The sequence below is a fragment of the Chlorocebus sabaeus genome, chromosome 16 (genome assembly GCF_047675955.1).
Source record: "Chlorocebus sabaeus isolate Y175 chromosome 16, mChlSab1.0.hap1, whole genome shotgun sequence".
NCBI lineage: Eukaryota > Metazoa > Chordata > Mammalia > Primates > Cercopithecidae > Chlorocebus > Chlorocebus sabaeus.
The window spans coordinates 49,209,421-49,278,315 of NC_132919.1; the positions used below are offsets into that span (position 1 = coordinate 49,209,421).

At 47.5% G+C, this 68,895-nt stretch overlaps 2 long non-coding RNA genes across 2 annotated transcripts; both read right to left on the bottom strand.

The window, feature by feature from the left end:
* Positions 1–17,726: 17,726 nt before the first annotated feature.
* LOC140708664 (uncharacterized) lies at positions 17,727–24,898 on the bottom strand. The gene is made up of 2 exons (XR_012088832.1): positions 22,900–24,898; positions 17,727–22,242 (listed from the first exon to the last, which is right to left on the bottom strand). It is a non-coding gene; the product is annotated as an uncharacterized lncRNA (long non-coding RNA).
* Positions 24,899–24,993: 95 nt separating this feature from the next.
* Positions 24,994–59,712, bottom strand: LOC140708773 (uncharacterized). The gene is made up of 7 exons (XR_012088975.1): positions 59,445–59,712; positions 57,034–57,202; positions 55,491–55,773; positions 49,492–49,670; positions 35,847–36,024; positions 31,145–31,270; positions 24,994–25,959 (listed from the first exon to the last, which is right to left on the bottom strand). It is a non-coding gene; the product is annotated as an uncharacterized lncRNA (long non-coding RNA).
* Positions 59,713–68,895: the final 9,183 nt, after the last annotated feature.

The following is a 68,895-nucleotide window of genomic DNA, read 5'->3' on the forward strand; positions in this document are numbered from 1 at the left end:
TAACCTCAAGTGATCTGCCTGCCTTGGCCTCCCAAAGTGCTGGTGTGAGCCACCACGCCTGGCCTTCAGCATCATTCTTCACATCTGTAAAATGGGGTGCCTTAGTGACAGTTCCCCAGAAAAGCAGAGGGGTGCTGCAGAACTGGGGAGAGCCAAGGTCCCAGCTCACAGCCCATCAGGCAGGAGAGTTCTTGCTCACTCAGCAAAGGGCTAACCCTGAACATCATTGAGACCTTCAACTGATTGGATGAGGCCCACCCGTGACGGAGGGTGTCTTCGTCCATTTGGGTTGTTTTTACAAAATCTCATAGACTTGATGGCTTGTAAACAACAGAGAGTTATTGCTCATCATTCCAAAGGCTAAAAGTTTGAGGTCAAGATGCCAGCATGGTGGGGTTCTCGTGGGGGTCCTCTTCCAGGTTGCCAGACGGCCAACTTCTTGCTGTGCCCTCACACGGTAGAAGGGTAGGGGATCCTCTGCGGGCTGTCTTATAAAAGCACTAATCCCACTGATGAAGGCTCAATCCTTGTGACCTGACCGCCTCTCAAAGGTGCCATCTCCTGGCAGCATCACCTTGGGGATTAAGTTTTTAATATATGAATTTTGGGAGGAGAGACAAGAACATTCAGTGCATTGCAAAGGGTAATCTGCTTTACTCAGTCAATGGATTTAGGTGTTAATCTCATCCAAAAGCACCCTCACAGAAACACTCAGAATAATGTCTGAGCAAATATCTGGGCGCTCCATGCCCCATTCAAGTTAATACATTAAACTAACCATCACATGGGGGTAACTGACAATACCTCATAGGTTTGTAGCACGGTGGCAGTCACCTAGGACTCAATCTGCATCAGCTATTATCAATGGAATTTTTCCAACTACAGATCCATGCGAGGGGCCCTTGGCATCTTCCAAGGGTCCATGGGATTTCTCAGATTTTTCTTAAAAAGGAAAGATGAAGGCTGGGCGTGGTGCCTCACACCTATAATCCCAGCGCTTTGGGAGGCTGAGGCGGGCAGATCACCCGAGGTCAGGAGTTCAAGACCAGCTTGGCCAACAGGGCGAAATCCTGTCTCTACTAAAAATACAAAACTTAGCCAGGTGTGGTGGCGGGCACCTGTAATCTCAGCTACTCAGGAGGCTGATGCAGGAGAATCACTTGAACTCTGGAGGCGGAGGTTGTGGTGAGCCGAGATCGCACCATTGCACTCCAGCCTGGACAACAAGAATGAAACTCCATTTCAAAAAAAAAAAAAAGAAAGAAAAAAGAAAGAAGAAAAGATGGGTGTCTGCGGCCCTCACCCCTTTTATACACCCAGTGACAGCTTATCCAGAAGCTAAGTAAGTGAGCTCCTTGTGCAGGAGCTGAGAGCTCTGAGGCTGTTCCAGCCTCTCCCGGGCTGTGGCTGGCCTTTGTAGAGTTGCCTTTGGAAATGTAAGTGCACAGACATGAAGCGCTGGGGGCTGCTGCAGTAGAGCTGCAGGTGGAGGAGTGGACACGCTCAGGGTCTCTGATGCTCTTTGCTGAGTGACTTTCTGTCTCTGTCTGCTCTGGTTCCCCTCTCCATCTCCCGCCCCCAGACGTAGGGTGGCAGCTGCCACGACACCACAGGACCTCGGGTATGCCCTGCACCTTCTCTGTCCTGGCCACGGTCAGACAACCCTTTTTCCCTCCTAATAGAAAGATGGTTAGAATTAAAACATAGACCCACATACCCACCGCCGCCACCACCAACAACTTTGAAAAGTGGGGAACCCAGAAGGGAAGGATACAAAACAGCTGAAAATGGGAGACCAGGAAGCAAGGATTCATTCCTCCAGATCAACTTAAAATCTACCCAGTGGGGCCGGGCACCGTGGCTCACGCCTGTAATCCCAGCACTTTGGGAGGCCGAGGCGGGCAGATCACCCAAGGTCAGGAGTTCAAGACCAGCCTGGCCAACATGGTGAAACCTCATCTATACTAAAAATACAAAAAATTACCCGGGCGTGGTGGTGCACGCCTGTAATCCCAACTATGGTACGCAGGAGGCTGAAGCAGGAGAACCACTTGAACTCAGGAGGCAGAGGTTGCAGTGAGCTGAGATGGTGCCACTGTACTCCAGCCTGAGCAACAGAGCAAGACTCCATTTCACAAAAAAAAAAAAAGAGGTGGGGGGCCAGGCGCAGAGTCTCACACCTGTAATCCCAGCACTTTGGGAGGCCAAGGCGAGAGGATCACGAGGTCAGGAGTTCAACATCAGCCTGGCTAAGATGGTGAAACCCTGTCTCTGCTAAAAAAATATACAAAAAATTAGCCAGGCATGGTGGTGGGTGCCTGTAATATGAACTACTCAGGAGGCTGAGGCAGAGAATTGCTTGAACCTGGGAGGCGGAGGCTGCAGTGAGCTGAGATCGTGCCATTGCACTCCAGCCTGAGCGACAGAGCGAAACTCTGTCTCAAAAAACAAAAAAATCTACCCAGTGGGTGACTTGGGTGCAGCACAGAGGTCGTTTCTCACCCCAGCCCCCATGGAAGGACCCTGCCTAAAAGGCCCATTTGCAAATCTCACTCCCACCTTCCCCACCAGCAAATGCCCCACTCCTGGGGCTTTGCTGATTCCTCCCCAGCTCTTTTCAAAGGGGGCTGAAGGCCAGAATCAACACTCGATTCCTGGCTTGATTACTGGGCTCTCCCCAAGTAAAGACAGACCCCAAATATAGCCCATATCTTGATTGTAGCAATGATTACATCGTGGTATACATTGGTCAAAACTCATAGAAATGTGTATCTAAAAAGAGTGAATTTTACTGTGTATAAATTATACCTCAATAAGCATGACTTAAAACACAAGATATTGTGAATTAAAAGGAGACATTCCATTTCTTGCATAGAATAACTTATAAAGATATCAGTTTTTACCAAATTAATCTATTAATATAGATTAAAATTAATAATTAATAATTAGTAATTCCATGATATATTAAATATATTAATATAAATATAATTAATAATTTAATAATATAGATTAAAATAATAAATGGTTAATATTAATTAATATGTAATCTATAATACAATGTATTATATAACATGATAATTTATTTATATTCATTTGTAATATAAATGAATATAAATTGATATTAATTATAATGAATTATATTACTTTAAAACATTCTTTATATTATTTTGTAATTTAAATTTGTGTTAATTATATTATAAATTAATTATAAATTATATATTCACTGTAATGAATCAATAAATTCAATACAAAACTCAGAACTCTACTTGGGTTTTTTTAAAGGAACTTGATAAACCTATTCTAAAATGTATACAGATAAATAAAAGTAGGCCAGGCACAGTGGCTCATGCCTGTAATCTCAACACTTTGAGAGGCTGAGGTGGGAGGATCACTTGAGCCCAGGAGTTCCAGATAAGCCTGGGCAACATAGCAAGACCACATCTCCACAAAAAAATCTAAGAATTAGCTGGGCACAATGGTGCACACTTGTAGTTCCAGCTACTTGGGAGGCTGAGGTGGAAGGATCACTTAAGCCCAGGAATTCACTGCACTCCAGCCTGAGCAACAGATCAAGACCCTGTCTCAAGAAAATAGATGATTGATAGATAGATAGATAGATAGATAGATAGATAGATAGATAGACAGATAGATAGATAGATAGACAGATAGATAGATAGATAGATAGATAGATAGATAGATAGATAGAGAGACAGACAGACAGACAGACAGACAGACAGACAGATAGATAGATAGATAGATAGATAGACAGACAGACAGACAGACAGACAGACAGACAGACAGATAGATAGATAGATAGATAGATAGATAGATAGATAGACAGATAGATAGATAATAAAAATAAGGCTAGGTTAATAACCCTGGAAAAAAAGAATAAAAAGGGGATTTGCCATCCTGGACATGAAGGCATATTCCACACCCTAGTAAGAAGGCAGAGTGCTAGATACTCACACAAGAACTGATCAGCTGGTGGAGGAGAACAGAGAACTTAGACCTAGTGTTCGTATGGAAACGGAACATAAGGTAAAAATGATTCAAAACAATGGAAAAGGAAGGATTATTTAATCATATTTTGTTAACTCTAAGATTCACCTTAAGGATGCTACACTTGGGATGTGTCTTAAAATTGGTATCATTTGGGAAGCCGAAGCGGGCAGATTGTCCGAGCTCAGGAGTTCGAGACCAGCCTGGGCAACATGGTGAAACCCTATCTCTACTGAAATACAAAAAATTAGCTGAGAGTGGCAGCATGCACCTGTAGTCTCAGCTACTCAGGAGGGTGAGGCAGGATAATTGCTTGAACCAGGGAGGCAGAGGTTGCAGTGAGCCAAGATCGTGCCACTGCACTCCAGCCTGGGCAAGAGAGCAAGACTCCGTCTCAAAAAAAAAAAAAAATTGGTGTCATTGTTCTGTCAGTTGGGTAGGAGAATTGAAGAAGGCAAATACAGGCAAACGTCCGAGACACCAGCATATTCTGCGATACAGGCACCAATGCCTTGGGAGACAATCCTGGAGGTGGCCAAGGAGAATTCTTCTAAGGAATCCTGCCTAACAAAGGCTTTTGATGGCTCAGAGCACAATACTGTGTGAAAAACAAGGACATCCCTTACTCCGAAGGCAAAGAAGTGTCAGGAATTTCTTAACCATTCGTTTTGTTTGTATTTTCCTTTTTATATGTGCATAAAAGCAACATATGATCGAAAAACCCACTGCACCTAAGTAATTCTAAAAGAACTCTTTGGGTAAGTACAAAATAAAATTTCTGAGCAATGAAGATCAGCACTGAAACTCACCCCCACGCTCTAGTGTTTTGGGGGATGAGAGCAAGGCCGAAACAGAGCTGCCCTCTAGGAGCACACAGTTGGAAAGTCCAATGGCAAGCTCCACCTGTGGCCTTGGTGCAGTAAGGAGTGGCTGCTGCATTTCAAGAAAGAAAAAAGAAGCAAGTTCGCTATTTGGGTTCTAGCGAACAGGCCATTTGCTTCTACTTCACTCAGCAGCCAGGATTTACACATCTGCTGAGCCCTAGGTGTCCTGATGGGCCCCACAAGCCACAATCCTTAGCCTCAGAGAGCTCCTGTCTAGTGGGAAAAGCAGACAAATTGAAAGTAAGGAAGGCAGCGTGATTAGTGCTGAGCTAGAGAACTGCAAAGCTGTAAGACAACATATAGATGGTCCATCTATTTGGAATGGGCAGAAAGTTCAAGGCAGGCTTCTGGGAGGAGGGGATTCTGAATGGAGAGGAAGAGAAGGACTGGCAGGATGAAGAGGAACCTGAGTGTTGTTCTATGCACAGGAAACAGTGCATGCAAAAGCATTAAGTAGAGAAGGGAGGTAGCCTATTCAAGGAGAGTGATATTGGTCAAGGGCGGCTGGTTCATGGGTTACAAGGAAGAATGGCAGAAAACAAAGCTGGGCAGGTGACCAAGACCACATTGTGAAGGGCTTTGCATGCTGGACTAAGGAATTTAAATTAATCTAAATGCTCTGAAGAGCCCATAGGACCAGACTCACCTGCTAGAAGGTGAGCTCTGGTTGCCAAATGGAAAATGGACTAGAGGGACCAACACTGAGGCAGGATGAGTGAAGATACTATTGCAAAAACCCAAGTGAGTTCAAGTTGGATGAAGACAAGAAAATATCCACTGGATTTGTCAACAAAGCAGCCTTGGTGACCTCGACAAGCCCAAAAGAACTCAACACCACCATCAACCAATAGGATCTAATTGGCATTTATATACCATTCCATCCAACAACAGCAGAATACAGATTTTTTTTTCCAGTGTGCAAGGAACATACACCAAGTTAGTCCTCAAACGAAGTAATCAAACCTCAACAAATTTAAAATGGTTAAAATCATACAGAATGTGTTCTCTAACCAAAACGGGATCAAACTAGAAAAGAAAACCAGAAAGATAAAAGGCAAATCTCAAAACACTTGGAAACTAAATAACGTTCTTCTAAATAATCCATGGATCAAAGAGGCAGCTTCAAGGGGGAAAAACTGACATTGAATTGAATTAAAATGAACGCACAGCACATACCCAGAATTTGTGAGACACAGCTAAAGCAATGCTGAGAGGAAAATTTATAGGATTAAAATGCATGCATTTTAAGAGTCTCAAACAATCTACACTCCCACTTCATCAACCTAGGGAAAGAACAGCAAAATAAACCCAAAGCAAGCAGAAGGAAAGAAATAATAACGATAGGAAAAGAAATCAATGGGACTAAAAACAAAAAGAAAAAAACAACATTTTTGAGACAAGGAGCTGTTTCTTTAAAAGACCAATGAAATCAACAAATCCCTAGCAAGACTGATAAAAATGAAAGACACAAAGTATCAACGTAAGGAATGCAAAAGAGAGTTTCACTACAGACCTTGCAGACATCATAAGGATGACAAGTGATATTTCACTAAAACACACACACACACACACACACACACACACGCACACATAAATGGCCAGTAAGTCCAAGAAAAGGTAATCAATATCTGTCACTAATCATTAGGAATATGCACATCAAAACCATAATGAGATACCACAAAATAGTAAGTGTTGGCATGCACGAGAAGAGATTGGAATCCTGTGTCCTGCTGCTGGGAATGTAAAATGGTGTAGCCACTGTGGAAAATAGTATGACAGTTGCTCAAAAAATTAAACACAGAATTACCATATGATCCAGCAATCCCATTTCTGGGTATCCACACAAAAGAACCGAAAGCAGGAACTCAAACAGGTGTTTGCACCACCATGTTCGTAGCAGTATTATTCACAGTAGTCAAAAGGTAGATGCAACTCAAGTGTCCATCGACAGATATAAACAGAGAAACCAAATGGGTGATATCCATGCAATGAAATATTATTTAGCATTAAAAAGCAAGAGAATTCTGACACCTGCTACAGCATGGATGAACCTTGAAAACATTATGTTAAGTTAAATAAACCAACACAAAAGGACAAAGATTGTATGATCCCACTAAAGTGAGACACCTACAGTATCAAATCCATAGAGACAGAAAATAGAATGGTAAATTTTATATTATATATGTTTTACCACACAATTTAAAAAAGAGAAAAATTTAAGTGCATAATAAACATGGTGAAATTAATAATTCAATAGATAAGTAGATAAGGGAATGCTAACAACTCTACGCACATAAATTTGGCAAACTAGATGAAATGGACCACTTCCTCAACAAACAGACAAATCCACAAACTACCACAACTCACCCAATATAAAACAGATCATTTAAATAACCCCTATAGGGAGGCTGAGGCAGGAGAATGGCGTGAACACAGGAGGCGGAGCTTGCAGTGAGCTGAGATCTGGCCACTGCACTCCAGCCTGGGCAACAGATGGAGACTCCGTCTCAAAAAATAAATAAATAAATAAATAAATAAATAACCCCTATAACTGTTTAAGAAATTCAACTGATAATTTTGGAACTCCTAGTAAAGAAATCTCCAGGCACAGATGGTATCATTGGAGAGTTTTAGCAAGAACTTGAAGAATTTAAGCCAATTCTACAGTCTGTTCATGATAATAGAAGAGGAAGTAACACTTCTCAATCACTTTATGAAGCTTGTATTCACCTGATGTCAAAACCATACAGTGATCATACAAAAAAGAAAGAAAATTACAGAACAATACGCCTCATGAATATAAATGCAGAAATCCTTAACAAAATATTGACAAATAGAATTCAGCCATACATTAAAAGAATTATGTAATATGACCAAGGGGGGATCTATCACAAGGATGCAAATCTGGTTGAAGATCCAAAAATAAATGCCCTATACCATATTAACAGGCTAAAGAAGAAAAACCACAGAATCATATCAATCAATGCAGTGAAAGCATTTGACAAAATTCAATACCCCTCATAACTTTTAAAAACTTAGAAAAAAAAGGAATATTGATATTAAGTTGATAAAGCTCATTTATCAAAAAACCCAGCAGCTAAATAAAGACAAAATGCTTTCCTGCTAAGACTGAGAGTAAGGCAAGAATGTCCACTCTCACCACTTTCATTCAACATTATACTGCAGGTTCTAACCAGCACAACGAGACAAGAGAAGGAAATTAAAAGCATCCAGATTTGAGAGGAAGAAATACAACTACGCCTATTAAGAGAAGGCATGCTTGTCTACCTAGAAAATCCCAAGAAATCAAAATGAAACAAAACTCCTGGAACAAATAAGTAACATCAGCAAAGTTGCAAGATACAAGATAATTATACAAAAAATTATTTATTTATATATACTAGCACCAAAATTAAAACTACAATATCATTTACAATCATGAAAAAAAGAGAGAAAGAGAACTACTGAAGTGTAAATCTAACAAAACACAAAACACATACAGGATTTGTATGCTGAAAACTACACGAGGCTCGTGAAAGAAATCCAAGAAAATCTGAATAAATGGAGAGATATATTGTGTTCATGTATTGAAAGGCTCAACATAGTAATGATGTCAATTTTTCCAAAATTGATATACAGGTTTAATGTAATTTCTACCAAAATTCCAGCAAGGTTGTTTGTAGATATAGATGAGATTATTCTAAAATTTAAATGGAAAGGTAAAGGATCTAGAAGAGTTAAAACAATTTTGAAAAATAATAAAGTGGGAGGGAATCACTCTACCCCATTTCAAGACTTTGTATATATTAATATCTGCACTAATCAAGATTGGTATTTGGCAGAGGAGTAGATACATTAATCAATGGACCACAACAGAGAACCCAGAAATAGACTCAAATGAATATGCCCAACTGATCTTATACAAAGGCAAAAAACCAATTCAATGTAACAAAGATCAGCTTTTTGGGAGGCCGAGGCAGATGGATCACTTGAGGTCAGGAGTTCAAGACCAGCCTGGCCAACATGGTGAAACCCCGTCACTACTAAAACTACAAAAATCTACCGGGCATGGTGCCCTACAGGCACATGCCTGTAGTCCCAGCTATTCAGGAGGCTGAGGCAGGAGAACTACTTGAACCTGGGAGGTGGAGGTTGCAGTGAGCCGAGATCCCACCACTGCACTCCAGCCTGAGTGACAGAGTGAGACTCTGTCTGAAAAAAAAAAAAAGAAGAAGAAGAAGATCACCTTTACAACAAACTAAGGCAATTGGACATCCATAGGCAAGAAAGAAAGAAAGAAAGAAAGAAAGAAAGAAAGAAAGAAAGAAAGAAAGAAAGAAAGAAAGAAAGAAAGAAAGAAAGAAAGGAAGGAAGGAAGGAAGGAAGGAAGGAAGGAAGGAAGGAAGGAAGGAAGGAAGGAAGGAAGGAAGGAAGGAAGGAAGGAAGGGCGAAAGAAAGAAAGAGAGAGAGAGAAAGGAAGAAAGAAAGAGAGAGAAAAAGAAAGAAAGAGAGAGAAAGAAAGGAAGAAAGAAAGAGAGAAAGAAAGAAAAGAAAAAGAGAAGAAAGGAAGGAAGGAAGGAAAAGAAAGAGAAAGAAGGAAAGAAGGAAAGAAGGAAAGAAGGAAAGAAAGAAAGAAAGAAAGGAAGGAAGGAAGGAAGGAAGGAAGGAAGGAAGGAAGGAAGGAAGGAAGGAAGGGAGGGAAAAATTCTACTTAGGTCTCACACCTTTCACAAGAATTAACTCAAAATGGATCATAAACTTAAATATAAAATATAAAATTATAACATTTTTAGAAAAAACATACAAGAAAACCTTAGGGACCTAGGGCTAGGCAAAGAGTTCTTAGACTTGACATCAAAAACATGACTCATAAAAGGAAAATTTGATAATTTGGACTTCATCAAAATTAAAAACTAGGCCAGGCACAGTGGCTCATGCCTGTAATCCCAGCACTTTGGGAGGCCAAGGTGAGCGGATCACTTGACGTCAGGAGTTCAAGACCAGCCTGGCCAACATGGCAAAACCCTGTCACTACTAAAAATACAAAAGTTAGCTGAGCGTGGTGGCACATGTCTGTAGTCCTAGCTACTCGGGAGGCTGAGGCACGAGAATTACTTGAATCCAGGAGGCAGGGGTTGCAGTGAGCCGAGATTGTGCCACTGCACTCCAGTCTGGGTAACAAAGTGAGATCCTGTTTCAAAAAAAAAAAAAAAAACTTAAAAATTCCTGCTCATTGAAAGATCCTGTTAAGAGGATGGAAAGAAAAGCTACAGATGGGGAGAAAATATTTGCAGGCTACAAGTCAAACACAGGACTAGTAATTAGAATATACAAAGAACTCTCAAATGTAACTGTGAAAAAATTCAAACAGCCCAATTAGAAAATGGGCAAAAGACGTGAAGAGACATTTCACTGAAGAGGATATACGGGAGAGAAATAAGGGTATGAAAAGGCACATCATTAGCCATTAAGGAAATGTAAAGTGAAACCACAGCGAGATGCGCTACTCACCTGTAAGAACGGCCAAAACAAAGTAATCACACCGAGTGCTGGCCAGGATGCAGAGAAATCAGATCATTCATACATTTTCAGTGGGAATGTGAAATGCAAACGCTCCAGAAAACAGTTTGGCAGTTTCTTTTAAAAACCAAACATGCGACTACCGTACAATCCAGCACTGGCACTGCTGGGCATTTGTCCCAGAGAAATGAAGTCTTATGTTCCCACATACACAAAACCTGCACATGAATGGTTTTGCAGTGTTATGAATAATAGCAAAAAAACCTGGAAATAACCCAGATGTCTTTCAAGGAGAGAATGGTTAAACAAACATACTATGGAATACACTCAGAAAAAAAAAAAAAAAAAAAAGGAGAAAAAAAAAAAAAAAACAGAACAGAACATGCTGTTCATACACACAGCAACCTGGATGAATCTCCAGAGGCTTACGCTGAGTGAAAAATAGCCAGTCCCAAGTGCACCTGTTTGAAAATGTACCTGGGGCTTGTTGTGATCGGGTATGGCTGATAAGACATGCAGAGACTGAAATAATTGTCATGAAAAAAAAAGTTTATACTCACAGATCACAGATATGTATATTATATATTATCAAAAGAAAAAAATACAATTTAGTTTAAATATCTTAATTGGCTTTATTTGTGATTTTAGAGTCAGGGCAACACTTCATTCTATAAAATAGAATAAGCATCTGGATGAAGCAGCTCACTCCTGTAATCTCAGCACTTTGGAAAGCCGAGGCTGGAGGATTGCTTGAGGCCAGGAGTTCAAGACCAGCCTGGGCAACATAGCAAGACCTTGTCTCTACAAAAAATTTGGCATGGTGGCACACACCTGTAATCCCAGCTACTCAGGGAATGGAATGGAATGGAGGATCACTTTGGCCCAGGAGGTCGAGGCTCCAGTGAGCTGTGATTGCACCACTACGCTCCAGCCTGGCCAACAGAGCAAGACTCTGTCTCAAAAAAAAAGAAAAATGAAAAATAGAATAATTGTTCCAATGAACTAAGCAGAGGAAGTTGACTTTATAGACAGAGAAGGGTTGAGGAAAACAAAAACAGGCTGGGTGCGGTGGCTCATGCCTATTACCCCAGCACTTCGGGAGGCCGAGGAGGGTGGATCACCTGAGGTCAGGAGTTTGAGACCAGCCTGGCCAACATGGTGAAAGCCTGTCTCTACTAAAAATACAGAAACGAGCCAGGCGTGGTGGCGGGCACCCGTAAATCCCAGCTACTAGGGAGGCTGAGGCAGGAGAATTGCTTGAACCTGGGAAGCGGAGGTTGCAGTGAGCCGAGATCGCACCATTGCACTCCATCCTGGACAACAAGAGTGAGACTCCCTCTCAAAAAAAAAAGGAAGGAAGGAAGGAAGGAAGGAAGGAAGGAAGGAAGGAAGGAAGGAAGGAAGGAAGGAAGGAAGGAAGGAAAGAAGGAAGGAAGGAAGGAAAAAAGAAAGAGAGAAAGAAAGAGAAAGAAAGAAAGCAAAAACAAAGAACAAAAAGCAGATGGATCATTTTAAAGTTACATCCCTTGTAAGGTGGGAACAGGGAGATGAGGCACTGGAGAGGTGACTCACTGGTTAACACAAGGTTACTGCAGGTTATCTTTTTTTGGTAAGGATTAAAGCAGTGGGAACTTCATTCTCAAGCTGAGTGAAACTGGCCTGTTTGGGAAATGTGCCTGTTATCTCTCTCTGTTTTTTAGAAGGCCAGGTAACAACTCAGTTTTGGTTTGGTGATGTGGAATTTACTATGAGTGACTGCATTTTTCTTTTTAGTCTGGTCTGTTGGGGCCTAGTGCAGGAGATTAGCCCAAAAAAAAAGTCCTCCTATAACTTTTATTTAACTATAAATATATAATTTCTTAAAATTACACTTCATATATTACATATGGTAAAAGTGAATGGCCCCTCTCCTTATCTTCCAGATACTCATCTCACCCCTCACCAAAGGTCACTTCTACCAACATCTTTTGTGTGACTCCATCCAGATTTTTTCTATGTCTTTTCTTACACACATACGCACAAATTTAGTGGGGTTTTCAGAAATGGGATTTATGGACTGTTCCATGACTCTCATAGTAAGAGCTAGCTGGTAATAAAGAAGTGACAGAAACCTTAAGAAAAGGATTCCAACCCCCTGACTCCAAAATGGCAAAGGAATAAACCATCCTACCCTCCCTACCAAAGAAAACAGGTTGCAGAGGGAGACAGGAGCCCCTGGTCTGAGGCGTTCCCAGGATGAGTGGCTCATGGAATGTTTTTGTAAATGGAATTCTGGTCTTGCAACTGCAAGGACTCCACTGGGAGAGGGGCTGGAGCGATAGCTTAAGAAGTGGATGGGGCTGCATGAGGCACCCCCAGGAGCTCCCATCTTATAAAGATGAGCCCATGGAGCTGGAGGGAAGAGAAGAGTATGAACCAGGAACAAACCAGAACCTTCAAAGTACACAGCACACACACTCAGACACACCCTTTACAGCAACCCTCAGCAAGGTGAACAAGGACACACCAAGTCCCCCGATATAGTTTGGCTGTGTCCCTACCCACATCTCATCTTGAATTCCCACGTGTTGTAGGAGGGACCCAGTGGGAAGTAATTGAATCATGGAGGCAGGTATTTTCTGTGCTGTTATCGTGATAGTGAGTAAGTTTCACGAGATCTGATGGTTCTATAAGGGGTAGTTTCCCTGCACAAGCTCTTTCTCTTTGTCTGCTGCCATCCATGTAAGACATGACTTGCTCCTCCTTGCCTTCCTCCATGATTGTGAGGCCTCCCCAGCCACGTGGAACTGTAAGTCCATTGAATGCTTTTTCCTGTATGAATTACCCAGTCTCAGGTATGTCTTTATCAGCAGCAGGAAAATGGACTAATACACCCCCTCAAGAGGAGGACAAAGGCAGACAATCTCAACTCTCATCCTATTTCTGCCTGTTCCAGGAAAGAGAATGTTTTTGAATTGAAAAGGTTAAAACAAAGCACGATGCCCGTCATATTGTGGGAGCTCAGGAACTGTTTGTTGAATTAAATGCAAAGAGGGAATTGCAGCCTGATATGAGTCCAGACATAAGTGAAAAGAGAAAATAGCTACCCCAGCTTCTATAAACAAGTTCCTTCCCCAGACCCTGATGAATTGCATCTCAGGGTATTTAAGCCTCCAGGAGTCATCATCTCAGAGCTATAACCAACAATTCTAAGAAATGATGAAGGACAGATCTTTGACAAACCTGAGAGAAACAAGAAATGGGGAAAGGATTCCCTATTTAATAAATGGTGCTGGGAAAATTGGCTAGCCATAAGTAGAAAGCTGAAACTGGATCCTTTCCTTACTCCTTATACGAAAATTAATTCAAGATGGATTAGAGACTTAAATGTTAGACCTAATACCATAAAAATCCTAGAGGAAAACCTAGGTAGTACCATTCAGGACATAGGCATGGGCAAAGACTTCATGTCTAAAACACCAAAAGCAACGGCAGCAAAAGCCAAAATTGACAAATGGGATCTCATTAAACTAAAGAGCTTCTGCACAGCAAAAGAAACTACCATCAGAGTGAACAGGCAACCTACAGAATGGGAGAAAATTTTTGCAATCTACTCATCTGACAAAGGGCTAATATCCAGAACCTACAAAGAACTCAAATTTACAAGAAAAAAACAAACAACCCCATCAAAAAGTGGGCAAAGGATATGAACAGACATTTCTCAAAAGAAGACATTCATACAGCCAACAGACACATGAAAAAATGCTCATCATCACTGGCCATCAGAGAAATGCAAATCAAAACCACAATGAGATACCATCTCACACCAGTTAGAATGGCGATCATTCAAAAGTCAGGAAACAACAGGTGCTGGAGAGGATGTGGAGAAATAGGAACACTTTTACATTGTTGGTGGGAGTGTAAACTAGTTCAACCATTATGGAAAACAGTATGGCGATTCCTCAAGGATCTAGAACTAGATGTACCATATGACCCAGCCATCCCATTACTGGGTATATACCCAAAGGATTATAAATTATGCTGCTATAAAGACACATGCACACGTATGTTTATTGCAGCACTATTCACAATAGCAAAGACTTGGAATCAACCCAAATGTCCATCAGTGACAGATTGGATTAAGAAAATGTGGCACATATACACCATGGAATACTATGCAGCCATAAAAAAGGATGAGTTTGTGTCCTTTGTAGGGACATGGATGCAGCTGGAAACCATCATTCTCAGCAAACTATCACAAGAACAGAAAACCAAACACCGCATGTTCTCACTCATAGGCGGGAACTGAACAATGAGATCACTTGGACTCGGGAAGGGGAACATCACACACCGGGGCCTATCATGGGGAGGGGGGAGGGGGGAGGGATTGCATTGGGAGTTATACCTGATGTAAATGACGAGTTGATGGGTGCAGCACACCAACATGGCACAAGTATACATATGTAGCAAACCTGCACGTTGTGCACATGTACCCTACAACTTGAAGTTTAATAATAATAAATAAATTAAAAAAAAAAAAAAAAAAAAAGAAAAGGAGCAAAGGGAGAAACTGTTACAATACATTGCAATCCTTCATTTGAAAAAAAAAAAAAAAAAGAAATGATGAAGGACAAGAGAAGTGCTGAAAACAGGCCCTGAGCCAGTGACCTAATTTCGAAAAAGGGCAAGGAAGAACATTCTAGAAATGATAGCCCAGTAAATGTGATGTAAATCGTTAGAAAAAGATTATTTTAGAACTGGTTAATGAATGTGTAAAACCGAAACCAAAACTCTCTAAGAACAAAACACATCACAATATTGTTGGACTTTTTCAGATAAAGTTCAGCTCAAGACGGGTTCCCTGTCCCACGGCCATGAAAGATTAGGCCTGTAGACAATTTGAAGGGTGAGAATAATAGTATTTATTGAGATAAAAGAAAAAAAGGGGAAACAGGGACTCAGCAGAGAAGTCCACCTAGTACAGGATTCCCATCTCACTCTCAGGTTCACCCAAGAGGAGGAGTGGCCAGGCTCCTCCCCGCTGCGCACGGTGTGGACTTCTGTGTCTCCACCACAGGGCGGATTCCTCCCAGTGTGCAGGCCTGTTGGAGTTTCTCTGGGAACCCCTTCCCACCTAGCTGTCTCAACAAAGGACCTTATTTCCATTTTCCATGAGTTATCAGATTTATGGATCCAAAGAATGTCTCAGAGAATATACTGACTGGCATACATCTCTGTAAATCAGGTGCTCAAACAGGGACTAAATGGTAGCACCACCAGCTCAACTTATAGCTAGATGGACAGCTGCAGACAATGAGTCACCCTGAAGGATGCCATAGAGGAGGCCCCAGGGCTCCTTGTTTTGGTGCCAGCCAGCACCTCTATAGAGCCTTAGAGAGAAGCAGGGGCATTTTTGTCAGACTTGCAAATGGCACACACCTGGGAGGGATGCTCCAAGTGAAAGATGATGGAGTCGATACGGAAAATCAACTAAATCAGAAAATCAGATGCCCCACTCTGGCAAAACCAGTGGGTCAGACATTGCAGGAGCTCCTTCACACTTAGGGCGCCCTCACAAGCTGGGGAAGCCTAGTCCAACAGCAGGGTGCCGTGTGGGAAGCTGCTAACTGACGATGGATAGGGATAGCAAATGTCATGGAAGCTGACGATGGAGACACTGCCAGGAGAAGACAGCACAGCCTGGATTGCATGGAACCAACCCCTGGGAAAGCCTCGCGCTGCTGGTCAGGTCGCATCTGGAATTCAGCCTTCCATTCTAGACACCCTGGTTTAAGAAAGATGGGAGCGAACAAGGGTGCATTCACGGGAGAGGCATTCAGGGGAGGACATTCCAGGTGGAAGGTGAAGGGTCTGGAGAGAGGAGGAGTGATGGAGAGACAACGTCAGCTAAGCTTGAGCTTGGACAGAGGACAGTCAGAGACCGGACCTTATCACAGGCTGCAAGAATTTCCCATGCTGCAGGGAGAAAACAAATGGTTATTGAAAACCCAAAGTGACTGTGGCTGGCCCTGCCTCCCAGGGAGAGAGGTATAACTCCTGCTGAGGGGACTTAAATCTGGCCTCTGGCCCCCTACCCTTGCCGAGGAACAAAGAAGAATGGGCCTTTGGGGACCCCGGCAGAGCTGCTGTGCTGCGGAAGTAGGGGCTCATGGTTGTCAGAGCTGGGGTGAGGGGGAACGAGGGTGGAGCCTGGAGGCCATGGGGGCTGGGGATACACGGCCCTAGAAAACACCAATGGGACTTGAACTGGGGGAGAAGCAGGCAGGGTGTGTGCAAAGCGGGAAGTGGGCTAGGAGGAAAGGAGGTGCCTGAGCCAATGGGCAAAGGTGCTGAGGGTGGGAGGGTGTCCTTTTGGTGGGAGGTGGAACGGCTCTGTAATGTATGACTGGGGCTACTGGGTGAGTGGGACTGTGATGTGAGCTCTTCTCCATCACCAGGCCAAACACTGCACAGTTACTTGCACACAAATGCTTCTGTGAATATGTTGGGGAAACAGACCTGTGTTCCAGGGTGATGGGGGCCATAGGCAGCCAGTGCTGGGGATGCTGAGGTGAGGGCTCCTTCAGCAAAGGTAGGACTGAGAGGGAAACTGTAGCTACTCCCCTACCTGCTCTCCTCATCCCCAGGAAGCGCAGGAGGGAGGTGGGGTCCCCCCACATGCAAATGAAGAGTTTGAGGCAAGAATTTGTAGAGCTCAGCTAACAAAGAGGTTTTACCCAAAAGGGGTCAACATGCTTGGTGCTGTTCCCTAAAGAGAATTAGGACATTGGATGAGGCCACTGGGCAGAGCGTCCTTGTCACCAGACAGAGGAGCTGATGATGGGCTGGGCCTCCATGGGACGCCATCTAACCCCCCAGGTTTTAGGGGAAGCTGACAGTCACCACACACAGATAACAGAGGAGGAACTTGAAGACAAAGAGCCAGAGACCAGCTTAATTGGCTGCAGTTTTTTAAAAGGTGGTGGGAGCAAGCTGTGGTTCATATAACTAAAAATTCCAGAATGTTCCACATGGCTGGACTCAAATGAGCAGACTGTGTCTCTAAGAACCTCTGTCCATGTCTCAACTCTGCTCTGCTGTGCTGGCTTCATTTCCCGGCAGATTCTACCCAAGTAGCAGCAGAAAGAGCAGCTCCAGCCTTCCATTCTACTGACCCTGCACACCCAAGAAAGAGAACAAGCCTTTGCCTGTGCACCAGCTGAGGCCCCAGGACTGACTCGCGGGAGACTGATTTTGTTATCGGAAAGAGGGCCCTATTCAGACCCCAAGAGAGGGTTCTCAGATCTTGCGCAAGAAAGAATTCAGGGCGAGTCCACACAGTAAAGTGAAAGCAAGTTTATTAAGAAAGCAGAGGAATGAAAGAATGACTGCTGCATAGACAGAGCAGCACCGAGGGCTGCTGGTTGCCCATTTTTATGGTTATTTCTTGAGTATATGCTAAACAAGGGGTGGATTATTCACACCTCCCCCTTTTAGACCATATAGGGTAACTTTCTGCATTGCCATGGCATCTGTAAACCGTCATGACGCTGATGGGAGTGTAGCAGTGAGGACGACCACAGGTCACTCTCGTGGCCATCTTGGTTTTGGTGGGTTTGGACCAGCTTCTTTACTGCAACCTGTTTTATCAGCAAGGTCTTTACGACCTGTATCCTGTGCCGACCTCCTGTCTCATCCTGTGACTAAGAATGCCTCACCATCTGGGAATGCAGCCCCGTAGGTCTCAGTCTCATTTTACTCAGCTCTTAGTCAAGATGGAGCTGCTCTATTTCACACACCTCTGACAATTTGACCACCTTGGTAGAAATCACTGTAACCAGGAGGATGGAAGTCACCAATGGGCCAGGACGGCTCAGGGGACCATCTCTGCACAGGTGTGTGTGAGGGCAGATGTCAGCCTCACGGGCGTGGGGCTTGAACTGGATGAAACATGGCAAGTTTCCATCCAAGAGTCTGTGACTCTATGCCTTCGAGGTGTTTATTCCTATGCAAGAACCCAAAAGAGCGTTGAATACACAGAAGAAATTGGGCAAATCATGGTTTGACTGACTTCAGAAATGCATCACCAGATTTTCTGCAGTCCTTTCCTAATTACATTCTTATCAGACTTGATATTCAAATTAGTTAGGGTCCCCTGGGGTCACCTCCACCACCAGGAAAGAGCAATTACCCTGGCATATGCTGAGTGATGAGGGACCAGCTGTGGGCATGGATAGTCCCTCTGTGCATCATTAAATACTGCCCTCCCTTTAAAAAATAATTTTATAAAGATAAGGCCAGAACTTTCTTGCTTTGGGCTAAATGCCCTTTTAAAATTCCTGGCACACAGAAGAAGCACAAAGTCCTCTTCAGAAAAGTCATGAGGGTTCAGACAGGGTAGAGCTGTACAAAGGATTCGGGCTATGCAAACAGACGACGTTTCAGAGTGGGGCTAAGGAGGGGGTCGTGATTCCGGCACTTCTGCTTGCCTGGAGTATGTAAATGATTCCAGCTCTGATTCCGGAGGCAGAGTTGAGAGAGACTCAGAAGTTAGGTTTATTTTAGAGGCTAACAAGCCTACTGTTCCCAGAATTGTCCTCAAGTTCATCCTACTTAACCCTAGGCAGCTTTCTCTCAGAAGGGGGTGAAGGTCTCCAGTTCCACATTGGCCGATTACCTCTGGGGCGTGAATCCTGGGCTTCGGGAAGGGCTGGACACAGAGCCCAAAGGCACAGTCTACCAGGCAAAGCACTGCCCTAGGACCACTTTCTATTAACATGCCATTCTGAAAAAAAAAAAAAAAAAATGTGTTCTTTGTAGTCAACCCATATGCCTGCTGAAACCCCTAAAAATCATTAACACCATCCTTCCATGAAAATCCTCTCCAGGTTTAAGATCTCATTGTCTTTCATGGAGACTTTTGAAATGGCCTTTGGGCCAGGCGCAGTGGCTCACGCCTCTAATCCCAGCACTTTGGGAGGCCGAGGCGGGTGGATCACAAGGTCAAGAGATTGAGACCATTCTGGCTAACATGGTGAAACTCCATCTCTACTAAAAATACAGAAATTAGCTGGGTGTGGTGGCACATGCCTGTAGTCCCAGCTACTTGGGAGGCTGAGGCAGGAGAATCACTTGAACCCAGGAGGCGGAGGTTGCAGTGAGCCGAGATCATGCCACTGCACTCCAGCCTGGGTGACAGAGCAAGACTCCGTCTCAAAAAAAAAAAGAAATGGCCTTTGAACACTCCCTTCTGCCACCCCGCCTGGATGACTTTTGTCACCCACACTGTCCTTTGAGCGACTTTCTAAAAGTCCACTGTGGCCATTCTCCATTCTTCATTCGTTCCAATGTTCAGTCTCATCTTTCACAATTTTAAAGTGAGACGAAATTCATATAACATAAATTAACCATGTAAAAATAAACACTTCAGGGGCATTAGGTACATTCACAATGTTTGCAGCCACCCCCTCTATCTAGGGTCAAAACATTTTCATCATCCCAAAAGCAACTCCTGTATCCATCACGCAGTCCCTCCTCTTCCTTCCCCTCCCCTAACCCCAGGCGACCACGTGCTTTTCGTCTTCATGTGTTTGCCTATTCTGGACATTTCATGCAAATAGAATTATACACTATATGGTCTTTTGTGTCTGGCTTCTTTCACTTAGCTAATGTTCTCAAGGCTCATCTATGTTGTGTCCTTCCTTCAGTACTTCATTCCTTTTTTAGGGCTGTTATTCCCTTGTGTGTGTATACCACAATTTATTTCTCCGTTCATTGGTTGATGGCTCTTCTTCTTTATACAGGACAATCTGAGCTCCTTGGCTATCTTCTTTCTTTCTTTATTTGTTTTACTTATTTATTTATTTTTGAGACAGAATCTTGCTCTGTTGCCCAGGCTGGAGTGCAATGGTGCGATCTCAGCTCACTGCAGCCTCGGCCTCACAGGTCCAAGCGATTGTTGTGCCTCAGCCTCCCTAGTAGCTGGGATTATAGGCGTGTGCTACCACACTCAGCTAATTTTGCTGTATTTTTAGAAGAGACGGGGTTTCACCATTTTGGCCAGGCTGGTCTCGAACTCCTGAACTCAAGTGATTCTCCCATGTCGGCCTCCCAAAGTGCTGGGATTACAGGCGTGACTCACCGCACCTGGCCAGCTATCTTCTGATACACTCTCTTAAGCCCCACTCAAAACTTCCACATTTTCAAACAGCCTAGGATTACTGTTTGGCTCCTCTCTGCCTCATTCATGCTGTCCCCTTACCCACAATCATCTAGTCACCCCCACTGATCCCTTAAAGACACCAAGATGACCCTAACCCTCCTGGTCTGAGCCAGGGGCACCTGCTCTATGTTCCCAGGGCCCTCCGGGCATACCTCTTCCCAGCCCAAACTGAAATCCTTGCTCCGTATCTGAGATCCAGCCTCACCCCTTTGCACCCAAGGCTGCAAGCCTTCCATGATGGGACTCAAGCCTGCTTCCCTACTGAACCTGCATTGCCTGGTGCATGAGGGATACCGAGCTGAGCTGAAAATTCCACCATGGAGAGGAGTCCCCCTCGAAATAAGACCGGTTCATCTAAGGGGAACGAGGTTCAAGCTTTCTGTCCTGGCTCCTTTCCTTCTGAAAGAGAGCATCACACAACTTGGACAGGGAGGGCTCAGGGGAATCTCATGACTTAAAAAATGAAATGTTTCGAAGATTTCATGATAGTCGTATGAACTTGGGCTCTAACTTCCTTCAGAACAAAGCACTCACTTGGCCATTGAAGGGGCCTTTCTGGACGGTTTCTGCTGTCATCTCTGCAAAGCACTTGGGACGCAGCTTCCATCAGCTGGGTCAGGGAGAATCCTCTGTAAGAGTCATGGAGTTGGCATCCCATGGCAAGGGCTGGTGAGAGCATGTCGTTGGATAGCACCAGCAAATTGTTGTATAATACAGAATTGGACCGGCCTTTGTTCCTGGGAAGTCGTCTCCAAATCCTTGGCAAGTCTTCATTATTCACAGCGAGCCCTCAAAGTCTTTGCTAACGAGGGGACTCAGGGTCAGGACAGCCCGTGCCAGAAAGACTGACCATGTGAACAGCAGGCTGAGGCCCTGCTCCATCACCTCCTGGAGGGGAAAGGGACTGGAGATCAAGTCCTATCAGTCACGCCGACATCATGAAACCCCAGTAAAACCTCTGAGCATTGGAAGCTTGGATGACTGTCCCTGGTTTGTAATCACACATCAGTCACTTGGGAGGCTTTGCACGGTCTGGGGACATGGAAGTTCTGAATCTGGGACTTTCCCAGACCTCCCCCTCCACGCCTCTCCCAGTAGCTGGTTCTGATTGTATCCTTGGTAATGACACCGCAATCCTAAGTACGGCACTTTCCTGAGTTGTGTTGTTCATCACTGTGAATTACTGAATGCCAGGAGGTCAGGGAATTTGCAGCCAGTTGGTCAGAGGTGCGTGTATCCAGGGGGGGCCAGAACTTGCAGCAGATATCTAAAGTGAGGGTCTTCCTGTGGGGGACGGAGCCCCCAACCCGTCATCTGCACCAACTCCAGGTGGTTAGTGTCAGAGCTGCATTGCAGATACTATGGTGGATAACCGTTTGATCATACCATTTATGCCATAAAGGAGCACAGAAGTTGGGTAGAGACACCCTGCTTTTTGGGGTATAGACACCTTGCTTCGTGCCTGTCAGCCAATGAAGTCACATATGTGAGCCTCACACATATGTAGAGATCTGTCCTACAGTCCTGGTCAAGTTGCTGAGAGGAAGATGAGATAATGATGGACCTTGGAACCAGCCAACTTCTGCCAAGTGGTTAGGCGGGTTCATTTGCGTTCTGAGGGTCTGAATGCAGAACCTGTGGGAACACCAACATCACCACCACACCCACAGCCACACCCTTCTACACCTCCGAGCGGTTTAGCAATCAAGGGGGAACTTAGTGAACAGGTGCTGCTGTGCCTGGCCCTCTGCCGAGTGCTGCAGGCGGTAGGAATATGGAGAATGGGTGGCCGCCCTCCTTCTGGAAACACTGCCATGCTTGCTAATCTGTGTGGTCTGTGATGGTCGCTAGGGAAGCAGAAGGCCACCTGCCGACTGAAGTCATCAGCGGAGGTGTCAGAGGCCAGGTGGGGTGCAGATGAATGAGATCAGGCAGAAGGAAGGTAATGGAAGGGCCCAGGAGGAAAGTGTCCACTTGAGCAAACCCTCAGCATCCACTGGGGTCAATGCAGACGCCCACTCACATGAAGTCTGGGGGCACCAGGAAACTGCTCTTGGAACAATTCTGAGGTCAGGGGTTATTCCTGTTTAACAGTTGGGAAAACTGAGGTCTAGGGGTGAATACCCAGCCTAAGAGCACTCCTCTCTTCCGGACGGCATTAACCCCCGAGCCTCCCAATGGACCTGGCCATTGAAGAAGGTGCACTCTTCCTCTTTGACCCATGATATGGAACCATCCCATCAGTCACCATGCCTGAACATCAGAACAATTTCTAGAGCAGAGCACACGAACCTTCCTTCCCTCAGCAGCACCTCATGGACCTCAAGATCCCTGACTGTCGAGACGTGCATCCTTTCAGGGGGCTGACATCTCCTCCACTGCGATTTGAACCACCAGAGGAACACTCAAGCTCTGGAATCGAGACCCGGGGAAAAGGAAATCTCAAATTGAAAACGAGACCACAGAAGGTGTCCACATTCTCTAAAGCCCAGAAACCCAGCAGGACCCAAGAGGCTTCCTGGATTTCAGAGTGAGGTTTGCAAGCCCGTCTTATTTGTGGGCAAATTGAACATCATGCTAATTCCTCGTTAGCCCTTTCCAGCTGTAAGCATTGGGCTGGTGCAAGAGGGATCTCTCATTTCTCCCGACTGGGATCACAGGAAAAGGATGGAAAGTAACTTAACAAGGTTTTTGGACGTCAAATTGCTATTACAAAACAACGTTTTTAGGAGTTAAGCAATTAATCCAAACACACATGGATTCAATTTCCTTGAAACTGAAATGGCTTAAAAAACCAAGGGAGACAAATGCTCAGGGACAAATCCCTTTTGAGTTTGTGAACCCCAAGCCTGTGGAAAGAAAACAACAGAACCCTTGAGTGCTGCCCCGCTTGACGCACTGGAAGCTCCCTTTTCAGTGGAGGGAGAATGAGGCAGGCGCCCAGGCCCCACAGTCACGTGGACTGGGGGCCCAGAGGACATGGACAAAGGAAGGAAACAATGCTTCTTCTCTGCTCAGTGCTCTTTCCCTTCTGGTTTTCTATGAGGCGAGGGAAGAGGTTTCAAGGCAAATGTTCGCTTTCCCCCTGCAACGCTTTATAACTTGGCCTTAGATACTCACTTGGGAGAAAAAGCTTTAATAGAATCCTGTTGGGGCCTTTTCATGACCTCCCCAAACAAAGGAAATTAAACACAAGACAATGTTTATATCCAACTTCTAGGGTCAAATGGGAAAACAATCAGCTCAGAGTGCAGAAACATTGAGGGCTGCATCCTCTCCCTGGTGCCACGCACTCTGGGGTGCAGATCGGGGTACCTGCCAGGCTCAGCCACCCTCTGGTGTCCATCCTTGGGTGAACCACATCCCCGAAACTCAGGTCCCATCTGGAAGCTTGGGGAAGAGCTGTTGAAATAATATTGAGTTCAGAAAGCTAAAGGCATGTTGTTAAATCAAGTTTAGCCTAAAGCTGCCTCCTGACATATTTTAAATTCGGCCTAAAGGTTTTTCTGTACGTGGTGAACTATTGATATGACAAGCAGAGGCATCAACAGACTGTAGCCTGCACTGGTGCCAGTCACTGAAATTTTGGCCAATTCAAAGGGGACTGACCATTTGAACTATGTTCAAATAAGGCAAACACCAACCTGTAACCAACCCAGCTGTTTCTGTACCTCACTTTTGCTTTCTGTAGTCGATTTCCTCTTTCTGTCCATAAATCTTCCACCACGTGGCTGCCCTGGAGTCTCTGAGGCCACTCTGGCTCGGGAGGCTGCCTGATTCACAAATTGTTCATTGCTCAATTCAACTGCTTTAAATTTAATTCGACTGAAGTTTATCTTTTATCAGAGTGAAAAGCTTATATATTTTTTAAACCTGTTAAGCACTGTGCAAATGTTTATCCTTGTCACTTGCTGAGGGGGTGTGGCCCGAGCGCTGACAGCACCCCAGTGGTGACGGCCTTATTGTTTACTTTTATGCTTCACAACATGGCCCCTCTTCCTTCCTCACCCTCCTCCAACTTCTTTCCCTCCTATGGAGGCTCCAGCTTCACAGCGGAGAAGAACAGGACCCAGGGTCTGACTGCAAGGCTGCTGCCACGTTTTTCACAGAATTAAATCCACCAGGAACTCTCTCCTTCGCAATATCTGACCTGCCCACAGTCCTTAATCCTCTTGCAGTCCCTAACAGATCAGGGGAAGGTCAAGGATGTTGTCTGAACCCTGGGAGAGAACCAGTTCAAAGACAGTAGAGGAGCCCTGGCGAGTTCCCACCCCAGCATCCACCTCCCCGTGGGGCCAGTGTCCGATCTCCCTCCCTCCCGTCCCACCTGTGGGGCCAGTGTCCGATCTGCTTCCCTCCCGTCCCACCTGTGGGGTCAGTGTCCGATTTGCCTCCCTCCCGTCCCACCCGTGGGGCCAGTGTCTGATCTGCCTCCCTCCCGTCCCACCTGTGGGGCCAGTGTCTGATCTGCCACCCTCCTGTCCCACCTGTGGGGCCAGTGTCTGATCTCCCTCACACTCTGACCCCATGAGCCACCTGAGGCTTGGACGACTTCTTTTCTGTATCCCACCTTCACTCTCCCTGGTACTTCATTGAGTCTTGTGGCTTTGAATACCACATAGATGCCAACAACTCCTAAACTGGGTATCCCCAGCATGTTCTTTCCTCTGAATTCCAGACTTACACATCCCACTGTGTCCTCAGCCCCTTCACTCAGACGTTGAAGGAGCCTGATATACCCAAACTCTTAGCTTCCCACTACTCCACATCCCAAATCTTCCCATCTCAGTTGACAGCAGCTCCCGCCCACCAACTGTTTGGACTCGCCCTTGACTCCTCCGAGACTCTTGTACCCCTCTTCCTCCTGCCAGCACATGCTGTCAGCTCCACCTTGGAAAGTGCCCTGTGTCCAGTCGCTCCTGCCCCTGCTACCTCCGACACTCTGGGGCAGCCACCATCACCTTTCACCTCCCCCGAGTCTCTTGCACCTCCCTAGTCCCCATCCCCCCATAGACTGTTCTCTACCATCACAGCTATCATTTTAACACGCAAATCAGGTGTCACTCTCCAGCCTTAACCACTTGGAGAGTAAGCCACAGTCCTCACCATGACCCAAGGCCTCATCCAGGCTTGCCTGTTCACGAAACCTGCACCCCCTCGGCTGCTCTGGCCTCAGCTCACCTCTCCGCAGCTGGTGCTCCAGCTCCTGCTGTCTTCCTGCGGACCAGGCAGGCTCCCACCTCTTAGCCTGTGCACTTGCTATTCCTGCTGCCTGGAACACTCTTCTTCAAGATGCTGCCTGGAACCTCTTCTTGAAGATGTTCTTGAATTCAAAGATATTTGAATTGCCAGCTGGAGTTGAAGAGAGAACATGCTGGAGATACGCAGTTTGGGAGCTGTCGGCATCTACGTGGTATTCAAAGCCACAAGACTCAATGAGGTCCCTTCAGGTCTGTGCTGGCAGCTCCTTGGTGAGGCTCTGCTGGAAGCCCATCGGACAGTGCACTCCTCCCAGCCCTGCCCCTCTGCTCTTTCTGCTTTGTTTTCTGCATGGAAACTGACACCTTCTAAGAGCCATGCCATCTCTGTGTTTTGTCGTTCTTGTTGCTCATCCCTTCCCTCTAGAATGTCAGCTCTGTGAGAGCAGGAATTAATTTTTGTAAATTCTTGTTGACTGTTATGCCTCATGCCTACAGCAGGAGGCGCTCACTAAACAAAGGTTGGATGAATACGTATGAATAATGGGTGAATACATGAATGAATGAATTAATGAATGAACGAACAAACGAATGAATGAATGAATGAAAACATGGCAAAGATGCTCAACTCTGCTTGTTATGAGAAAGGCTTAAGTGGGGAGCCTTTGTCCTGAGGGGTCCTGCAGCCTGCCCCAAGGGCTTCCCCACGGGGTGGGGACATTAGAGTGCGGAGTCTACTCCAGGGCTTTGGGGACCCATAGCTCCTTGGGTGCAAGTTCACATCTTAGCCAGCCACCTCCTGACCTGATCCGGGGTCTATGCCAGCTCACACCTTCTTTGTGTGACCCGGAGCAGCCGACCAGCCTCCTGGGCAGGCACTGTCCACCACTGCTGGTATCACGACGGGCCCCCTCCCCGTTTTTGTTCTCACTCCATAGACAGTGCCTGGGTCTCTTGCTGGGAGCATTGTTCCCAGAAAGCTAGAAGCCACGTGGCAGGAGGACTGGAAATACATAGGAATTTATGTCTCCCTTGCCCGTGACTGACAGGCTGAGTTCTACATTCTTGGCTCCTGGGTCCCTGATTGGGACATCTGTTGGGTGTGGTCATCATCATCTCCAAAATTTGCCTGTGCTTCGCCTGATCCTCCTCTGCATAGCCTCCTCCTCCTGGTCTCTCTGAGTCCCTGTTCCATTGTGCAGCTTTCCAGGGAACATCTAACAAATCCCTTTCATGTAAATCCTCCTCCCAGGGCCTGCTCCTGCCTAAGACACACTTTCTAGTGTTGTGAGAATTAAAGTTGGATCTGGCAGCACGTACATGCCAGGCACTATGCTGTGTGCACCACACACTGAGCCCGCACAATGCTCCAAGGGGCATCGTTACACCTATTTAAAAGATAAGAAAACTGAGGCCCAAGATCACACAATAAAGGGCAGTACCAGCATTTGAATATACATGTTTTCCTGACATGAAAGTCAGTGTCTTTCACCCCTCAGCATGCTCCCTATAAAAAAGCTATGAAATGCCACTATGCTTATTGGTATATAATGTAGCAGCTAGGCAGGGCAGGTGGCTCACGCTTGTAATCCCAGCACTTTGGGAGGCTGAGGCAGGCAGATCGCTTGAGGTCAGGAGTTCGAGATCAGCCTGGCCAACATGGTGAAATCCTGTCTCTACTAAAAATACAAAAATTAGAGGGGCGTGGTGGCACCTGCCTGTAGTCCCAGCTATTCAAGGAGGCTGAGGCACGAGAATCACTTGAACCTTGGAGTAGGATGTTGCAGCGAGCTGAGATCATGCCACTGTACTCCAGCCTGAGCGACAGAGACTTGTGTACAAATAATAACAATAATAATAATAATGTAGCAACTATAGGAGGCCATAATACTCCTTAGTATACATTGTAGCAGGTATGAAATGCCATATACTTACTGGTATACATTGTAGCAGATATGAAACAACACATACTTACTGGGATACATTGTAGCAGGTATGAAATGCCATAATATTAGAACATAATATAAAATGTATGGAATGCTACCATACTTACTAGTCTATACTGTTTTACATCAATGAAAATGTGTGTTTATGACTTTTCAGCCAAAATGGTTTTTAAATCTTCAACTTATTTCCCCTTTTTAGATTGAAAGAGACTTAAAATTGTGCCCCATCCCATCCCTGAAGAATTTACTATAGGGGAAGGGAAAGTCATGCTGCCGTATTTTTAACTGATCGCTTGCTTGTCCCTGTTTGGTGAGATTTATTCTCCCATTAATCACTGCCCTCCCTTCATTCATGTTAAATATAAAATTGATTAGGAAAGATCCCCATCATGGTTTAAAAAAATAATTAGCTGCTACATCATGTTGCCCACAGTGCGACAGAAAGGAGTGATTAAATTAGGAATATTAAAACCCCATTAATCTGCCCTCAACTTAAGCTCTGCTTGTTCATCTCACGGTGGTGCTTATTATTTCTGACACTGAAAGATATTTAAATTACCAGCTGCAACAAGGTCACTTGCTGAAAGATGTCAGGTCAGCCATTAGTCAAAAGCGGGAGAGGCGACCAGAAGTGGGGACTGCCCATGTGTCAAGGAGGCCCCCACTTGAAGATGCCACTGCGAAAGTGGGCAATGTCCCGCACTCTGGCAGGCTGGGCTGCAGGCACCCTTAGGGCTTTGACACACACCTCCTCTCCGTCATTTCCCACAGGTCACCTGTGAGGGTAGGGACCTCTGTGGTGTCCTGGGCAGGCATCTTTTGCCCCAGTCCCAGCCCCAATGGAGCCTCCACATCTTGCCTGTGGGTTCTTAAATGCATGCACTCTTATGACAGTGATTACCTAAGAATGGCAAATGTCACCTCTTGGGATGCTTGCACGTCCCCAGCACCATACTGAGCGCCTTTGCATCTTTTATCTCCTTGATTCCTTCAACAGCCCTGAAAAGTGGCCAGCTCTGGCCTCATTTGACAGGTGAGGGAGCTAAGGCCTAGATCCAGAAACGGCCACGGTCACACAGCTGGCAACCAGTAGAAGTGGCATTCAGCCCCATCTATTGGGCTCCAAAGGGACACCCTTGGCCGCTCGGAGTCCACAGGTCTTCTTCAAGAGGACATGGCCATGCAAAGGCACAAGGATGCAGTTTCAGGAGTCAGTCCTGTGTTGCATGATTTAAAAATGAATTCCAGGCCAGGCACAGTGGCTCACGCCTGTAATATCCGCACTTTGGGAGGCCAAGGTGGGCGGATCATGAGATCAAGAGATTGAGACCATCCTGCCCAACATGGTGAAACCTGGTCTCTACTAAAAATACAAAAATTAGCTGGGCATGGTGGTGCGCACCTATAGTCCCAGCTACTCAGGAGGCTGAGGCAGGAGAATCTCTTGAACCTGGGCAGCAGAGGTTGCAGTAAGCCAAGACTGCACCACTGCACTCCAGCCTGGACAACTGTGAGACTCCATCTCAAAAAACAAAACAAAACAAAACAAATGAATTCCAACAGCAATGACAAATCAACTACTACTGCAGAGTGTCGAGCTGGGTACCAGGCGAGAATCTCCCTAGAGCCTGCCTCACCTCCCCTCCTGCAGTCTGGTACCTGGGGAACGGGAGACAAGTCAATAACAGGGATGAAAGGACTCTCACCCCTCATTTCTCCTTAGAGTAAGAATTTGGCTAATGTCTGCTTTCAGCCATGTCTTCATCTACTTCTTCTTCCTCCTTAACGTCACTTCTGCTCTGTTACATGAACTTGAATCACACCCAAATACAGTCATGACTCTAGCCCTGGAGGGACAGGCAGGGATGGTCACTTTCCCGAGGGCAGGCCCACTTGCACTGCCCGTGCTGGTGTCCCCTCCGCTGGGTCTGGGGTGGCTGCCTGAGGTCTGCACTCAGGATGTGCCTGGGGACTGGGGTAGACCAAGGAGGCATCTCTCTGGAACATCTGGAAGTGGCAACATCAAAAGGGGGTGAAGGTGAACTGACCTGTGGGGACAATGCCAGGGTCCCTGGCTCGGGATCCACCGTCAGGTCTGAGCAGGGAGTGAGCGTGCATCGTGGCGGTAGTCCCTAGGTCTCTCCCGAATAAAAGAAGCCAGGGATCGGCAGCTGCGACGTGAGGTCAAGGCTAGCTCAGGAAGGAGAGCAGGAGGTGCACAAGGCCAGGGGTTCAGAGCAGGGAGGCTGTGGGGGGTGGAGGCTTTTGCACCAAGTCATGGCCACCTGGCCCCAAGGGGCAGGTCCCTCAGTCTCTGAGCCCAGACATATCCTCTGATGCAGACTGTGCTGTGCACTGTCCCCGTGCTCAAGCTGAATCGAACCTCCTTTTCCTCATCTTCATGAGTGCTCCATCCACACCTCCCTCAGGGTTCTTCCTCCCCGGGGCCGGTTGTCCCTTTCCTCCCTCTCCCTTCACAAGGACAAGCTGTGTTGAGCAGGGACAGAGACCAACTTTCCTGGGACTTTTTGCCATCTGGTCCTCTGAGCGAGCGCCCCGCCTTGACCTCCGTGGTCTCTCCCCACCCCTGACCACCCACTCACAGGGCCCCATGGGCCCCACCCCTGGTACCAAGTCCCTTGGCTCCGCGGGTGCCTGGCATGCATAGGAGCTTGGTTGAGGTTATGGAATGGCATCAGAGTGGGACTGGAGACCCCCTGGTGTAGCCCCCTCATGCCACTGATGAGAAATGAAACCCAGTCCATCGTTGACTTTGCCCACCTCGAACTGTTGGCTGGTCACTGGCTGCTTAGAAGCAATTCACACTGGTTATTTCAGAGCAGAAGCATTCAGACCCCAGAGAAAGAGTTTTCTCCATAATGGATGCTGGGACAGCCCAGCGTTGGTTCCTGTTACACAGTGTTCTCTGTCTCCATCTCATGCTTACCAGATGTGTCAGCGAGGGACAGGCCCGGGAGGAGATGGGTTTGGACCTGGGCACCCCTGCTTGCCCCAAATAACCACAGTCACGTGCTGGCCACAATGCCAGACAGTCCAAAAGTTGTGAGCCAAGCGGGCTGGCAGCCCCGGCCTCCACTGTTCCTTCTTAAATGGCAGAGAAAGAGCTTCCCCTGACCCCTGCAAGTTTTCTGCCTGTGGCAGATGTGGGGTTGTCAGTTCCCTGGTGGCGGCCCGGGGCCAGAAGCACTCAGCTGGATTACTGGAAAAACGAAGATACAAGCCCATAAAAACAGCCTGGCTCCCAGTGAATTCCTGAAGCTGGCTATTTATAGAGGTGGTTTGGAGCAGCCCAGGGCCTCCCCGCAGGCCTCCTCACAACCTCCAGGGCAGCCACACAGAGGGAGCACATGACAGATGGGACAAAATGCTTACCTGGCCCACTGTTTCACAGGGCACACAGTACTTCTGTGTCTGCACGTGCTCTCCAGGATGCTGTACCAGGCAGATTCAGACCTCAGGCTCCTGGAGAGCTGCCACTGCTCAGGCTGCGGCCAGGCTCTGCAACATTCCAGAAGGGTGAATTGAGGTCCCACCATCTTCAGCACAAATACTGGGGTTAGGGGAGGCATGGAGAATGGTCTGACAACAGACAGTTTGATTTCACACCATTAACTGCATAAAATGTTCTGGAGAAAATGTATTTCATCATGAATTCTGGACAAGGTATATTACAATAATAACAGAGAGATCCTTTCCATCTTTCAGGCTCTTTACGAGTGGCGGGACAGCTTCTGGGTAGGGCCCTGGGAAGGGAGAGTGCTGTGGGCTCAGCACCTCCTCCATCCCTCCGCCCCCATCCCACCCCTGGGAGCACAAGGCTTGCCCTGTGTTCTGGCCCCAGGACTGCACAGAGCTTGTCACATTGCAAGAATCATGAGCCAGCCAGAAGAAAAGGGCAGAGAGGCACCAGCGAGCCTTGAAAAAATAACCCCACCCTCCCCGCCTGTGGCCTGAAGTCACTGCGTTGGCCAGAACCTGGAGAAATAAAATCAATTTGATGTGTAGCTTGCTCTGGCTAATGATCTCTGAAGAGGATTGAGAGTTTAACGCTTCCATTTTCTCAGCAGGAAGGTGATCTGGGCAGGCAGGGGCAGCCCCAGAAGGTGAGGGTTGGGATTTGAGCGGGGCAGAAAGGGTGAGCGCTGTCATTTTGAGTGGTGACATGGGACGGGGTTGAGGGAAGGGCTGGTGTTGATGGAGCCTTTACTTGGACAGTCCTGTGGGCAGCGAGCAGGGAAGGAGGGGAGAGGCTGTGAACCCACCTCCCACTGAGCAAGCCTAGCACAGGCGCCAATGCCAGCAAGGGCTTCGGGGCACAGAAAGTTGGCGCCCGAGCAGGAAGGGGTGTGAGAGAGAGTTAGGAAAGCCTGACTCGAAAAAACAACGGAAGGTGCCTGGGGAGGAAGGACAGTGGCTGGGAGCTGGAGAGAAAATCCAGTCTTGACTGGAGGGGACCAGGGGAGGCTTCAAGCTGCGCCCAGCTCAGTGAGCCACCTCAGACCAGCCAGCGGGGCCAGGATAGGAGCCCGCACCTGGAGTGAGAGGCCCTGGACTCCAGTCCCCACTCTGCCATTTACCAGCTGTGTGGTCTCACTCAGACCCTTCCTGATGATTTCAGGCCTCAGTCCCTGCATCTGTAGAATGGGGTGATGATGCTTCCTCCATGGGGTCCATGTGAGGAGGGAGTAAGCCTGGCACATAGTAGGTGCTCAGTAAATGCTTGTGAGCCTGGACCACCACTTTCTTGTACTCTTTATACACTGGGAGGATTCATGAGACAACAGTTGAGACAGGAGTCCTGCTGCCGAGGGAGGTCAGACGCCTGGCTGGCCAAACTCAGGTGTCCCCAAGGCCCTAATACCTCTCAGTTCACCTGCTTCAGGTGAGGTTGACCTCTCTGCCTTTTGGGGTTCCCCCAGAACAGAGCCTGAGACAAGGCCTTGGGTGCAGGTAGTGTAGGTGGGAGGTGACTCCAGGAAGCTGGAGTGAGGGGCAAGGCAGTGAGATCTGGGTGGGGAGAAAGCCAATGTGAGGATGCCACTGGGCTGGTGATCAGTGTGGTCAATGCGAGGATGCCACTGGGCTGGTGATCAGTGTGGTCAATGCGAGGATGCCACTGGGCTGGTGATCAGTGTGGGCAACAGGGGCTCAGACCCACCAGGAACCCTCTGAAAAATCTGTGGGATCTGCCTCCGAGTTGTCCCCCCATGGGTGCAGACTATCCTCCCCCATTGGCAGAGGCTGTCCCGGGGGTGGAATCTCCCCAGCTTACCCTGCCCATAGCTATGGAAAAAGCCCCGAGTCAGAAGACAGGAGGAAAGATGGGACCTACCCACACAGCCACACCTGAACTCACAGGGGTAAGGGGCTATGGGCCCAGCAAGTATCTGCTGTACCTTCCCCTCAACTGCCTGCCTGAATATGAGCCCTCCGTTGGGCATGTTCTGTGATTGGCACCAGTCTCTCCATCAGCCTGTTGGAAAAGCACAGCTGGCTTTCAGGTGGTCTTAAGGTTGGTGAGACAAAAGTGTGAAGCTTCCACCGTGTGAACACACAGGAGATCAGTGAGAGACAGAGAGACACTGGATCCTGACCATATTGTTGGAGCACCTGGATCCAGCCATACCTGAAGCTGTTCTAGCCCATGAATTTTCCTCTTCCTTATTTGAATTTTGGATTGTAGTCACTTAGAAAAGGACTCCTGATTACTACAAGTCCCTGCCATGTGCTGGCAGTTTCAAATGCACCATTTCACAGAGTCCCTCTGCAAGAGCTGGACAAAGCCAGGGCCAAAAGTCAGGCTTGGTCCAATTCAAAAGCTCATTATTATTTTTTTCTCCCACCAGATCTGAGCTCCACTGAAAAGGCAGTTCATAAGACAGCAAGGCAGCACCAGCCTGTGCCTAAGAGGGACGTTCCTGAAATCCTAGCCGCTTCCTAAGCTGACTTCCTAAGTCACTTCCTAAGTAAGTGACTATAGGTGATTACTGCTTATTCAGTATCTCTGTTATTTTAATGAAAGACAAGGCTGATTTGGAAAGGCACAATCAGGCACAATCTGTCCTGAGAGTTAGCCTTCCTTGCTGGTGGAGACCCAGGGCCACTGCGTCTCTGACACCACCACAGGGGGACAACACCCCAGATTCCAGCAGAGTTTGCTCTGGGGACCAGGCTGGTGGCGTCAGCCTCAAATGGGTACAGGCCACACCATGTTGTCAGAGATCCTTTGTGCTCTAAAAAGGGAATCCTGTCCTTGTTTGGTGGGTAGTTGGTGGGGGACACCCTGCTGGGGGAAAAAAATAAAAAAGAAGAACTTTTGCCCAGCAGGTGCAGTCCCTTAAGAAGCATAGCCTACTCTGCTCTGAGCAGTAGCAACAGAAGTGATCCTAGTGTGGGGTGAGAAACCCTACCCGGAAGCTTCCATCAGGGCCTTCCTGAAAGGCTGGCTCATCCCAGGACTGTGCACAGCCCACCATTATCTCATATCCTCTCCCACAGAAGACCATTGCCAGGATCTCCTGGCAGCCAGGGAAACACAGAACCTATGCTAACTTCATTAAAACCATGTGAAGAAAGTTTATATATACAGGGAGGCCAAGGCGGGCGGATCACGAGGTCAAGAGATCAAAGCCAATGTGGTAAAAATCTGTCTCTACTAAAAATGCAAAAATTAGTTGGCCATGGTGGCATGGGCCTGTAGTCCTAGCTCCTCGGGAGGCTGAGGCAGGAGAATCACTTGAACCTGGGAGGCGGAGGTTGCAGTGAACCGAGATTGCGCCACTGCACTCCAGCCTGGGCGACAGAGCCAGACTCTGTCTCAAAAAAAAAGAAAAGTTATATATATATGGAGAGAGAGAGAGAGACAGTTATAGAGGAAAAAACACAGAATGTGGGTTGAAAAGCTCCAGGCTGTGGACCGAGCTGGGTCCTCACATTCCCTCTCAGGGCCTTGTGTTCTCGTTGGTCCTGTGCAGGGGCTTCCTCTGAACAATGGGAGGGGAACCTTCAAAGCACCCCGTGCAGAATCCTCCCAGCGGCCATCCGGGCCAGCAGAGACAACTGCTGCCACAGGCCATCAGAGGCACCAGCCCCATGAGACGCTCACCGCCCCTGCTCCTGGCTGAGTGCTGCCCCCCTGGGTCCCCACCTCTCGTGGAGGCGAAGCTCATCTTTGGTAGCATCTGCCTTCAGTCACGCCCAAGGGACTCTGTGACTCTCTCCTGTTCCCAAAATCTGCCTCAGCCCTGTCCTGCCACTGGGCAGCCACATCCCCTGCAGCCCCTTCCAGGTCACAGCCTTTGATGCCAGGATGTGCCCTCAGACAAGACTCACTTGCCTCTGATCTATGCCACTGGGCTAGGTGCGTGGCAGGTCCCTGAGGTGCTGTCCACGGGCTGGAGCTGGAACTCCACCTGCAACCAGCAGACACCCCAAGCTGGAGGCCCCAGCGAGGCGGCGGCCGGGTCTTCTGTTTATTCCATCGCCAGGAGGGACCCCCAAGGTGCCCAGTTACCATCTGTCGACTGACTCAGCTCTGGAGGCTGCTTCAGGCTGGGGATCCTCATTGCAGTGCCCACCCTGGGGATAAAGCAGCCTCTGGCTGGGGAAGAGCCAGGCAGGGAAGATCCGAGAGCCGTCCTGGATGGTGCATCCTACAGAGTAGTGGCACTGCCACCCAGAGAATCACACTCCGCAGGGAATGAGAGCAACACATTCCTACCTGGGACCAGGACTCAGCTGGCCCAGGGCGCAACCAAACAGAGAGCATGGCAGGGCGGAGGGAAAGTGAGAACAGTGAGGAGCGGTCATAGCTGGCGACTCTAGGGAAGTTTGCCCCCAGCAGGTACACACCCCACCACCCCACCTCGTCTCCAAAGCAAAAGTTATCCCAGCTCAGGTGACAATCCCTGCCAGGAAGCTTTCAGGGCTCTCTGCAAAGCCCACCATCGCCCCTAATTCTTGCTCAGAGGAGAGCATGGCCCTGCTCTCCAGGCAGGCAGGAAAAAGCGGAATCAAGGCTAAATTCATAAAAATCATGCAGCGTTTTATTTTGCGGTTCCTACCAACTGCTCACCTGTGCCTTTGTTGCCTGTTGCCCTGAGGCCAGGTCTGACAGCTGATGGCACCTCCCAGCTCAGGGAGGAGCAGTCAGGGCAGCTTGAGATGTCCATGGGGCAGAGCTCTTTAGCACCCTCACTTCTCCATCAAGCTCAAGCCTCAGCCAGCCACGTGATGAACGCTTTTACTGTTCTCTTTGAGAAAGGAGGACAGAAAATTTTCAAGGCTCATGCCATTTCTGTATTTCAAAAACAAAACAAAATGCACAAATCGAAACACCTGTGCCTCTGGCCTGTCTTGTAGCTGACCCAAATACTGCTGGCTTATGAGATAGCCAGGCTGAGGTCGTGAGGACCACCCCAGAGAGGGCGAGAAGGATAATAAGGCACATCCTCATCTCCACGGAGGTTCAGGCCGGTGGTTTCGGCAGTGGGTCTCAGGGTAGCTGTGTCTTGGTAGGACGGCCCCTCCCTTTTCCTCTTCCATCACAGCTGCCTGCCTGCCCCTTGGGAAGCATTTGATTTGCAGGTACCTGGGTTTCCCAGCCCTGCGTTTGCCGGCGGCAGGATAGTGTGATTGTCGCACAGACACTGCACAAGCTGCAAGCTGAGGGGTTGATGGGGCCCAGGAAGGGCAGGCCCTTGTGCAGCTTCCCCAGCTACGGAGGAAGGCGCAGGCTGCAGAAGGCACCACTGTTCCCGCAGGGAATGTGTCTCACTGGAGAAGATGAGGTGGCAGGGGAACAGTCACCACCTTCACGCAGAGACAGAGCCTTGGCAGGGCCGCCCAGGGGAGCCGCATCGGAATCAAATGTCCTGACAGCCTAAAGAGCCAGATGTGGTGTGCTGGGCTGTGCATTTCAGGAGAAAGTTAGTACAGCCCAACAGAGAGATGACAGACGGGGGGCTCTGCTGGCAACGCGACCTCCTCTCCCACCAGGGCACCTGGCGAAACCTTGACCCAGTGGGATGAGAGAAGTCGTTTCTGAGTTCGTCCTGGAGCAGCCAGGGTAGCCCTGTTTGCTGGTCCCCTTCTGGGGGCCACTGTGCCTGGGTTCGCTTCGGCCTGAAATGAAATGACCAAGTCTTGGTGCACTGGGTCATGGATGGGAAGGACGCTCAGTCTTGTCATCTCGAACTGCTCGAAGTGCAGACTTTTGGTGTCTGTATCAATGATAATTCTGCAACTGGGCTCTCGCTATGCCTAACGCCCCACTGCACGGCCCTGTGCGATGCTAGGAGGTAACAGGCTGGCCCCTCATGGGGCACACCAAGCACAGAACCACCTCCTGCTGCCCAAGAACCCAGCTGCTCTCCTTTTCGTGCACACTCTCCTGGCATCAGCCCTGACCCACAGACAAGCAGTTTCTACAGATGCCCTGGATTTGGGTGGTACGAGAACAATCCCCTTTTGCCTTCCACTAGTGCCTCCCCACCTTGTAAGAGGTGAGTGCTCCACAGGCATCCCTGTGTCTCGCCCTCCAGCTGTTCCCACCCCATCCACCAAGCACAGACTCTGCTTCCTTCCCAGCCTTCAGCCGGGGTTTCATCCCCTCCTTCCCTGCCCAGTCCCTTTGCTGCCCTCTCTCCAGAACAACTGGCTCGCTCAGGAAAGTGTTTCTGGCAGATGAGGGCATCTTAGTTACCATAGCTGAGGTCAGAGTTCGGCTGCTGTTGCAAAGGGCCTGCAATTTCCTTTCATGTGGCGCAAGAAGGTGGTGCTCTCTGCAAAACTAATTCAAACCAAACACAATCAAGGCCTGTTTTATTATCTCCCTTAAAAAGTGGAGGGAGCAGGCCAGGCGCAGTGGCTCACGCCTGTAATCCCAGCACCTTGGGAGGCCAAGGCGGGCGGATCACCTGAGGTGGGGAGTTCAAGACCAGCCTGGCCAACACGGTGAAGCCCCGTCTTTACTAAAAATACAAAAATTACCCAGGCATGGTGGCACACGCCTGTAATCTCAGCTAGTTGGGAGGCTGAGGCAGGAGAATCACTCGAACCCAGGAGGCAGAGGTTGCAGTGAGCCAAGATTACACAACTGCATTCCAACCTGGGCAACAAGAGTAAGGCTCTGTCTCAAAAAAAAAAAAAAAAAAAGGCCGGGCGCGGTGCCTCAAGCCTGTAATCCCAACACTTTGGGAGGCCGAGACGGGTGGATCACGAGGTCAGGAGATTGAGACCATCCTGGCTAACACAGTGAAACCCCATCTCTACTAAAAACTACAAAACAACTAGCCGGGCGAGGTGGCGGGCGCCTGTAGTCCCAGCTACTCGAGAGGCTGAGGCAGGAGAATGGCATGAACCCAGGAGGCAGAGCTTGCAGTGAGCCGAGATCCGGCCACTGCACTCCAACCTGGGCGACAGAGCGAGACTCTGTCACAAAAAAAAAAAAAAAAAAAAAAAAAAAAAAAAAAAAGTGGAGCAAGCTTACCATAGCATAACCAGGATTGATCTCTTCTCACTTTTGCCACGTGGAACTAGGCAGAAGAGCAAAACGAGAGATATGCGGAGGTAATTGCATTAGCCATGCGCTGTAGAAAAAATCACAAGAACATTGCTCTAAGTTTCAGAATAGGCAGTGAGGTAGCCACAGCCAAAAGAGTACGGAGAAGGGAGGGCTCTGGACTCACTGAGTGTGTAGCCCAGGGACTGGCAGAGCCCCAGGGAGGTGAGTATATGTAAGCAGGAGTGGCTGGAAGTGAGGTGTCATGGTAAGACCACTGAAACAGGATTTGGCCTGCCGCGAACTGGCTGTGTGGCTTGGTTAAACCACTTACCTTCTCTGAGCACCTCATTTCCTCTGTCCAACAAGAGAGCTGGACTCAACCTCCTGTTTCCTTTCCAGCTCTAATGTCTTTGATACTATGACTTGGAATTATGAAAATGAAGATACTGAGAGAGAACACAGTAACCCCCTACTTAATGCTTTAAATCCTGCTCTCGTGTGTGATCTCTTAATTTGAATAATTAGGAATATCTGTGCTTTACTCAAAGTCTGCACTTTGAACAGTTGGAGCTGAGGAGATTGAGCACCCTGACCGACCGTCCATGCCCCAATGCAAAGAATTGGTCATTTCATTTCAGGCCAAAGTGAACCTAGGCAGAGCGTGGACCCCAGGAGGGGACCTGTAAACAGGGCCACCCCAGCTATTCCAGAATGAACCCAGAATCAGCTCTTCTCGCCCCTCTGGGCTGAGGTTTTGCCAGGTGCCTGGTGGGAGCCACCTTGCTTGTTATTAATATTTGTAACTTGGGCTGTATTAATTTTTTCCTGAAATAAACATGCTGGCACTCACATGTGCGGGAGTATATGGTCATAATAAAGAGCTCAACTTTTAAATAACTTGGTCTTTGTTTGCAATCTTTGGTCTAGCACTTCCCTTTCTAGGAGTCTACCTGAACAAAGGGTCAGACATTCAAAGGTTAGTGTACAAAGATGTGTCATTTACCCTTAGTAGTTAAGGGAAAAAAAAAAGGCAAAAACAAAAACTGGAATTAAAATAAATTATGGTATAGCCCTGAACATGTTTTCATTTGAAAACATTGGAAAGTATTCATAGTGTGAACATACACACATACACATACACACCCACATACATGACACGTATTGCTAATATCCGCCGTGTTCTTTTCCTCTTGGAGACTGGATTCAGGTTCAGAATCCTTCTTAACACTGTGAACAACCACTACCAGTCCATTGCAGTTGGCATTCAGATGAAACCTATGAGCCACCTCAGTGTGGGGACCCTTGAGTGACAAGCACAACAGTCACGTTCAGGACAGAAAAGGAAGCCAAGCGGACTCTCCGTAGCCCAGAGGCCCGGCAGAATCAGGTTCCCAAGGCTGCGATCCTTTCTCTCAGACCAAAGACCAGAATGGAGGCGGAGGGCCCAAAGGGGTTCGAGATATTCCAGTTTGGGAGGGTAAGACGGCACCCAGCATCGGGCAGCGGGCTAGGATCACAGAAGGTCAAGTGAAGGTGAGTGCCAGGTCACAACAGAGTCGTTTCCTAGGAGGAGGCGATCAGAAATTCGGTTCCTACTGCTTCACTTGGAATGATCAGAGCAGAAAAATGCTTTTGAGACAAACTCACCAGGTTCTAGGATTGCTTTCTTTCCCCAGATGGTGGGGTGATGGGAGTGCAGTGGGAGACGTGACCCCTTGGGAATGCAGGCTCCCAAGACTGAACAGGTGATGCGTAGTTTTTCTTAGTTGTTGGAGAATTGATAGACGTTTGGAGGAAACTCTTTTAAAAGAAATTTGCCTTAGATCTTCAGTCACCACGGGACCACTGAGATAACCAAGGTGGTACCTGAGGGTTTCTGGGTTGGCAGACAGAGGAGCCAATGGTACCTCTTGACATCCCAACGGAAAGACCAGGAAGCGTGACTTGTCTCGTCTCTCCTTGTGGAGGGTGGATGCTCTCCGGGCAGGGAGATTAAGAGGCTGAGCCATGGAAATTCCTGGGCCACCCATCGGGCAGACAGAGGTAATCATGCTGCCAGGGGACACTTGGGCCCCTCACCTGCCCCGACATGAAGGCCTGACTGCTCTCAGAGGCCATCTGTCTCCTCCCCCAACACCCTCCACCACCCTTGGGAGACTGTTTGCTCCAAGGACTACATTTCCTAGATTAGGTCCTTTATTAACCCTCGGCTGGCCAGGGGAAAATGGGCAGAGACAAGGGTCTTCTTGGCATCTTCATTTCCTCTCCCCCGCCCAACTCCATAAATCCATTCCAAGTCGATGATATTTGCAGAGTATATTTTCGTGGGTCTCCATAATCCCTTCAGAATATTAAGGCTGCATTACTTTATCTTTGGTTACATTAACTTCAATTTTCCTTATGAGTAAGTATTTGGCTAAAAATTAATATAGTGAAGTTGAAAAGAATCTTATGATAGGAAAAAGACTAATTTCATCTCTGGCTGCTCAGATCCCGGAGTACACTGGGGTTAATGTAATTAACTTACAATTTGAGCCCGGGTTGTGTACATACACTGAATCTCCCCGCTGGAAACGAGATTAGATTTTATTACTCTATATATCCTGGTTATCTTCACTGCGCCTCCAATATTACTTCCCACAATGACTTCAAGGCTCTGTGCTGCAATGAAAATGCAGAACCATCTGGTACTGAGCCCATGCAGTTTATTTAAGGATTTAATTAAATGCTCTAAATGGAGAGCTTCTCTGAATTAACATTTTAAATGTGACTTATTGCAGGTTTAATATTGTCTTAATGCCAACCTGGGAAACTCCATCGCCAAGTTGTTGACGTTCAAATTGAATTGATTTGGGTGGCTCCAGGGGGACCCATTAATTAATCTAAACAACTAATGGGGATTGGTTCTGACTTTTGATGAAGATTATTTACTGAGACAATTTGCAATGAATAAAGAGTCACAGTAGGCAAATGCTTAATTGAATTCAAAAAAGTCTCATTGTGTTTAATATCAGGGATGCATCGTGTGAGTAAGCTTTGAAATACCATGAAAGGGGCGATTGCTTCAATCTTCTTAGCTGTGCACTAATAACAAAGCAAATGGGTAATTACATTTTCCTGGGTAATTTGCTGCTTGCAAAAGGACAACAGGTCTGGCTGGCTAATCGCTTCCTTGGAAAGAAATTTCTAAAAGCACAAACTTTGCCCTTGGATGGCTTGTGGGCCTACTGGCTGCCCAAAGGCAAGAGGGTCACAGGTCCCAGTCACAGAAAGCCCCTGCCACCTGCTGCTCCCTACCCACTCCCCACCCATCAGGAACTTACCTGCCTGAGAAAGCCCTTCTCCCACCCCCACCCCTCTCCCCAGCCCGCACCCCACCTCCACCTCCCTGTTGCTTTGATCCCAGTTGAATGAAGTGAGGAAGAGTGTGCATGTTCGCCCATCCTTTGGTTTTCACCTTCTGGATCAATGCATGTCAGACCTTCACTTCCAGGAAAATGGAAGGTCTAGAGTAAACACCTCTTTACAGAATGAAAGCAGCCTAGGCAGGGACTGGGGCCCTCCCCCTCTGCCCTTTCCAGACCCACTCCTGCCCCACATCCTAGCCTCCACAACTGGCACTGCCTCCATCCTGTCCCTCCTTCAAGGTCCAAGGCAGCCCCCAGCAGCCTGCAGCATCCCCAGATCACCACGACTCCCTGTGCCCCCTCCCCTGATGATCAGGGGGCTTCACCTGGCTTCTTAAAGTGTGGCTCAGGATCAGCAGCATGAACATCACCTGGGCAAACTGGACATGCAGGCTCTCGAGCCACACCCCAACCCAGTGAATCAGAATCTGCATTTTGACAAGACTCCCGGGTGACCCGTGTGCATGTCAACTTTAGATGCACCAATCCAGGGCACTTTTTCCATGGCAGTCATTGAAGGAGCTTTCTTTCTCTCCCACTCGCTCGCATGCAAACTCCTCCAGAGCAGCACTCAGGGCTTCGCTTCCCTCATACGTACAGCAGCACTTGCGGCTGGAAAAAGCTAATTAAAAGGGCTGAAGTGACTTAATGATTTCTCTCCAATCCTCTCCTCTACCTGGCTAGGTAGGGGTCTTGGGAGTTGATGATATTGCACTGACTGAGTACGACAGAAGCCTAATCTCACCAAGGGCAGGATGCACCTGCTTCTTATGGGGAGCCTCTCAGAGCCCAGGGCACGGGGAATGCTCAGTAAATATGTATGGAATTGACTGAGCCAGTCATTACGGTGGGCTGGTCCTTCACATCCACATCTGGATGCGTGAAAACAGTTCCTGTAGACATAGCTCTAAATAGTGACTGTCCTCCCGAGAGAGGACTTAGAGCCTCTGGAAATGTCCCTCAACTCTATGTCCTGCCACCCAGAGCTCCCAAATGCAGATCTGTTCATGTTTTCATGGGAAGTACATCTAGGATCTGATTTTGTAAAGCCTAACCTAATGTGATATTTACCAGACAAATTAATGATGAAAAGGCGATCCATGTGGCAGAAGGTTTTATATTGGCTTATAAAAAGAAGGTTATAAAATGGCTCGTCCCACAGAGGAAGCTCCCTAGTGCACTTACATTTTGTTTCAGGCCACTAGTGACTTAACTAAGAGTTGAAGAGGTATGGAGTAATAAAAACAAAACTAAATTTTTAAAAAGCCATGCTGGCCATGGCAAAGTAAACAATCAGCAGAGCGAAAAGACCACAGAGGGAGGGAAGGTAGGACCCTGCACTCCAGATGTCTGGCACCTCCTCCCTGAGCAGGCTGGGTCCATCTTCACGTAGCAAGCACAGTTGGGGCAGCAACTGATACTTGCAAACCCTACATCTGGCAAGAGATTAATATACAAAGTATATAAGGACCTAGACTATTCAATAGTAAGAAAACTAATAACCCAGTTAAAAAATGCGCAAAGCACCTGAGTAGACATTTCTCCAAAGAAGACGTACAAATGGTGAACAGGTATATGAAGAAATGCCCAACATCAGGAATAATCAGGGAAATGCAAATTAAAATTACAATAAGACGTCACCTCACACTTGTTAGAATCACTATTATGAAGAAGACAAAAGATAACAGGAGTTGTTGAGGATGTGGAAGAAGGGAACCCTTGCACACTGTTGATGGGAATGTAAATTAGTATAGCCATTTTGGAAAACAGTAGGAGGTTCCTCAAAAAAATAAAAATAGAACTCCATATGATCCAGCAATCCCACTACTGGGTACATATCCAAAGGAAATAAACTCAGTATGTTGAAGAGATATTTGCACTCCCATGTTTATTATAGCACTATTCACAGTAGCCAAAATATGGAATCAACTTGTGTCCATCAATGGATGAGTGAATTTTTTTAAATGTGGTATATATACACAATGGAATATTATTAAGCCTGTTGCATTCTTGAAAATTGCCAAGAGAGTACTTTTTAAGTCTTCTCACCAAAAAAATAAGTATATGAGTATCGCATATGTTAAGTAGCTCAAGTTAGACATTCCTTAATGTATATATACTTAAGAACATGTTGTACAGGATAAATATATATACTTTTCATTGTCAATTGAAAAATAAATTTTAAAAGGCAATCTATGGGGCTGGGAGCAGTGGCTCACATCTATAATCCCAGCACTTTGGGAGGTCAAAGTGGGTGGATCACCTGAAGTCAGGAGTTTGAGACCAGCCTGGCCAGCATGGTGAAACCCTGTCTCTACTAAAAATACAAAAAAATTAGCTGGGTGTGGTGGTGTGCACCTGTAATCCCAGCTACTCAGGAGGCTGAGTTAGGAGAATTGCTTGAACCCAGGAGGCGAAAGCTGCAGTGAGCCAATATCGCACCACTGCACTCCAGCCTGGGTGACAGAGTGAGACTCCATCTCAAAAAACAAATAAATAAAAAATAAAAGGGAACCTATGGAATGGGAGAAGATCTTATTTTTTGAGGTCAAGTGATTGAGACCATCCTGCCCAACATGGTGAAACCCTGTCTCTACTAAAAATACAAAAATTAGCTGGGCATGGTGGCGTGAACCTATAGTTCCAGCTACTCAGGAGGCTGAAGCAGGAGAATCGTCTGAACCCGGGAGGTGGAGATTGCAGTGAGCCAAGATCACACCTGGCCAACAGAGTGAGACTCCATCTCAGAAAAAAAAAAAAAAAAAAAGCATTTTTCACAATAACCAAGATGTAGAAGTAACCTGACTGTCTATTTACTGATGAATGGGTAAATAAAATATGGCAAATACAATGGAATACCATTCATCCTTTAAAAAGAATGAAGTCCTGCCATATGTAACAACATGCATGAATCTGGAGGACATAATGGTAAGTAAAATAAGCCAGACACAGAGGAAAAGCAATGCATGATTCCACTCATATGAGGTATCTAATAGTCAGACTCATATAAGCAGAGAGTAGAATGGTTAGTTGCCCATAACTGGGGAGAGGAAAGGGGGGAACAGCTGTTCAGTGTGTATAAAGTTTCAGTTGCACCAGATGAAAAGTTCTAGAGGTCTTCTGTACACCATTGTGCTTATACTTATCAATAATATACTACCCACTTAAAAATGTGGTAAGAGGGAGCTATGGTCTGAATGTTTGTGTCTCCCTAAAATTCATAGGTTGAAATCTAATCCCCAGGTGATAGTTTTAAGAGGTAGGGCCTTTGGGAGATGATTAGATTGTGAGGGATCTGCCATCATGGATGGGATTAGGGGCTCTTATAAAAGATCCCTGAGGCCAAGATACAACAACAAAGAAATTATGATATCCCCAATGAACATAGACACGAAAATCCTCAACAAAATACCAGCAAATTGGATCCAGCAGCACATCAAAAAGATAATCCACCAAGTTCAAATGGGCTTGATTCCAGGGATGCAAGGATGGTTCAATATATGCAAATCAATAAATGTGATTCACCACATAAACAGAATTTAAAACAAAAACCACATGATCATCTCAATAGATGCAGAAAAAAGCATTCAATAAAATCCAACATCCCTTCATGATAAAAGCCCTCAAAAAATTAGGCATCAAAGGTACATACCTCAAAACAATAAGAGTCATTTATGACAAACCCACAGCCAATATCACACTGAATAGGCAAAGGTTGAAAGTATTCCCCCTAAGAACTGAAACAAGACAAGGATGTCCACTCTCACCAATCCTTTTCAACATAGTACTGGCAGTCCTAGCCAGAGCAATCAGGCAAGAGAAAGAAATAAAAGGCATCCAAATTGGAAAAGAGGAAGTCAAATTATCTTTCTTCACTGATGATATAATTCTATAACGAGAAAACTCAAAGATTCCACCAAAAGTCTCCTAAACTTAATAAATGACCAGTAAATTTTCAGGATACAAAACCAATATACCAAAATCAGTAGCATTTCTATACCCCAATAATGTTCAAATTGAGAAACAAATGAAGAATGTAGTTCCATTTATAATAGTCACACACACACAAATACCTAGGAATACATCTAATCAAGTAGGTGAAAAATGTCTACAAGGAGGACTACCAAACACTGCTGAAATAAATTATAGATGACACAAAAAAATGGAAAAACATTCTTCCATGCTCACGGATTGGAAGAACTGATATCATCAAAATATCCATACTGCCCAAAGCAAGCTACAGATTCAAAGCAATTCTTATCAAATTACCAAAGTCATTCTTCACAGAATTAGAAAAAATTATTCTCAAATTCATATGGAACCGAAAAACAGCCCAAATAGCCAAAGCAATCCTAAGCAAAAGGAACAAAGGAGGAGGCTCACATTACCTGACTTCAAACTACACTACAAGGCTGCAATAACCAAAACAGTATGGTGCTGGTATAAAAATAGACATATAGATTAATGGAACAGAATAGAGAACCAAGAAACAAATCTGCGTAATTACCACCAACTGTCTTTGACAAAGTCAACAAAAATAAATAATGGGGAAAGGACATCCTATTCAATAAATGGTATTGGGAAAACTGGCCAGCCATATGCAAAAGAATGAAACTTGACCCCTACCTCTCACCATATACAAAAATGAACTCAAGATGAATTAAAGACTTAAATGTAAGATCTCAACCTATTAAAATCCTAGAAGAAAACCTAGGAAATACTTTTCTGGACATTGGCCTAGCAAAGAATTTATGACTAAATCTTTAAAAGCAAACACAACAAAACCAAAAATTGACAATTGGCACCTAATTAAACTAAGGAGCTTCTGTACAGCGATATAAATTATCAACAGAATAAACAGACAACTTACAGAATGGGAGAGAAATTTACAAAATATGCATCTGACAAAGGATTTATATCCATAATCTATAAGAAGCTTAAGCAAATCAAGAAGAAAAAAAGAAACAACTCCATTAAAAAGTGGGCAAAGGACACACAAAGACACTGCTCAAAAGAAAACATATAAGAGGTCAACAACATATTTTTTAAAATGTTCAACATCACTAATCATCAGAGAAATGCAAACCAAAACCACAATGAGATACCATCTCATACCAGTCAGAACGGGTATCATCAAAAGGTCAAAAAATAACAAATGTTGGCAAGGTTGCAGCAAAAAGGGAATGCTTATACACAGTTGATGGGATTGTAAATTAGTTCAGCCCCTGTGGAAATCAGGTTGGAGATTTCTCAAAGAACTAAAAGTAGAATTATTATTCAACCCAGCAATCCCTTTACTGGGTATATACCCAAAGGAAGATAAATCATTCTACCAAAATGACACCTGCACTGACACGTTTTTCCCAGCACTATTCACAATAGCAAAGACATAGAATCAACCAAGGTGCCCATCAATGGGGGATTAGATAAAGAAATGTGGTACATATACACCATGGAATACCATGCAGCCATGAAAAAGAATGAAATTACGTCCTTTACAGCAACATGGATGCAGCTGGAGGTCACTATCCTAAGTGAATTAATGCAGACACAGAAAACCAAATGCCACATGTTCTCACTTATAAACAGGAGTTAAACAATGAGTAAAAGTGGACATAATTATGGAAGTAATAGACACTGGGGATTCTAAAAGGAGGTGGGGTAAGGACTGAAAAACTATCTGTTGTGTACAACATTCACTATTTGGGTGACAGTTTCAGCTGAAGCTCAAACCTCAGCATGACGCAATATATCCATGTGACAAACCTGCACATGTACCCCCAAATCTAAAATAAATTTTCAAAAATTTAAAAATAATAAAACAGGACGGCACTGTGGCTCACGCCTATAATCCCAGCACTTTGGGAGGCCAAGGCGGGTGGATCACCTGAGGTCAAGAGTTTGAGACTAGCCTGACCAATACGGTGAAGCCCCATCTCGGCTAAAAATATAAAAATTAGCCGGGCGTGGTTGCGAGCGCCTGTAGTCCCAACTACTCTGGAGGCTGAGACAGGAGAATTGCTTGAATCCAGGAGGCGGAGGTTGCAGTGAGCTGAGATTGTGCCACTGCACTCCAGCATGGGCAACAGAGCGAGACTCCATCTCAAATAAATAAATAAATAAATAAATAAATAAATAAATAAATAAAGAGTCCCAAGGGAGCTTGTTCACTCCTGTTACATGAGTACACAGAAGTTGACATCCATGAGGAGCGAGCCCTCACCAGACACAGAATCTGATGGCAACTTGATCTTGGACTTTCCAGCTTCCAGAGCTGTAAGCAAGAAATTTCTGTTGCTTATAAATTGCCCAGTCTAAGGCATTTTGTTATAGCAGCCTGAGTAGACTAAGACAGAGGTTTAAGAAAAGCCAGTGATCATAGAATCGTACAATGTTAATTTCTTAGTTTTAATAAAGGTGCCATGGTTATTGTAAGATGTTGACATTAGGAGAAGCTGGGGGAAGGGTATGGGCCGACTTCGTTCTGGCACTATTGCCACGTTGGGCTAGATTGTTCATTGTTGTGGCGCCATCCTGTGTGTCACAGGATGTTCAGCAGCCTCCCTGTCCTCTATCACCCACTAGATACCAGGAAGAACTGCACCCCATCTCAGGATGGGACAACCAAGAGTGTCTCCAGACATTGCCAAATTGACGTTGCTCCTAGTTGAGAATCAGGAACTCTCTGCATCATCTTTGCATTATAGATAAATCTAAAATTGTTTCAAAATAGAAAGTTTATACCAAAAAAGACCAACTGAAGTTAAAGCATCTCAGAAACAATGATGTCTTACAAGTCGACGGGGAAATCATTCCAATGATCAGCATTTTATTGACACACAAGTTCCAAATATTACCACTCCTGGACTCCCACTCACCCTGCCCTGCCTGCTGGGGCACTTCCGCTTGTTCGTGTCTGAATACCCCAACCCCCACCAGGCGGAATTGTCCATCCTCTTCTGCCTGTTCTGCTTCAGTTACCTAAGGTGCGAAACGGATTTCGAAAATGAGGTGCACCTAGATGAATGACGTGGCTGTCCCAGGCACTAATTGCCCATCTAAATTACCTTTTACTTTTTTTTTTTTTTTGAGACAGAGTCTTGCTCTGTTGCCCAGGCTGGAGCACAGTGGCACAATCTCGGTTCACTGCAATCTCCCAGGTTCAAGCGATGCTCCTGCCTCAGTCTCCCAAGTAGCTGGGATTACAGGTGCACGCCACCACGCCCAGCCAATGTTTGTATTTTTAGTAGAGACAGGGTTTCACCATGTTGGCCAGGCTGGTCTCAAACACCTGGCCTCAAGTGATCTGCCCGCCTTGGCCTCCCAAAGTGCTGGGATTACAAGCATGAGCCAGTAATTAAGTTAATTAAAATTACCTTTTAATCATGGGTAATATTGTGCATTTGTTGCTCATAACTTTGATGAATGTTGAATCAAAGTTTAATTCTTTAACCCAGTGATTCTACGTCCGAGAGTATTCCCCCGTGATATACCAGCACAACTGCAGAGATATGCAACGCAGCACCATTTCTAATAGTGAGTATTTAGGAAAAAAAAAAAAAACCTAAATAAATAAAACAGCTCTGACCCATAAACTGGAATGCTGTGTCTATTAAAATAAAATTGAAATCAGTCTACATCTAAATGAAATTGTCCAAGATCTATTACAGAGTGAGAAAAAGGATTAAAACTGTAGATGTGGTATGATCCTAATTGTGTAAAAAAAGAAAGAAAATATAGATATTTGTTATGTATCCATATACAATTTCTGGAAGGATATTCAGGATATTCAGGAACCTGTTACTTACAGTTGTCTGAGGAATGAGACTGAGAAGTTTAGCGGGTTGAAGAAGGTGGGGGCGTCGCTTACTCTTAAGCCAACACCTTTCTGTATCTTTCTACTTCTCAGGACATAAACTAGCTTCTGCTCAGTAAACAGTGATTTCTTCCTGGCCATTAGCCTGTTGAAATCCAGACAGACCAGACTCTAGGAAAAATAAATTCTGAATTAATAATATAAATAAATTGAATTGAAGGTAATAGTTTCACCCACAGGATGAGCTACAGTTTCCCTCACTGCACAGAGGGTTCATCACACATCCTCTTGAAATAATCAGGTTTTCAAACCCTTTAAAAACCAGATCCAAGTTTTTTTGTTGTTGTTTTAGTTTTTGTTTTTTTCAAGATGGAGTCTCGTTCTGTCGCCCAGGCTGGAGTGCAGTGGCTCAATCTCGGCTCACTGCAACCTCCACCTCCTGGGGTTCAAGCAATTCTCCTGCCTTAGCCTCCCGAGTAGCTGAGATTACAGGCATGCACCACCACATCTGGCTAATTTTTGTATTTTTAGTAGAGATGGGGCTTCTCCATATTGGCCAGGCTGGTCTCGAACTCCTGACCTCAGGTGATCCTCCCGCCTCAGCCTCCCAAAGTGCTGGGATTACAGGCATGAGCCACTGTGCCTGGCCTGGATCCAAGTTTTTACAATGCAATTTATATATACCTTAATTAAATATAGAAATAACAATAACACAAATAGAAGCCTTGTGATTAGAGAATGTCTGAGTTATATCAGAGAGAGTGGGGTCAGCAGACGGCGTGGGGATGCTGTTTGGAGAAGCACATGTGTGGGACCTCCCCCAGAAGCCCCCTCTTCCCACCCCTATGGCACGCCTCTCCTGAAAGCCAGCAGGGCGGAGGGCAGCAGCCGGGCAGAATGGCATCTGTCTGCTTGAGAGCTATGGGGGACTCAAGGGACTTGCCACCCACCAGGGCCTGTCCACCCTCTCCCCAATGTGCCTTTCAGTGACATCCCTCTAGTTTAGGAGGGATGAGGCAACTCTTTTTAGTAGGACTTTTGTGTACAAAAATTAAGAAAGTAGAAAACTACTTGCATTGGTTGCATTAGGTATATAATCTATTACATATTCATTTAAACCCTGTGAGTAGCCAAGAGGATACAGAGAAGGACACTACCTAAAAATACTAAGCATAGGCTGGGAGCTGTGACTGTGTCAATGAAAAAAAAAAAAAAAAATCACATATCCAGGCCAGACACAGTGACTCAGGCCTATAACCCCAGTATTTTAAGAGGCTGAGGCAGGAGCATTGCTCGAGACCAGGCATTCACAACCAGCCTGGGCAACATAGTGAAGCTTTGTCTCTCCAAAATATTAGCTGGGCGTGGTGGTGCATGCCTCCAGCCTCTCAGGAGACTGAGGCGGGCTGATGGCTTGCACCTGGGAGTTTGAGGCTGCATTGAGCCACGATCGTGCCACTGCACTCCAGCTTGAGCCTGGGAGACAGAGTGAGACCCTGTCTCAAATCATCATCATCATCATCACAATGCTTCCTAACTACCAGGGTCACCAGCTTAGCACTGAAGACCCTGCATCTGGGGGATCCTCAGTCCTGAGCAAACCAAGACTGTTGTTCACCTTACACTATTAAGGAACATGAATGCATCAAAGCACAAGGCCAGGGGGCCGAGAAGACAGCCAGAGAGGACCAGCCTTTAATGAGGGCCCAGAGGCTGACAGGGGTCTGGCCACCACTTCATGTGGGTCTACCCACACCCAACTGGGGCACAAAACCTTTGCATAAACACCCCACGAGGAGGAGACTCTGCAGCTGCCCCCTCCTCAGAATCCCGTGTGTTCCCATCACCTGCAGCTTCCATGGGGCCTGAGGATGAGCAAGTTGAAGAGCCGGGATGCGGGGAGCAGTGTGGAGGGGATTTCCCTTTTTGTCTCTGGCTCTTTCTCGAGGGTCTTGGGCAAACAGGAGGTGGGGAGAGCAAGAATTAACAAACTTTTGCAGAAGCCACCACCTCAGCCTCGGTCTGTGATTCCTAGCGCATCTTGGATAAAATAGTCTATCAAAGAGAAAACCAGCAGAGAACCACGAACAGGCTGTGGACATGGCTCCAGTGACCACAGTCAGAGCAGGAACAGCGGCAGGCTGCCTGCACTCCAGAGCAGCCAGAGGCTCGGATGGTTCCGCACACTCCACCTGGTTCTGAGTGTTGTCATCAGGTGGAAAGGAGTGAGAGAAAATCCTACTTGAATACAGCAGAACCACATGGAAAAACTCAACTAGACCCCAGGACCCTGCCAAGAACTGTTGCCCCACTGTGGACCCAAGAAAGAGAGGCCAGTAGGGTTTTGCTTTGTTTTGTTTTGTTTTTCCAGCAAATAGACATGATGGCAAGTGTCAGTTGGTTCTGGAAATTCCTTTCCTCCTGAAAGAATGAATAAAAAGACAAGGAAGGCCAGGCACGGTGGCTCATGCCTGTAATCCCAGCACTTTGGGAGGCCGAGGTGGGTGGATCATGAGGTCAGGAGTTCGAGACCAGCCTGACCAACATGTCAAAACCCCGTCTCTACTAAAAATACAAAAATTAGCAGGGCATGGTGGCGCATGCCTGTAATCCCAGCTACTCGGGAGGCTGAGGCAGGAGAATTGCTTGAATCTGGGAGACAAAGGTTGCAGCAAGCCAAGATTGTACCACTGCACTCCAGCCTGGGTAAAAGAGCGAAACTCCGTCTCAAAAAAAGAAAGAAAAAAAAAAAAAAGACAAGACAAGAAAAACAATAAGCCCATGGAAAAAAGGTGACACAGGACAAGGAAAAAGGAACAGAACTTTGCAGACTTGGAGGAAGCACAAATTCTACACGAGGTCTGGGGAAATTTTAGGAAGTTGTTTGATGTGAGATGCAAGAAACATGGTCTCGGTGAAAGAGAAATCAAACACTCAAAGCCAGAAAGCAGCAGAACGGCCAAAGGATTCCCGACTCTTGTGACACTCATGGTTCTGAGAAAAGAGAAATGGTGCAGGTTGACGTCATCCTAGAAAGCGGAGAAGGGAGTGGAGCTGGTTTGGAGCGTACATTTGATATCAGCCGTGAGTAGGCATTTTAAGTGCGGCAAGCGGTATGAGAGGCTGGGCTCCTCACTGAAGGGGAGCCTGTTGCAGGGTTTCTGAGGGTGGATGTGGCAGGTGGTCGTGGGAAGCACCTGCAGGGGAGGGGGGAAGTGGGACACGGAAGGTGAAGCAGCCTCCAAAGGGTGAGATAGCAACATGTCGCCTCCGAGAGAGGACGGAGCTTAATCCCCCTGCGGAACTCTGAAAAATGGCGTCCTTGTGATACGCCTCAGAGTTATCTCACCAGAACAGCAAGAAAAATGAGGTCTTTATTCACTTACTCCCACCCACCAGTCACTGGATCAGGGCTGCTCCCTGGAGGTGCTAATTCCTTGGGGCTTCCTAATTCCTGCTGTCCACAGGCCGAGAGAACTCCTGGGAACAGAGGGCCTCAGGCAAGGAGCCTCGATGCAGCCATGGCTGGGGACCACACCGGTACGTCAGGGCAGGGGCCATGTCTCTTTCAACAAGGGTAGGAGGAGTGGCCAGAAGAAGCATGGGCAGGACCAGGAACATGAGCTCCACTGAGAAGATGGTGCTGGGGGAGGTGGGATGTAAGGGTGAGTCCATAGATCGGAATGCTGTTTGTAAAAACTTGGCCTCAGCCAGGCATGGCGGCTCACACCTGTAATCCCAACACTTGGGGAGGCTAAGGTGGGCAGATCACCTAAGGTCAGGAGTTCGAGACCACCCTGGGCCACATGCTGAAACTCCATCTCTACTAAAATACAAAATTAGCCGTGTGTGGTGGCGCATACCTGTAGTGCCAGCAACTCAGGAGGCACGAGAATCACTTGAGCCGGGGAGGCGGAGGTTGTAGAGAGCCAAGATCACGCCACTGCACTGCAGCCTGGGTGACAGAGTAAGACTCCGTCTCAAAACAAAACAAAACAAAAAACTCAGCCTGGACCAGGCACAGTGACTCACACCTGTAATCCCAACACTTTGGGAGGCCAAGGCAGAAAGATCCACTGAGCCCAGGAGTTTGAGACCAGCCTGGGCAATGTAGGGAGACCCTTTCTCTACAAAAACATTTAAAAAATTAGCCAGGCTTGGTGAGTCACACCTGTAGTCCCAGCTACTCAGGAGGCTGAGCAGGGAGGATAGCTTGAGCCTGGGAAGTGGAGGCTACAGTGAGCCATAATTGCCCCACTGTACTCCAGCCCGGGGACAAAGTGAGATGCTGCCTCAAAAAATAAATAGACAGATAAGTAAATAAACAAATAAATAGCTGCCTAGGCAGTTCGGACTTGATATGCAGGAGTTGGGGCTCATGGCACAGCTTCAAACAGTCTCTTGGGTTGGTTCTTAAACAAGGGTGTACTGGCTTGAATTGTGTCCCCCCAGAATTCACGGTTCAAGGTTCAGAATCTGTGAATGTGGTCTACTGTGCAAATAGGGCCTTTGCAGGTGTAATGAAAGTTAAGATGAGGTTCTACTGGATTACAGGAGGCCCTAAATTGGATATGACTGGTGTTCTTTGAAAACAAAAAGAAGAGAAGACACACACACGCGCGCACACACACACACACACACACACACGGAGGCCATGTGAAGATGGAGCAGATATCAAAGGGAGGCAGCTGCAGGCCAAAGGACACCAAAGTTGCCAGGAGGCCCCAGAAACTAGGAAGAGGCAAGGGTTAGATCCTCCCCTGCAGCCTCCAGAAGGAACTAATCCTGCCGACCCCTCGATACTGGACGTCTGGCCTTCTGAACTGTGAGAGGACACGCTTCTGTGGGTTCAAGCCCGACAGTGTGTGGTACTTGGCTACAGTAGCCCCAGAAAACTGCCACAAAGGGTTAGGCGAGGAAGACCAGGCTGAAGGCCCGTGGGAACGGGCTGGAGGGAGGAAACCCAAGTCGCGGAACTCCTACGATGCTGGTCCTTCGGGTCTCAGGCAGAAAGCTGTTTCCCCATCAACGCCAACCAACTCTTCCTGGCTAAGTCACATAACCCTGCCATATGCTCTCACGCCTATCCTCTTGCCTGCAGCATTTCTGTGGTTTATCTGGGCAGGGGCTTTGGGGATGATACTGAAAACCACTTTGGAGGGAAAAAGACGACAAACAGGATGACAGATAATGTCTAGAGTTTGAAGGAGTGGGGACAATGAGTGACTCCAAGTCTCATGACCTAAGAGTTGAGCTGCTACTCTTTTTTCTTTTTTTCTTTTCTTTTTTCTCTTTCTTTTCTTTTCTTTTTTTTTTTTTTTTTTTTTTTTTTTTTTTTTTTTGAGATACAGTCTCCCTCTCTTGACTAGGCTAAAGTGCAATGGCATGATCTCGGCTCACTGCAACCTCCACCTCCCAGGTTCAAGCAATTCTCCTGCTTCAGTCCTCGAGTAGCTGGGATTACAGGGGTGCACCACCATGCCCAGCTAATTTTTGTACTTTTAGTAGAGATAAGGTTTCACTATGTTGGTCAGGCTGGTCTTGAACTCCTGACCTCAGGTGATCCACCTGCCTCAGCCTCCCTAAGTGCTGGGATTACAGGCAAAAGCCACCTCTCCCAGCCTGAGCTGCTACTCTTAACAATGTGGTCCATGTCAAGGAAACTGTGGGGAGAAGTGGAGGGAAGGAGAAGAAAGGTGATGAATTTAGTGTCAGTCCTGTAAGATTTAAGACCAGGGCCCACAAGGAGGGAGAGAGTTAAAATCACCAATGGCTTTTGAAACAAAACTAAATACTATAACAGAGCAAATCGCTGCTGATGGGTAATCCAACTTAGAGACTCTGAGTGGTGAATTTATAACCTAAACAAGCATCTCCATACATGCAGCATGCTTCCTCTCCCCTTGTCTAGCAAAAGACGCAGTAGGTGCTATCGCTTCTCTCCTACGCCTCCTGGAAAGCACGTGTGATAAGAACTAAAGAGATAAATACCTGAACTGTCTACTTGGGCGCCCTTCATAAACACAGATAAACAAGCTGTGCCCCTTCACTCTTGAAGAGTCACTAATCTGGGCAGATCTGCCCAACTTCCGCATCGAGAATGTTCCTCTTTGGGCATGATCCTCTCTGACAGCCACACCTGTTGTTCTCAAGCCACACCATCATCAAACACTGCAGGTATTGGTCTCCGAGACTCAGCAATGGGACAGACAGGCTTAAACAATTCCCCACTGATGCCAAACACTCGTTTCCTTCTCCAGCGATGTTGGGTCATCTGTGGGACAAACATGGCTTGTTATCCTTAGAATGATATCACTTCAGAACTGGAAAGTGCAGGCCGGGCGCGGTGGCTCACATCTGTAATCCCAGCACTTTGGGAGGCCGAGGCAGGTGGGTCACCTGAGGCCAGGAGTTTGAGACCAGCCTGGGCAACATGGTGAAACCCCATCTCTACTAAAGATACAAAAAATTAGCTGGGCGTGGCAGCGCACTCCTGTAATCCCAGCTACTGAGGAGGCTGAGGCAGGAGTATTGCTTGAACCCGAGAGGCAGAGGTTGCTGTGAGCTGAGTTCTCACCATTGCACTCCAGCCTGGGTGACAGAGTGAGACTCCATCTCGAAAAAAAGAAAAGAAAAGAAACACATATGTGGTTATCGTGACTGAGTGGGTCTAGTGTGTAGGGATCAGGGCACCCTACTACTGGCTTCTAGTGGGCAGGGATCAGGGACACTGTTAACATCCTACAATGTTCGGGACAGGCCCTCACAACGCAGAATTATCTGGTCCCGTATGTCAACAATGCCACTGCAGAGACCCCTGCCCCAGAGGATCATGGGGTATTTACACTTATGCTGCAATAAAATCTGCTGAAATAACTGTTTGTACAAAAGAGGCTCCATGGTTCGAGTATCGCTTAAACCACATCCACGGCCTCTGGGGCTCCCTGTTGGTAGAGCTGGCTGTGATGGGAATGATGGGAAGAAGGGAGTGGACTTGGAAGAGCTTTGGAAACAAGTGGCAAGTTCCAATTCCTGCAAAAGAGCTGCAAAGAGACATGGAAAGTTTGAGGTGCCATCGAAGCGAGGATGGAGTGGAGCAGGTGGGAAACCTCGCTGTGTGGGCTGACCTTTATCATTCTGTTCATTCGAGATTTTCATTTCAGCCACGGTGTGTCGACCCCAAAACAGAGGGGGAAAATGGAGCAGAAATATTACACAAGACTCCAGGCTGATCCCTGCTTCTCCCCACAGGAGTGGGGAGGGCCCTGCCAGCAGGTCCATTTACCCAAAGAGCACAAGGCCCCAGCCTGCCGGTCTCCCTGTACCCGAGGGGCAGTCGGTACGCATCCGGGGCCCTGCCGAGAGCGGGTCTTGGCGGAGTGGCAGCTCTTCCTCTTCCTCCTTTGACAGCCCCATTCAAGGGCATTAAAAAGAAGCTACCAGTGAACTTCTATTTGACTCCATTACCTCACTGGCAACCTGCAAAATGCCAAATGCTGCCTCTTGCCTTGGGGGAAGTGATTTTGTCTCTTACCCGTGAATGTCACCACAGAAGCTAACTTCAATCCCCAGTGATGGATTGGCTTCTCCTCCTTCAGCACAACTCAAATGCCAGGCATGAAACACAAAGGGACTCACCTCTGCCTCTCTCTGAGCTCTGGGATTTCTTTGGTATTAAAATCACAAGCTGCCACTTCCATAGCCTGAAAGAGACATAGAAAATCATTTATTTGGGGGAAAAAAAAAAAAGCTTAACTATGATACATCCATACTATAAAATACTATGTAGCCACTAAAAAAAGGATGTATTGGAGACTATTTAAGGAAATGGAAAAATGCTCACATTATGATGATAGCTTAAAAAAAGAAAAAAAGCAGAATACAATATGATCTCAAGTCTGTAAAGATAAACAGAGAAAAAAACAAAACAAAACAAAAAACAGAAAAAGATTATCTTTTATCTCCAGACAGGAAAACTGTAGATACTTTATTTCTTCGTTCCTTTCTATATTTTTCAATTTTTCTACATGAGAATGTATTACTTGGCTGATAGGCAATTAAAAGTTTGTTTTCAAACGAAAGCATAAATCATTTTACTCTCTTCAGACTCGGAGTAAGAAGTGACATCCCCACAAGAAGAGCCCACAGCTGAAGACACCAGCCACCTTCTCCCCCAATTTACCCCAAAGAACCTCCCAAAACTGGCCCACAGACATCTTCAGGGGTCCTCCTTCTGGTAGAGGGAGTGGGTAGGAAGGGGTACGAATCACAGCACGACTCAGTGTCACAAAACCAGAGATACAGAAACAGCACTTAACTGTAAGAACCCATTCCAACCACAAAGCAAGAGCCACCCACCCTCCAATAAGATGCATTCTATTCCACCAACTTTGACACCTATGGAACTTTCCAGAACCCAGCTGTCCTTGCAAGATGGTTCCAGACCCAGGAGCATGTCTTAGACCTGATACCAGAACTCAGTAACACTTCTGGGTATTCTGTTCCTAGGGGCACTTGACTGAGGGGTGCCAGCCAGTCAAAGTGGCCCAGACAGGAAGGAAAAAAGGCTGCCAGGAGTCATCCCTCTCCAACCCCAGACCTTGGGCTGTGAGCATGGGAAATCGTCCGCTGTGTCCTCACCACCCTCGGCTCTCCCATCATGCATGAGAGCATGCTGCGGAGGCTGGCAGGTGGGCCGTGGCCACGGACGCTGGCCAGAGGGTGGGAGATTACACTGCAGGATTATTTCCCCAGATCCACTCATTCCACACCCACTTATTGGGCACCTGCAGCCTATGAGGCAGGGTGTGCGGCAGGCAAGGGGGCAGGATAATGCATACCTGGGCACCATCTGTCTTTAACACAGCAGTTCTCACCCTGCGGCCGCATCAGCCTCACCTGCAGGGGTTCCTTAGAACCTGCCTCTAGCTCTGATTCAGTAAGTCTGGAGTAGGACCCCTAAATTTTGCATTTTCCACAAATCCCCAGGTGATGCTGCGGTTGTGGCTCCTGTCAGGGGACCCTACTTGGACAGCCACTGAGGAAACAGCAGGGAGGAGGCAAGGTTGAAAGCCATCCGCTCCTCCTCCCTATGGAAACAGACACAGCATGCAGGATGGCAGGACACGGGCACAAATGCAGACGGGCACCAGCCTCGCCGCCTTTTGGGTACAAAGCTGACTCGGCTTATGTAAGCAGCCCAGTGCCTGCAGAGGGCGAATCCCTCCTCTCGGAAGCCTGTCTTAGACGGAGGGGCAGGAGGAGGGCATCGCTCCAGCCCCTGGTCCTGAGCTTTTGTTTCTCAGGGACATCTGTGCCCAGAGACGGAGCCATCTTCCAGCCATCTCGTTGGAAGCCAAGTTGCCCCAAGACTCATTGGAATTCAGCTTGCTTATAAACACCTGGAGGTTTTGAGATTATGCTGAGGTCTGGGGCTCGGGGATTTTGCTTGGGGAGTTTATCAGAGTTAAGTCGGTGTAGGCGAAAGGTGGTGGATGCGCCTGGTGGGGGAGGTGGCAGGCATCAGTAAAGTGAGCGCATTATTCACACATCTCCTTCCACCAGAACGAAAGCTCCCCTTCCACTCACCAATGCTTATCAACACCCTTCGATTTTTTTCATCCATTTTTAAAGGAGGCAGAAGGGAAAAGATCATAATTTTTAATTAAGAAATTAAGCCATCCCCTTCCTAAATATTCAGTGCTGCATTTATCGCCTCGAGGAAGGGGGAGGGGAGAGTCCAACCGTTGCAGGAAAATGGTTTTCATCATCCGCAAAATCCGATGCCCAAAATAGCCCCATCGTTGCCCTGGCAACTAACATTTGCTCCCCCTTCCCCCTCCTCCCCGATGCCTTTGCATATTGCTGCATATTTCTATCATCTCTTTCCAGGCACAGTTCATAAACACGACGGCATAATAAAGAATGTTATCACCAATGACTTACAGCCCAGCTGCGCCCGGAGAGATAGGAAGTGGCAAGCAGATACAATTTCATGCAGCGAGGGCAACAGAGTGATTGGGTGCCCTTCAAATGTGATGCCACTTCTTTAAGTCAGTCCAAATTCAGAAATAAAGTTGGTCTCGCCCTTTTCCTGGCCGCCATCGGCAATTGCATGCAGGGATAATGCCCCGGAGTCTCATTAGGGCTGGAACGATCTTGCCCTGAAATGGGGATTATTCCAACAGCCTCCTTCGCGGCCCCGCTCGGCCCTCGCCTCCCCTCCTCTCCCTTGTCAAAGGGCGGAGGCCCCGGGATGTGGCCTTTTTGAATTAATTATCCTCTCTTCCCAAGGATTACTTGGACTCCCATGGCTAGGGGCAGTGGGGGTGGGGCAGGGGCTGCCGCAGATGAAGATCCGGGAAGATTTTCCACATCCCAACCCCCCTCCTTTAGTTTCAGGGGGCGGCAGCGCTAACTGCGGGGTCTCACTCTGCACGGGGTTAATGCAAGGAGACAGGGCACTCTCTAGACCCTCAGCAGCCACTTCTGTCCAGAGAGGGCTGGAAGGTCGGGGATCTTTCTCTCCCTGCCCCCCAGGCTTACACAACTCTGTGAACCCCTCCTCTGGTTCTTGTTCCAGATGGGGCCAGAACTTTAGTATTTTTGCTTAAAATAATAAAGATGTGGCTGGCCTCGGTGGAGGATGGGCCCATCCAGAAGAAGAGGGAGAAGTTTCTGGTTTTGGGGTGTCCTGCAAGTTCCTTGGGCAAGGATCAGGAAGTCAAAGATCAAGGCCAAACTTATCTGCCCCCTCCAGGGCCTGTGGAACCAGCCAGGCCTCCCCTGGGCGGTACCGCGACCACCGGATCTGGTGGACTGCCAGAGCCAGGGGTCCCTGCGCTGCCCCCCGCCCACTCTTCCATGTGGGTCCTTCCAGGCCGCCCCCAAGCCTAGCTAGACAGTGTCCAGGCTGAGCTCAGGCTGGCCAGTAGCAGCCTCCCAGTCCTCCCAGGGGCTTCCAGCCAGGGGCACAGGGAGCCAGGTGGGGACATAGGGAGGAAGGGAAGGTGTCCCAAGGGCACCACTAGGCCCTCGAGAAGACAGTCATCGGGGTGGGGTGAACATGGGGGCTGCTGGGAAGGGCAGCAGAAGCTGCAGGTCCGGCCGATCTCTGCCTCGTGGACACATGCCTCATGCACAGAAGGCGCGGCACAGCCTTTGCAGGGCAGGACAGGCCCGGGGAGAACATGGCAGCCCTCCAGGAGGGGGATTCTCAAAATCCAGTCCACAGTGGAGTCGGCAAGGAGAGCTCTGAGGTGTGATCCCGGGGAACAGAGCAGGTGGCAGAATGTCCGCCATCCCATCCAGGAAGACCCTGCGCTGCCTGGGACCCCAGCACCACCAAGAGCTTCACCCTTTCCTCCACGGACGCCACTCCGGAGCCAGCCTGAGGGGCTGTCCCTGGCTACCTCCATAGCAGGAACCAGATATCCCCAGCAAGGCCCTCATGGAGCCCACAGGTGGGTGGAAACAGAAGGGCCACAGACTCCTCAGGGGCCAGGCTCACCTTCCATGTGCTGGACTGCCTGGAGCCAGCCCCTCACCTGTGCTGGTCCCACTGGCCGGCTTATTCCCTAGGTGGAGGGCTGGACATTTGGACACGTGGTCATATGGGGGGCAGGGGGATTTTGCAGCAGAAGAGATGAGCAAGGTTGGTAAGATGCCATTTTGTGCCCCCTGCGCTCTTGGCTCTGTCCGAGGTGACTCCCAAGGAGGGTTTATCTGTTACCTGATGCTCTTCCCACACCTGTATTACTAAGATAGGGGAAGCATGAAATTCTGAAGAAAAACCAATCTCACCTTCACCCATTCACAACAATTTCCCTTGAGTCAGCACGGCTCTCCCAGCCTGCTTCCCAGGGACCTGCTTGAATTTTGTATAGACATAAACATATATCTACTCATTGACGTAAAATTCATATAACATAAAATGAGTGATTTTGAAGTGAACAATTCTGGCCAGGAGCAGTGGCTTACTCCTGTAATCTCAGCGTTTTGGAAGGCCAAGCAAGGTGGGAGGATCACTTGAGGTCAGGAGTTTGAGACCAACCTTGGCCACATAGTGAGACTTCATCTCTAAGAAAAGTAAACAAAATTGGCCGGTTGCGGGTCTGTAATCCCAGCACTTGGGGAGGCTAAGGCAGGTGGATCACCTAAGGTCAGGAGTTCGAGATCAGCCTGACCACCATAATGAAACCCCGTCTCTACTAAAAACACAAAAATTAGCTGGGCATGGTGGTACACACCTGTAATCCCAGCTACTCAGGAGACTGAGGCAGGAGAATTGCTTGAACCAAGGAGGTGGAAGTTGCAATGAGCCGAGATGGTGCCACTGCACTCCATCCTGGGTGACAGAGCAAGACTCCATCCCAAAAATAAAACAAAATGAGCTGTGTGTGGAGGCTCATGCCTATAGTCCCAGCTACTCAGGAGGCTGAGGTGGGAGGATCACATGAGCCTGGGAGATCAAGCCTACAGTAAACCATGATCGCACCACTGTACTACAGCCTGGGCAATAGAGCAAGACCCTGTCTCAAAAAGAAAAAAAATTAGTGAATAATTCAGCAGCATTTTATATGTTCACAATGCTGTATCAATCTCGTTCCAAAACATTTTCCTCACCCCAACAGAAAACCCTGTACTTGTCAGCAGCCACTCCCCATTTCCCCTATCCACAACCTTGGCAACCCCTAGTCTGCCTTTTGTCTCTGTGTGTTTCCCTGTCCTGGATATTTTCTATAAAGAGGATCTACAATGCGTGACTGGTTTCTTTCACTTAGCTTGATGTTTTTGAGGTTCATCCACTTTGTATCATGTGTCAGTGCTAGGTTCCTTTTCATGGCTGAATAATATTCCATTGTATTTACAGACCATGGTTTATTCATTTATCCATTGACAGACATTTGGGTTGTTGTCAGTTTTGGGCTATTGTCAGTAGTCCTGCTGTGGACATTCATGTATAATATTTGCTTAAATACCTGTTCCCGCCGGGCGCGGTGGCTCAAGCCTGTAATCCCAACACTTTGGGAGGCCAAGACGGCGGATCACAAGGTCAGGAGATCGAGACCATCCTGCTAACCCGGTGAAACCCCGTCTCTACTAAAACATACAAAAAACTAGCTGGGCGAGGTGGCGGGCGCCTGTAGTCCCAGCTACTTGGGAGGCTGAGGCAGGAGAATGGCATGAACCTGGGAGGCGGAGCTTGCAGTGAGCCGAGATCCGGCCACTGCACTCCAGTTTGGGCAACAGAGCGAGACTCCGTCTCAAATAAATAAATAAATAAATAAATAAATACCTGTTCCCAGCTGGGTACAGTGGTTTATGCCTATAATCCCAGCACTTTGGAAGGCCAAGGCAGGCAGACCTGAGGCCAGGAGTTCAAGACCAGCCTGACCAACAGGGAGAAACCCCATCTGTACTAAAAATACAAAATTAGCTGGACGTGGTGGCGGGTGCCTGTAATCCCAGCTACTCAGGAGGCTGAGGCAGGAGAATCACTTGAACCTGGGAGGCAGAGGTTGAGGTGAGCCGAGATCATGCCATTGTACTCCAGCCTGGGCAATAAGAAGGAAACTCCGTCTCAAAACAAAAAACAAAAAAACAAAAAAAACAAAACCTGTTGCAAATTTTTTGGGGCATATACCTAGGGACAGAATTCCTGGGTTATACAATAATTTAATGTTTAACTTTTTTTTTTTTTTTTTTTTTTTTTGAGACAGGGTCTTACTCTGTCTCTCAGGCTGGAGTGCAGTGGCATGATCACGGCTCACTGCAGCCTCAAATTCCTGGGCTCAGGTGATCCTCCCACCTCCACCTCCCGAGTAGCTGGGACTACAGGTGCAGACACCATGCCCAGCTAGTTTTTGTATTTTTTGTAGAGATGGAGTTTTACCACATTGCCCAGGCTGGTCTCAAACTCCTCAGGTGACCCTCCCACCTCAGCCTCCCAAAGTGCTAGGATCACAAGTGTGAGCCACCCCACTATGCCTGGCCTTTTATGTTTAACTTTTTGAAGAACTGCAAAACCATTTTTCGAAGAGGCTGCCCCATTTCACATTCCTACCAGCAAGGCATGTGGGTTCTGAACTCCCCACATGCTCACCAACACCTGCTATCATCTGTCTTGACTCCAGCCATCCTAGTGGGCATGAAATGCTATCTCCTGTAGTTTTAAATTGCATGTCCCTGAAAACTAATAAATGTGAGCATCTTTTCATTTGCTTGTTGGCCTCTACTTGAATTGGATACTGGTTTCTTTTCTTTTTTCTCCTTGCAAAAAAGAAATCTGGTTCTTCAATAAAGATTTTCACTCATACAGCCAAGAACTGCAAACTGGGCCCTGGAACACATGAGGCCTGGGGACAGGGTCCCTCGGAGAGAGAACTTCCCACCTCTTTCCTCAAACCCTCCTGACCCCAGAGCTGAGGAGAGAAAATTGTAGATGACCAAAAGATTTTAAAAAGTATTTGGCGTCAAACTCTGTGCTGTTCCAGGAGAGGATCTCTTAAATCTCCCTTGAAGGGGAACAAGGAGACACATCCCGCTTCTTCCAAGCAAAAGGGAAGTTCAAGAGGGGAGGGTTGGCCGGGTGCGGTGGCTCAAACCTGTAATCCCAGCACTTTGGGAGGCCGAGACGGGCGGATCACGAGGTCAGGAGATCGAGACCATCCTGGCTAACACGGTGAAACCCCGTTTCTATTAAAAAATACAAAAAACTAGCCAGGCAAGGTGGGGGGCACCTGTAGTCCCAGCTACTCGGGAGGCTGAGGCAGGAGAATGGCTAAACCCGGGAGGCGGAGCTTGCAGTGAGCTGAGATCCGGCCACTGCACTCCAGCCTGGGCGACAGAGCAAGACTCCGTCTCAAAAAAAAAAAAAAAAAAAAAAAAGGAGGGGAGGGTTCTTTCCATTTGCTTTACATGCAGGAGGAGGCTGGTAAATCCTGTTTACCTTTCTCCTCTCAAGCACATTTCCAAGAAAAGCAAAGCAAAATCAACTTTGTATTCTATAGACGACGAGAGTCTTTGTAGGACGGAAAGTTCACAGTCATTTTTCCCTCTCCTCAAACCTTCCACCCTGGCACCATAAAACATCTCTATCGGCCATCTGATGATCCGGTCCCATAATCTATGGGAACATTAAAGGGAGGACAATTGTGCTGAAAAATGACAGCCTGTCTCTGCCCCCTCCACCCCTGGTGTGCCTTCACCACTCCGTGTTCTCTCATCCCAGGTCAGACACCTGCTCCCTCTTTGTCATTCTCCAACATGATAAACACTCTTGCACACCAATTACCAGCATCTCTGTGGCCTGTGAGCCGGTGTACATGACTGTCCTTTGTCTTGGAGAAGAGACCTGAGGGGAACAGTGGATCCCCTCCATGCCATCTTCGGTGAAGGCGCCTCAGTCAGCCAAGATTTCACTCCAGCCTGGGTCGGACTGTGGGGCGGGGTGACACTACAAGGAGAAGGCTGGGGTGCCGAATGGGGGCCGAGAGGGCCATGAGTGGAGTGGGTGGGCCACGCAGTTGCCTTGAGACCTTGAGCAGGTAATTCCCACAGAAGGACAATTCCAGACAGTCCTATCTCCTGTTTTTGCTAAAACTGAATCCCCTCACTCCAAGGTCCAGGAGCACTGTGTCTCCCCATGGTCCATACCTCCCTGCCACTCTCCACTGATCACAAAGAACCTTCCGGATATGGCTGGGGTCTGTGACCCCGCCCCAATCTCATGTCGAACTCTAGTTCCCAGTGTTGGAGGTGGGACCTGGTGGGAGGGGACTGGATCACAGGGGCGGAGTTCTCATGAAGGGTTTGGCACGTTCCCCCTTGGGACTGTATAGTGAGTGAGTTCTCAGGAGATGTTTGTTTTAAAGTTTATGGCGCCTCCCCGCTCTCTCCCTTCCTCCTGCTCCAGCCATGTGAAGATGCCTGCTCCTCCTTCACTTTCTGCCACAACTGTAAGTTTCCTGAGGCCCAGCCATGCTCCCTGTACAGTCTGCAGAACTGTGAGTCAATGAAACCTTGTTTCTTTATAAATTATCTGGTCTTAGCAACAGGCTAATACAGTTCCCCTAGAAGTCACTTGTGCTGCTGTCTTCTGAGGGAATCAAGGGTGGGAGGCAAGAGGAGAATGAGGGTGCCCAGGCTGATCCCCTGGGTCCATTAGGGAGGGCCTACTACACACTCAGCACTGTGCTAGGTACCATGGGGAGGAGGGCAAGAGTAAACCATGTGACTCACAGACTCCTGCACGATGCCTACTATGGGCTGGGCAAGGTTAGGTGCTTCCCCTGTGTGTTCTGATTTAATTTCAGCAAATGGTAATAAGACGAATGAGAAAGCAAGAGAAAAAGGAAGAGGGGCAGAGTCACCATAGTTGGAACTCTGTAATCACAGAGGCTGGGCTTCCTGGTAATACAAGTGGTGACTCCAGCCATAATACTCTGAGACCATCTCATTGCACACTGGTCATGTACAGGGCACAGCTCTAAGCACTTCATCTCTACTGTCTCATTTAAAGCCCACAGACCTCCCGGAGACAGAGACCAACTGTGATCCCTGATGCATGGATGGTGACACAGAGCACAGACCGTTTCAATCATTCACCCAAAGTCATATGGATTATATGGTTAAGCTGGGATTTGATCCCAGGACTCTCTGACTCTACGGCCTGAGTTGTTTCTAGCATTATGCCAATCTTCCTTTCTGACAGTGAGATGGGGAAGTATAAAGGAAAGAATGAAAGGATGAGGTCACTGCCCAAGCGCCCCACTGCACAGTGACCTCAGACCCATGTGGCATCCACAGGTGTTGTCGATCTTGGGGTCCCGTTCCCGAAGCTGGGATGGGGAGGACCCACCTGGCCTATGGAGGAATGGCTCTGGCTGGTAGCCCATGTCATGTGCTATCTCTGCATGGCAGCAGCTGGTTCTAAGACATGTTCTGACAAATCATCTCTCCCAGGTGAGAACAGCAGCTCACCCTCAGCCTGGGGTTAGCAAACGGATTTTTTTTTTTTTTTTGAGATGCAATTTCACTCTTGTTGCCGATGCTGGAGTGCAATGATGTGATCTCGGCTCACTGCAACCTCCACCTCCCAGGTTCAAGCAATTCTCCTGCCTCAGCCTGCCGAGTAGCTGGGATTACAGGTGTCTGCCACCATACCCGGTTACTTTTTTTGTATTTTTAGTAGAGACAGGGTTTCGCCATGTTGGCCAGGCTGGTCTCGAACTCCTGACCTCAGGTAATCCACCTGACTCGAGGCCTCCCAAAGTGCTGGGATTACAGGCGTGAGCCACCATGCTTGGCCAGCAAATGGATTTTGAACCTGTTCTGTGAAGTCTTATAGAAAAGGAGAGCTGGGAAGGAGATGGATGGGAGGCCCCTGGAGAAAGACAGACATGGGCCCAAGCCTGGGACCTGCAGGTGCCATCATCACTGTGGGCCTTGGTCATTCATCAGCAGGATGGGTCTCCCCAGAGTAGCTCCCTGGCAGGGTTGGTGAGGGTGAAAATAGAGCTGTCTGTCCCAGCCAGCATTTCAGAGGCGTTGGCAATCACTGCTAGAGGTGACACACTATTTTTGGTCTTTAGGGGTAAAGCAAGACCTTAGCAAGGTCCTAGGCTGCCACTGAGCCAGGCCAACGTGTCCCAACACTCAGGTTTCAGAAGGAGACAATGTCACCAGCAGCTGGTTGGGTGTCTATGTGAATGTGTCTGTCCCCAGATCTTAGACGGAGATGATGTCTCCGGCAGCTGGTTGGGTGTCCATGTCCTCAGATCTCAGAAGGAAACGATGTCACCAGCAGCCAGTTGGGCATTCATGTCAGTGCTTGTTTTTACTCTCAATAGCCTAAAAGTGTAACAGCCAGATGGGGATTTGAAGGTCTTTGAAATTCAAAAGGAACCGTGGCCTCCGAGACCTCCTGCAGCCTGGTGTTTGATGACGCCAGGACTAATTGTCGCCGGGCCCTTAGGATGCCATTAGCCATGTGAAGGGGCTTCATAAGGACCTGCTGGCTCCTGAGTCATATGTAAAACACCTGGAAAGAACAAATAATTCCCACACAAACAGCAAAAGGAAAGGCAATTTTCATCAGCCGTGACACCATAAATCGTTATATATTTTATGAATCTCACTTACATTTCTTGTCTGACTTGTGCATAAAACTTCTCCAGATTTATACAAGCCCACTGCATAAGTCATTCCCTTCCCAAACGGGCTCTATATCTTGATGACCTTTTAGAAACCAATGACTGCTTTTCTGTTGTTATCCATAATTGGAAAAGCACTGGAGATAAGAAAATTTATGGCAATGAATGATCTACCTGAGCAAAGCCATAAAGAACGCCGCGTTTCTAAAAGAGGGGCGGAGGGGGAAGGCGCTCACCCTGTTTGTCAAACGTTATCTCCATCAGCCAGGGTCTTCTGCAGCCACTGTGCTCTTGGCAGACTCCTGAAAGGTGGGGACATGGCTGCTTCAGGGCTGTCCCAGGCAGTGTCACTCAGACACTGGTCTAGGAGCCAACTTATTTTCTGTAAATGAAGGTCAAGACAGGCACAGTCCTCCCCCACCCCAGTGTTCTCCCAGGCCCACATGGATACAGGCTGTGTTTTAACGGAGGAAAGGTGGGCAAAGGCAGAGGGGTCAGATTCGGGGGGATCACAGGGCATTTCCTTGACCCCCTCAGTTCCTGTTGGTTTGCTGAGTGCCTACTATGGGCTGTTCAACAGGCTAGAGACATTGTCATGAACAGAATGCACAAAAATCCCAGGATTTATGTAGCTCATACCCTATTGGGCCTGAGATATATTCTTCTGGTTCCAGCCACAAAAAGGAGCGAGAAATGACCCTGAATGGCCAGGAGAGGGGGTCAACCAACGTTTCCTCCTCTGGCCTCGTGGAAACCGACCACTCCCCTGGCAAGGACCCTTAGCTAAAAGAATGCATGCCCACCAGGAGAGCCCAGGAAAGCATGGATTGATTTATCCAGCATTTACTGAGCACCTTTGATGTACCTGCAAGTTGAACGCTCAAACACACTGGTTGTGGCCTGGAAGGAGCACAGAGTCGGTGGTTCACACAACTTGGGGCACATGAGCACGTCTTTGAAACAGAAAAAGGAACAGCATGGACCCTTCCTCACAGAGGATGGGGCAGAGAAGCAGGCGGCAGGCGTTGCAAGTTAATTGCAGTGGGAGGGGCTCCAGTGTGCGGCCCTCCCAGCTGTGCAATCAGGAGCAATCACTCCGTTTCTCTGTATGAGAAATCCCAATTTCTAAATGAGGAGAAGGTAGAGAGGAATCAAAGACAGGCCGTAAAGGGAAGAGGCACATGAGACCAAGACCCAGCGAGCAGATGGAGTGAGGAAGGAGACCCATCCTGGCTCCCCCG